This window comes from Dermacentor andersoni, chromosome 1 (genome assembly GCF_023375885.2).
Source record: "Dermacentor andersoni chromosome 1, qqDerAnde1_hic_scaffold, whole genome shotgun sequence".
NCBI classification, from domain to species: domain Eukaryota; kingdom Metazoa; phylum Arthropoda; class Arachnida; order Ixodida; family Ixodidae; genus Dermacentor; species Dermacentor andersoni.
This window is the reverse complement of record NC_092814.1, coordinates 121,517,891-121,578,838: the sequence shown is the minus strand read 5'-3', so window position 1 is coordinate 121,578,838 and position 60,948 is coordinate 121,517,891. Positions and strand designations below refer to the sequence as shown.

The following is a 60,948-nucleotide window of genomic DNA, read 5'->3' as shown; positions in this document are numbered from 1 at the left end:
GCCGCCTGACACCGGCAAAAATGCCGAGAGCCAGTAGGGCTATCCTAATCCAGGTACAACCAAATTAGTAAGACCCACTAAGCTTCAACTAAAGACAATCCCTCACAAGAACAGGAATTGGCCTCCCTGGTGCAGTATTCGGCCACTCCCTCCCAAATGACTTATTCGATCACGCAACATGAAAGCAGTGTGAAGTAAGCTTGGCATAGGACAAACTAATATGTATGCACTGAAAGATAACCAGGGCAATATCGTCAGCAATTTCGAAGATGTAGTAAAAGCAGCAGATGAATTATATATTGACCTGTACAATACCCAGAGCAGCCAGGACACCTCCTTTGAAAGTAGTACTGGACAAGTTACAGAGGCTCCTTCTGAGACTAGCGATGAAGTTAGAAGGGCCTTCCGAGACATGAAACGGGGGAAAGCGGCAGGAGAAGATGGAATAACAGTCGATTTAATGAATGGATGGAAACAACTTTATTTTGAATCCGGCAAATTTGACGACCCGGGCTCAGGTCTCCCATGAGGGGACTTCGAGGCCTTGCCTCGTCGCCGCCTCTCGGGCTTGCTGGACAGCCCACTCTTGTGTCTTGAGGTTGGAGCTGCGCAGAGCGGCGGCCCACTTCGACGCAAGAGCCTCCTGAGCTACTGCCATTGTAGCTGATGTAACACGACGCTCCCACAACATGTATGACAGCGTCACTCTAGTTTCCTGACATAATTTGCAAAGAGCAGTCGGGTATTGCGCGGGGAAAATGTGCTGCAGTCGCACCGGACTGGGGAATGTTTGTGTTTGCAATTGTCGCCAGATGACTGCCTGGCGACGTTTCAGCATGGGATGAGGTGGGGGCAGCAACCGCCTGCCTAGCTGGTAGTGCTTGGTGATGTCATTGTACCTGACCAGGCGTTCTAGCGTGTTTTGAACCAGGAGTTCCGAACTCAAAGAGGCGGTCTCCGATTCTGCGCGGCGGGTCAGTTCTCGCGCAGAGCGGTGTGCTACCTCGTTCAAGTTAGGGGGGCCCTCATCGTGGGGGGTGGCGACGTGGGCTGGAAACCACATGATCGCGGTGTTATCGAAGTGCTGTCGACCAGCTTTTCTTAGAATCTGGAGAGCTTCGGAAGAAATGCGCCCCCGCGCGTAGTTGCGAACTGCGGATTGTGAGTCGCTAAAAAACTACCTCGCAGAGGGGGTCGGTAAGCGCAAGCGCAATCGCTACCTCTTCCGCTGTTTCGGGGTATTCCGTTGCGACACTATATACACGTGTGCGGAAGCCGGGAGCTAACGTCTACGACTACCGCCGTGAACCGGTGTTCCCGTGGGTACTCTGCGGCGTCTACAAAGCGCGTAGTCCTCTTTCCACCCAAGGAGCGCAGCAGTGCCTTGGCACGGGCCTGGCGTCGGCCCCGATTAAATTCGGGGTGCATGTTTCGAGGGATAGGAGCGACAATCAGCGTGTCGCTGAGGTCGGGTGGAATGACCTGTTTCTGACCGTGTTGGACGTGGTAGTTGAAGCCGAGTTTCTGCAGGATGCACCGGCCCATGGCTGTCAGAGACATGCGTTCGAGTTGAGAGGTTCTTTGCGCATCCACGATTTCCTCAAGCGTGTTGTATACCCCCAGCTGTAGCAGACGAGCAGTGCTTGTGGACTCCGGTAGGCCAAGGGCGATCTTGTAAGTCTTGCGTATAGGGGTGTTGATTTTCTCCATTTCGGTGACATTCCAGTTGTGGAAGGCAGCCACATAAGTGATGTGACTGACTGCGAAAGAGTGTATGAGTCGCACGACACTGTCCTCCTTCATGCCCGTGTGCTTGTTTGTAATGCGTTTGATCAGGCGGGTAGCCGCTGTAACCTTGCCTTCGATTTTGCGAATGGCTTCTTTGTTTGACCCGTTGGCGGTTATATGCATGCCTAGGATGCGTATCTTCGGGACTCGGGGAATGCAGGAGCCGTCTTGCGTATAGAGGATTATGTCGTCACAATGGCGCGATTCGGCTGTAGGCTTGGGCCGGCGGCGCGGGCGGTAGACGAGCAGCTCCGATTTGAGTGGAGATAGTTGGAGACCTGTGTCTTGGAGGTAGGTTTCGACTGCAGAGACCGCTGCTTGTAAGGTGCATTCTATCTGACCGTCACTGCCCTTGTTGACCCACAGGGTGATGTCATCTGCATACAAGGCGTGATGGAGGCCATCGATCTCGTCGAGGTAGGCCGGGAGACCCAACATCACGAGGTTGAAAAGGAGCGGGGATATGACCGACCCTTGAGGAGTGCCGGTGCTTCCTAGTGTATGCTCGTCGGATGTCATGCTGCCGATCGCGAGGGAGGGTGACTGTGCGGCGCAACAGGAAGTCTCTGACGTAGTTGTAGCTTCGCTCACCCAAGTTGAGCTTGTTTATGCGGCTCAGGATTGCTGCATGTGCTACGTTGTCAAATGTCTTTTCCAGATCTAGGCCGAGGATGGCCCGGTTGCCACTAGTTGGGTCATTGATAATCTGGTGGTAGAGCTGGAGCATGACGTCTTGAGTGGAGAGGTGTGACCGGAAGCCCACCATAGTGGGTGGGTAGGCTCCAGTGTCCTCGAGGTGGTGATTGATGCGGGAGAGGAACGTGCGCTCCATCACCTTGCCAACGCAGGATGTGAGGGAAATGGGCCGCAAGTGATCGAGGCTGGACGGCTTTCCTGGCTTCGGTATCAGGACTGCCTTAGAGCGTTTCCACGCCTCTGGGATGAGACCTGCTCGCCAGCATTTGTTGATGTATGCCGTAAGAGCGGTTATCGAGGCATCATCGAGGTTTCGTAGAGTCTTGTTCGTAACCTTATCGGGACCAGGCGCTGATTTGCCATTAAGGTCGTGGATAGCTGCGCGGATCTCTGACTCGTGAAATTCTTCATCGAGTGTCACATTTGTCTCTCCAGTGTAATCTCCGTGTTGAACATCAGGTCGTTGAGGGAAGTACTTGGCTAGCAGGCGTGTCACGAGCTCGTGATCACTCGTGGTAGCCTGTTCCTTGTGCAAAAGGCGTTGAAGGTTTGCTCGCTGAGCAGACTTGCTCTGCGTTTCACCCAAGAGATGACGAAGGAGACGCCACGTGCTGCCATTGTGGAGCTGCCCATCGACTGCGTTGCAGATGTCATACCACTGTTGGCGGCTTAAGGTCCGGCAATGTTCTTCCAGCTGGCGATTGATATGTGCGATCTTCTTACGAAGCTTTCGGTTGTGCCTTTGCTTCTTCCATCTTGCGTGTAGTGACGTCTTGGCTTCCCAGAGGTGGGCTAGTCGGCTGTCGATCTTGTCAACCTGGACTTCGGGTGCGAGCGTCTGCGTCGCCTTGTTCATGTCGTCGTTGAGCGTCTCCATCCATGCCTCGATGTCATCGATGTTCTCCTCACCTCTCTGTTCAACTCGCTGCTTTCGGAATTTATCCCAGTCCGTCCATTTGAATAGCTTAGGAAAAGGGGGTGTACCCGCCTGAGGAATTCGTGTTTCTATGATCATGTGGTCACTACCGAGATCTTCAAAGGTATTGCACCACGTTGCTTGAGGGATGTTACGGACCGCCGTCAGGTCTGGTGTCGTGTCCCGTGCCGTAGAGGTGCCCGTGCGGGTCGGCGCCGTGGGATCCGTAATAAGAGTTAGTTCGGCATCATTCAGGTCCTGCCACAGGCGTCGACCTTTGGCGGTAGTGTAGCCATAGCCCCAGGCCTCGTTCGGGGCGTTAAAATCTCCCCCCACCAGAAACGGGTTCGCGCCCGCCAAGGCAAGCGCCCCTCGGAACAGAGAGAGGAAACGAGCCCGTGAGTGAGCCGGATTACTATATACGTTGAGGAGAAATACACTATGGTTGCGTGTTCTATTGGGAAGGAGCTCTACAAGCATGTTTTCCGCATGTGTGCCGCTTACGCTGTGTTCTTGCACTACTATCCCTTTCCGAATTAAAATTGCAAGTCCGCGATCAACGGGAATCGGCGAGGCATGTGCAGTGTAACCTGGAAGCTTTGGTACGGTACCTATTGTTTCTTGTATCATTATGACGTCGGGTTTGGGTTGTGCGTGTCGGACGTATTGTTGCAGCAGTGGTTGCTTCTTAGTGAAGCCCCGACAGTTCCACTGCCACACCACGAGCTCGTTAGTGGGGCTGGCCATGGTGGTGCTGTACTTGTGCTTTACCTGGCTAGGGTGAATGACTGTAGGGCCCATGGTGGGCATCATTTCCATGCCTGGGCGAATGCCTATGTGAGTCTCGATTTTATCTATATGGGTTTCAACCCTGTCTGTTCGAGCAGTGAGGTTATTGACCGCAACGCCGATGTTGCGGATCCCGGTTTGAATTTCAGAAAGCAGCTTCCTCACTTCTTGTTCTTTCCGCCAGTCATTTATCGTGACATGTGCTTTGCGCCAATCACTTACTGCTGATTCGAGGTTCTCGAGCTGTTGAGACTCGGAACTGGCCGCCGCGCGTTTCTTTGTGGGCGGCGCCGCACTGTCGTTACCTTTTGTGACGGGAGTCGGGACTAAAGCAGGTTTAGGTATAGATGTCTGCGCCATCGACTGTTAAATCTCTCAAATTTCTTGGGTTAATTGTAGCACGACCGCGCGTAACTGTGCGTTTTCGCGCTGCACTTCTTCTAATGCCACATCCCTAGGGTCCGTCTTATTATTGGGTTCTGAGGCAGTAGCTCCCTGAGCCTTGCTTCTCAGCGAGCCCTTAACCGCATCTGCCCAGCTCACCTTGTCAGGTAGGTCCGAATCTTGCAGGCCGGCTTCCTTCGGACGCCGAGAGCTCGACCGGCCACGGCTCGGTCCGGGGGTTTTGCTGCGCGCCCGGCTCCGAGACCTGCTCTGCCGGCGGGATTGAGGCCCCGCAGCCGAGCGAGACTGGGCCCGGCCTCGAGAGCGGGAGCGAGGGGCAGGTGGGGAATGTTCGTCGTAGTTCTGTCGCTGTAGCTCGAGGGCGGCCTCCACCGTTGCCCTCTGTCGGTCCCCGCGTCGTTTCTTAACAAGATAGGGGGTCTTGAATCGAGCCTTGCAGGTCTTGTCCGCAGTGGGATGCGCTCCCCCACAAAGGTGACACCTTGGCGTGCATGTGTGATTGGGGTCTGGGTTCGAGGCTCCGCAGCCTCTACACACACGGTCTTGGGGGTTCGGGCAGACGTCCATGCGATGGCCGACGCGTCCGCACTGGTGGCACACGTCAATCTGCTTTCTGTACAAGGTACACCTGAGCATAGCACCCCCGTAGTACACCCACGTTGGTACTCGGCTACCATCGAAGGCGATGATGACCGACGTGGTCTTGCTGAGTCTTTTGGCCGCTAAGGCATTCGGGTTCCTCTTGTTGACGATATTGAGGTGAATGTCCTTCGCGTCTTCTTCGAGAGGAATGCCTCGGACGTCTCCCTTGACTGTATAGTCGGGCGCAGTTTCGTATGCCCGTATCTCGAACTGGTGTCCGTCGACCTCAAAGCTGTCGAGTCGGCGGTACCGTTCTGCATTAGGAGAGTGAGGGGTACTCACAACGATGATGTTTTGCTGCATATTTGGGCAGACAATGTCTTCCGTGGCGTCTTGTGGATATACGTTTGCTGCCCTATATAGAGCCGAAGCGAGTCGATTTAATCAAAGATGGAAGATAAATCCTTCTGAGACTAGCGATGAAGTTAGAAGGGCCTTCCGAGACATGAAACGGGGGAAAGCGGCAGGAGAAGATAGAATAACAGTCGATTTAATCAAAGATGGAAGATACATAATGCCTGAAAAACTGGCGGCCCTTTATACGAACTGTCTCGACTTCAAGGGTGTGGAAGAATGCCAACATTATACTAATCCGCAAACAGGGAGACGTTAAAGAATTGAAAAATTATAGGCCCATTAGCTTACTTCCAGTATTATATACAACATTCACCAAGATGATCTCAAATAGAAAACGGGCAACACTGGACTTCAGTCAACCAAGGAACCAGGCTGGTTTCAGGAAGGGATACTCTACAATGGATCACATCCATGTCATCAACCAGCTAGGTAATATAGAAATCCGCAGAGTACAATCAGCCCCTCTACATGGCTTTCATAGATTACGAAAAGGCATTTGATTCAGTAGAGATACCAGCAGTCAGAGGCATTATGTAATCAAGGAGTACAGGACGCTTACGTAAATATCTTGGAAAATATTGACAGAGTTTCCACAGCTACCTTAATTCTCCACCAGAAAAGTAGGAAGATACCTACAACGAAAGGGGTCAGACAAGGAGACACGCAATACTATTCACTGCGTGCTTGGAAGAAGTATTCAAGCTATTAAACTGGGAAGGCTTAGGAGTAAAGGTCAACGGCGAATATCTCGGCAACCTTCGATTTGCAGACGACATTGCCCTGTTCAGCAACACTGGGGACGAGTTACAACAAATGATTGAGGACCTTAACAGAGAGAGTATAAGAGTGGGTTTGAAGATTAATATGCAGAAGACAAAGATAATGATCAATAGCTCGGCAAGGGAACAAGAGTTCAATATCGCAAATCAGCCTCTAGAGTCTGTGAAGGAGTACGTTTACTCAGGTCAACTAATCACAGGGAACCCTGACCATGAGAAGGAAATTCACAGAAGAATAAAAATGGGTTGGATCGCATACGGCAGACATCGTCAGCTCCTGACTGCATGGAAGCTTACCATTATCATTGAAAAGGAAGGTGTACATCAATGCATTCTACCGGTGCTGACATATGGGGCAGAAACTTGGAGACTAACAAAGAAGCTCGAAAACAAGTTGAGGTCCGCGCAAAGAGTGATGGAACGAAGATGGCTAGGCATAACGTTAAGAGACAGGAAGAGAGCGGTTTGGATCAGAGAGCAAACGGAAATAGCCGATATTCTAATTGACATTAAGAGAAAAAAATGGAACTGGGCCGGTCATGTAATGCGTAGGTTAGATAACCGGTGGACCATTAGGGTTATACAGAATAGGTGCCAAGGGAAGCGCGGTCGAGGACGGCAGAAGACTAGGTGGGGTGATGAAATTAAGAAATTCGCGGGCGCTAGCTGGAATCAGTTAGCGCAGGACAGGGGTAATTGAAGATGGCATGGAGAGGCCTTCATCCTGCAGTGGACATAAACTAGGCTGCTGCTGATGATGATGATGATGAGACACCATATATACTGTACTGGTATCTACACTCTTCTTTCAGATTCAAACTTACGCACTTTCTTCCCTTTATTTACGAACTTTTATTTTTTTTTATCCTGTACAGTAATATTCTGATTGGCACAGTCCGCCAGCTTACCTTGTGCCCGCCATACCCCAAGCGCAAAGCTGTCATAGGTGAGCTGTAGTACAGTGCGCATCAGCCTTGTTATAATGAACTAGAAGGCCTTCTAGTTGACTGTACCCTTATGCAGAGCGCGCGAACGGCGGCCGCCGGGGTTCTCCGGAGACAGCCAGCGACGTCTAACTGTAGTTGCTGGGCTCCTGATAAGAAGTGCCTGGGCACGCAGCGGCCGACGCATCCAATCTCGGGGCCCAGCCACTACCGTTAGACGTCGCTGGCTGGCTCCGGAGAGCCCTGGCGGCCGCCGTTTGCGCGCTCTACACAGGGGTGACGCGCGCTGTACACAAGACGCAGTTCATATATGCTAGCTATTTGCTGACAAAGTTCGCGTGCATTGGACAAGACTGCATACCCCACCTCCGCTTTGTCCACTTACCCATTTCTTCCTCAGCATTCCGTGATCGTCGGGATACTCCTAGCCGCCTCGTGATCATGACGCAGGGGAACTATCATTCATTCCCCTGCGTAACCCTGAGCCCGCGATTGCTTGAATGGGGTCCTGGAAAGGATGTTTTACTGAAGAAGACATCGAGAAGCGTTCTTCCTTGTTCTGCATGTTTCGTCATCTGCGGTTTCAACTAATTAGCAGGACGCAGAGTTTGGTTACCAAGTGGATCAGAATCTGCCGTCAGCGTTTTGAGAAGATAAACAACGAGGTGTAATAACGGTACTGGTACTCTGTCATGTGTTAAAACAATCAACTGCTTTTAAAAATACACGTAGCCGCAACACTGTACGCATCGACTGGCGCCGTCGGTACTCTGCGCCTTTCTTCCTTTCTTCTCTTTTCATTCAGTTTTTGCTCTCACTGAACCGCCGTGAACAAAAAATAAAGCCAGGGAAGAGAGTTTCCCCATTGCTCCCACGAGAATTTCGGCAACTTTTGATGTCCGCCGAGCGCGGTGAATATCTGCCCCTGCACAATGGCCTGCGGTAGCATGTGGCGCGCGTACCCCCCTACCCCCCCCCCCCCCCAAAAAAAAAAAATGCACAAGGGCACTCTGCCTATCGCGTGCTCCACGGAAAGTGTTGCCATTACTATAGGCAGGATTTCTGGACAAGCACGCGCGGAAAACGCCGTTCAACAGCCGGAGCACGTTCTCTTGGATGAAGCGTTCCGTAAAGGACCAGCCTATTTTGCGCCTTCAATACATCCATGAAATGATATATTTAGGAGATCTTGGGCTCTATAACGTAAAACTATGCCAATATGTTTTTATTCCAATCTCCTGACGTCAAATTTACGTAACCGCCGAGGCAAGCATCCGGCAGTGACCCGCAGCGTCGCCTGAACAGCCTAATCAAACGCTCTACTCGTTTATATATAGGAGGTCACTTTAGTTTGCTTTCAAAACGAATAACATTGCCTACATTTAGCGGTTTTTCTTATGTAATTGGCTGACAAGAGGCGAGGAGCACGCTCAAGTGAAGAGGATTTCGATGAGGCCGAGCCAGCGCACTGAAAATAGATAACCGGTTGAAGAGGGTAATGCCGGCGTCTGCCATTAGTCCGCTTTCTCTACTTAGCTTGCGGTGGCTGGTCGAAAATCGCGGCGGCGTGCAACGGAAGGTTAAAAATGCCGCTAAAACGGATTTTCAGCAAGGAAGAGTTGACAGGACGAGGTCGTAAGCGTGCCGAAAGTGGTCGAAAACGTTACACGGCGACGCAAAAAGCTTTATTATACGGTAATAAACCCATGCTCTCCGGCAGGTGAGAGTTGCCAGTTCCTGAACTATCGGCGGCAGCCATCTTCTATTCATATTGGAACGTGGCAGCCTGCGGCTATTCAGAAGAAAATTCAGTTTTGTTCGGCAAAGCGACGTGTTCGGCAACGCGTACACGTCACTTTGAAGCGATGAGTTTTCGCGGTTTTGTGACGTCGCGTGACAGACAGGTAAAGTGGGTGCAGCTTGAAACCTTTTGACTAATAGCAGAGTGTTAATGGCGAAAAGGCGTCAAAAATATTGATTTTTCTTTTGTTCAGTCGAATCATGCATAGTCAGTGTGTACACGTCATGTCAGATTGGGAGCTATAGCAGTTTTCGTGCACGTCGCATGACAGACAGGCGAAGTGGGGTGGTCCAAAATTTTTTTTTTTAACCAATCGCGGAGGTCTGATTGCAGAATTAGAATAGAAAAGTTTGGAATAGCTTTACGTTATAGCGCTCCTTTATGCAATAATTTCACGCACGCAGCGAGACCACCCGGGAACGCCCTGTGCTGACAGAACGCCAGGATCCTCCTCTGTCGCGCAACGGAAGAGTGTCGGCCATGAGCGCGACATTTTAAATCCGTGACCGCGCGACCATGCGCGGGGTCGCCACACGGCAGCGGCGTCAGGTTCACGTAGAATATCTCTTCTATATTATTTCCTGGCATCTTTGATAATCTTATCCTGCAGCCCTCGTTCACCTAATGTTCTCTAATCATTTTCAGGTGCCCACGTAAAGCCGCATCACTTTCTATTATACCCCCGCCATTCTATCTTCTTTATTTTTTCCACCCTTTTCTTCTCGGGGATCCGCTGGCGCCTGCAGTTCCCCCCTCCCGGCGACATGGTCGTGATACTCTGTGTTCTCGATCCGCGCCAGCCATTCAAGACGAGGGAACTTTCACCATCATACAACTCGAAAGTGAAATCGCGCCACCTTTATGGGCAGCAGGAAAGTCCTTTGTTTGTCGTTTATATGGCTAAATGATGGTACTTCACGAATATATAGATAGTTAATTGATTTGTTCAAAGAATTCAATAAGAATTATTGTGCAAGGAAACCGAACTGTGCGCGAAACGAAAGCATGATCGGGCATTAGTCGGTCATTCCATGTGCAGACTTAGTGTGTCCAACAATAGATTCGTTTCTTTATCGATTTTGTGACGGACATGGACTTTCTGTTATGCGTATGCTATAATTTCCTTTCTTTTTGACACAAGGGTGAAATCATTCAGGAAAATGTAAAGAGGTGCAACCGAAAGGTAATCTGCACGACTGTCAAAGGACTACATTTCGCGACTCCCACGACGTTTCAGAGCGTTAATGCGGCAGTCGGGGTTGAGTTTGCGTCGGCAGCACGAGGTGGGACCAGGTGGTGCGGGCTCAGAGCATGTAGTAATACAGCGCCCGCCATTCTCGACCCTTCTCTCCTGCGCTAAATGACAAGCACGTATACGTACCACGGTGGTGCCATCCATGTTGGGCTTTTTTCTCGCCGATATGCTTGTGAACGCGATCTACTCATCCATATACTAGGAGGCGGGTCAATGAGTGGCTGTCGTTTTGCACGAAGTGAAAAGATCCCGAAGCAACAGAATCGACGAAGTAATTCGAAGCGGAATGCAGGAAGCCGGAAGTAGCGTCACCGGTCATAGCGGCATCCTCAGGAAAGTTCTGTCTCGTCAACTTCGCGTGGGACATTGACCTTCCAGCCCCTATTTCAGGCGTATGTCTGATCCCCCTGAGTGGCGGCGCTGCACTGAATCCCTTCGACACATTTCTCTCCTTTCATCCACCTCTCCCGCATTGCGGTTGAGGTGTCCGCCTTGGCGTTACAGTTACTGCGCTTTATCTCGCTCACTCTTTTCCTTCGAAGCCACAGCGATCACTGACAAAACATCAATTAATTCGCACTTGACGACAGTATTTTCCTTCGGCAGGTCTTAATGATATAGTACCACTAAACGGAAACTCTTTGGCTCCTTACTGCTCACGCAAATAACTGCAGTCAGCCGCTGACGGCGGTTGGGACCTCTACGAATGCTGCAGGTGAACAGCTCAAGACAGACTGCCGACTGGTTTCGGAGATAAACTTCTGAGAAGCGAGAACAGAACGTCGTAGGAGTACCAGGACCAGGTTACTTTCCAAGACAATATATATCCAAGCAGAACGAATCGTTATGCATATGTTGCGCTTTACCCTTTGCGAGAGTTCCAGGGTATGGTTGCAGATGGCGCGCATGGTCAGCGGGTTGCAGAAAAAGGAACCGCCGGAGGATATAGTACGGCGCCGTTGCCTACGCGCAGAGCGTGAAGAGGGACCCTCCGTGTCTTGCGAGGGCCAATATCGATTTCTTTGCGGGCGAATGGCAAGGTGAGCGCGATTCACAGACAATGCGCCAGGCAGTGGGAGCTGTGTTTGCATGAGCAGCTCTCCAACCGCGGCTGGCCCATTTGAGAAAGAACAAACAATGCGTCGCATAAGCTCACCTTTTTTTCTATTCACAGGCACATACAAGATCCAGGCGCGTCGCCACGGCAATAAGAAACCACTTAAGAACGCTGTGATTCCGGTTCCCACGGCAATGCAAGCATCAAGTACACCGCAGCTTCTCTCAAGAGACGGCAACAGGCCAAAGCAAAAATAACGAGGCGAACACACTTTTTTTTATGTAACACTCTTTATTAAACATGTACGCTTGTGCGCAAACGTAAAATAGCTTAAAAAAGGACAAAAACATGACAATTCATTCCTTACTTTTTCATACAAGTCGATGCAGGTCAAGCAACTAATCAACTGCTCTTTCTTGGGTACATGGACCACATAGCATTTTCCAGACACCAGCAGGGCTCTTGCCACCCCCCCCCCCCCCCTCTATTCAAGCTATGAGATCGTGTTTTTAACTGCATGCTTGTTTAAGAGAAAATGTTACTGGTGGTCACGGGTTCGACCCGCGGGCTCGCTTTCGTGCGCATCATTGTCGCGTCCCTCTCTATAGGTTACAGTCCCGTACACCTCTCAGGTGGTAAACGAGAGCACTCGCGTTCCGACGGCTGCAAATGTCGCGGGGTCAGCCACGCAGGGACCCACCTGTCGCAGAAAGAGCTCAAATGGAAGACCTTTGTGTTACATGACGTCCACGGAAGACAAACGCATCTCAGGTCGTATCCATGTACGCGCCACGCCACACAGACAAAGCGTATACTTGCTGCGTTGAGTGTCAGACGCGCGGCTTATCAAGTATACAGCCTATCACAAAAAAGCCAAGGCCAGTCGGCCGTGTTATCGGCAATGGGCATGCTGGCCTTTTGGTGCGATCGCGTGTGCGTAACTGTAGCAGCCGGGAAGGGGGGGGGGGGGGGGGGGAGGTTGAAGTATTCAGCTTCATTAGCCTCTGATCCTGAATTCTACCAGACGGAAGCCTGAACTTATGGGCAACATCATCGGATAAAAGGCTCACATTTAATGAAGTCACAGATTAATGCAGAAAGTGGAGAACAAAGAACGTTATCTTGGATTACGCTTTGTTTTACGATTATATGACATTCAAGTGGAAGCTATACAGCTGGCTTCACGCAATCGGAAGAGCGATCATGCGCTTATGTCACGCGAAGTGTACTTCCTAATGTGTGCGCCATCTGCTAAGTCTGTAGCGCGGTATCGAGAGCCAGAGCATGCTTATAATGTATAGTTCCCACTTCAGTACCACATCAATCCGACGTCGGCGTGCCGCGTCGGACATCGCTTCGACAAAAAAGAATTTCCAACCACGCATACCCAACCACGCAGGCCCATTCATATTTAAATCAGCGCCAAAAAACACGGACAAGGGAGGACACAGGACGAGCGCTGACTGCCAACAACCTCAGTCAGCGCTCGTCCTGTGTCCTCCCTTGTCCGTGTTTTTGGCGCTGTTTTAAATACGAATGATCCGTACCAACTAGCTCACACCCATACCCTTCTGAGTCACGCAGGCCCCCATGTGGCGCAAGGAAATTACTGAACTCATTGAATTTCTCAAGGTAAAATACGTATAAAAATCGTAAAGTACGACTTACACACAACCTACAGAGATGATAGCGTCGGATAGTTATTTGAATATACGAGAAAACATAATTCTGTTACGCGGAAACTCAAACACAAACCCCTTTTAACGCGATAGCGTTTTCCAGCTGCCGTTTGAGGTCTGTCTGAATAGAAGCGGCGCGGCACCCTCGGCTCTTTGCACACCATTTAAAAAAAAAAAAAAAAAAGAAAAAAAAAAACACCCACACACACGAAGCTCGCCTTCGTGCATAGCGTTCGCCGCTAGCGTTCCTCGGTGAACATTACGGTTACATTGCATTACGGTGAACATTACGTTCTGACACGGACAAGAAGAGACGACGACACACGCTGTTGCCGTCTGGTATCGTCGTCGACATGCCTCGCGCGGGGCATGAAAAAAAAAAAAATCATAATAAGCTGCAGTTGTTGGGAGGCGCGAGAAGCACTCAGGGATCTTTGAATGCTACCGCGTTTCACTCTTAAAGGCGAAGCTTAAGCGTCCTTCCATTTTTTTTTTCGTGCCTAGAGAGCTAATTAGCCAAGATCGATCGAATAAAATAAACATAAAAGGAAAATCCCTGTGATAAGAAACACGCGAGAAAAAAAAAAAAATTGTTCGCGGAATGCGTCTACAGTAACGTTGTTTGCTGGGCGAATTGGTTCATATTAGCGGGTGAAAGAAACCACTGGAAGAAAACGCGAAGACAAGGAAGGACTACACAGAAGCGCTGGCTTGTCACATGTAGTTCTTTGTCTTCGTGTTTTTTTCCGCTGGTTTCTTTCACCCGCGCCTACATTATTTCTTCACGTGCGGTCGAGTTTACTCGTCAGTTGAAACGGTCGTTATATTACCAATATTACCGCTTGCGTGAGCACAACTTGTTGATAAGCAACGAAATTGGGTTAATTTTTGTAAAATTTAGGATCTTTAAATCTACACCGGCATAGGCGTTTTTTTTTCGGCACCTTCTCGGCCGTCTCATGAGGTCACCTCATGCCAGCCAGCTGCAGAGTCACTGGATTTGATATTTGAGATTGATTTGAGATTGATTTGAGACTGATTTATTTACCACACACTAAGTACAAAAGAAAATTGCACATGAAATATGGTTGAGAAAGTGGGAAAAAAGCTACATACATGTAGCTTGACTGGCCCCACCTCCCTAGTACCGAGCAGCGGACACTTTAGCAGACATACATAAAACATGCACACAAAAACTAACAGCAGCAATATTTATTAAGTAATACATATAGGATAGAAACTACTGCATTGTGTAACCAAATCAACTAAAACACCAAATGATAACAAGCATTATGCAAAAAGCGCATACAAGTCATTTCTCGAAAGTACACGCAAGTTCACTAACGTCAGATGGAATTTATTTAAAACCTGTGGCACGCTAAACTGCATCATCTGAAAACCATAGTTGGTACGAGATCTTGGTACATGCCAAAGTTCTGTGCGCCTCAAGGAGCGCAAAGAAGCGTTATATTGCAAGTTTGAGTATTTTGCAAGTGTTATCTGATTGTGTGTATTCTTGCGTATTTCGCATTTAAAGGCAGGCAGTAGCTTAAGTTCATATAACTTGTCTAATTTTAAGATTTTGAGTTTAGTAAACAACAGAGATGTGTACGCATCATACGGCTGCTTGGAAATCGCTCGTAGAGCATTTTTCTGCATTATAATAAGCTTATACAGAACTTTATTAGTGCTATTTCCCCATGAGAGGAAAACGTTACTTGATAAAACGTGAAGGAAAGCGTTCGCGTAAATTTATAACGTTCCTGCATTCACAAATGGATATGGCACTGTTCCAAAGCACTTGTCTTTCAATCTGTAGGATAATAAACGTTATGACGGAAAATAACCGCCCCTACTCAGCTGGCCAGGGGGACCACTGCAACCATTATGCGCCTCCGAAAGTTGGGCAAGGTGGTTCATGGTTAGAATGGCGAGAGCAGCGCGAACAAGTAGACAGATGGGGCGGAGATCTGAGTCCGTATTCACGAAAAATGTCTGACGCTATATTTCTTCCTCAGAGAAAATTTCAGCCGATCTCAATGCTGGACATATAGCGAAGGCGGCAGGTCAATGGCAAAGAGCACTTGAACGAATAGTTTTGCTAATTCGACCCCTGGGCCCTTTCTCTGTCTGCGTATTTTTCTCGCTGCTTTCGCCATCCCAACCTATCCGGTGAAGAAACAAGACAGACATGCCGCATACTATCTGGTCTGCTGACGGCGCAAGATTATCTTACTCATTTATCGAAACGTATCTTAACCGGATGCACGATGCGGTTGGTCGCACCTCCAGTATATGTATTATAAGGCGACAATCAAGAATGAATTAATGTGCAAATACACCGGACAGTTAAAAAAGCCGCACGCGGTCACAAAAGTTTCCATGATGAGATATGAACAATTTTGAGATGACACTTCCAAAACGAGACTGTACTGATGAATCGCAAAGTCGTGTTCAGCCAAACATATAATAAAGTGGTAACAATAAAGGCTTTGCGTTGCATATGTGCGATGGACATGACCTAGTTAAGCACACAAAGGCAGCAGTAAAATGACAAATATTTGAACGTGCGGAGCTTCGTATGTCTTCCCACGTGTCTAGAATAGATTCTTTTAAATAATGCGCGTTGCTGACGAAGTCATAAAAACACAAAGAATAAGAGCTCACGAATTTTGTGTTCTAGAGATGTCCCGGGGGTAGATACTTTCTAAAAACGCTGTATATACTGCACCACAAACGTTTCTCCTGATGGTACAGACAACCCATGAACTAACATCCTTCTGTAACACCTTTACATACACAGGAGACATCTTCAACGCCAATAGTCGGCGTCTTAAAGCAAGCAATATGTTATTTAATGTCACCGCTGTTACGCCTCAACAAGGGCATTGCTTAGATGTTTACCACTGGCAACGCCCCCTCCTCCTCTCCCCTTTCATCAGCGCCTATCCAGAAGTCGACGCAGCGTTGACGTCGACTGTTGACGAGTCAACAGACCCCTCTGTCTGAAATTGACAACCTGAACTAATGATGGAAAGGGCCAACGTCGAATGCTACCGTTGGAACGGCTTCGACCTTGAATTCCCAGACTGCTGCGCGCTTGCGCCGTATGCGGGGGAAAAGGTGCAACAGAGGAGGCGGAGTTCGGCAGAACAGTGCGATATCACGGGTGGGATAATGCGACCGATTCGACGATTGTGATTGGCCGCGATACAGTCATCAGATTCCCTCGTGTAGTCATCTAGGGAAGACGACGGTATTAAAAGCGGATACCTTTTGGTGCCGTGAGGTGAGGCTGGCGTGTCCTGATGTGAACACAGACGTTTAATATGCTCCTGCATGGAGTGGGCTTCCGTAGCTGGAACCAGTGCAAATAATGTAAAATAACCCTTTTTCCTTCATTCCTAGTTTCCTACCACCGGATGCACTCGTCAATGAGCTTGGTGGATTCCTGGCCCAAACGCCACCTCGAGCCGCAACCCCGCTAATACCAACTGGTTTTGTCACGTTTAGTCACGGCAGACCTATACGGTATCTTCCGTCGCGGATGCCGCAAGCGTTGTGCACGAGGCGGACATGCGAGCTGTTCTCCACGGCATATTGACGCGTGTACTTATCTTTATCGGGCGACCACGTTTCGCCGCCTAACAAATGTAATCGCACAGCGCGGGATGCGCCTGCATGTATCCGAAGTTTCTGGAAAGTTATCGATGCTTCTATCCGGCTGTCTGTTGTCGCCGAGCCATGTGTTATCTGATTTCATCGCGTGACGCGAATAGTGTAGAACTTTGTGGAAGGCACGCGGGTCCGAACGATTAGTCTGGAACATTCGACGGCTGCTGTATAAAAGCCGACGCGCTTGACCCGCTGATCAGATTTTCGACGATCGCCGACTGTGTTCGCCGCTATCGTTGTGCTTTAAGTGTAGCCTGTTTTGTGGGCACAGGTTCGCCCAATAAAAGCTAGTTTTGTCTTTCACAGTACTGCTACTGTGTTCTTCAACGTCACTACCACGTGACAATATAAGGAATGCCATCCTGAGTTTCCATGGAAGTCTCCTTCAAAAGGCCGACCCCAATGCTGCTTGGCTTCGATGGTCTGACGAGAACCGGCCAACTCTACAAGACATGGCCGATGATTCGAGAGGACCAAGCAGGTGGATTCACTAACGTGTTCTACACAGAGGTGACAACAGATGTGAACACATGACCAACATTCCTGCGTGAGGCGTTCACGTGCCGCACCGTGTCCGCAGGCCACATTGCACAAGAATGAATAGAGAAGTTGAGTACGTTTTGAAACACTCGCACATTAGCCACGACCATGTGTATACTTACTCCTGCGAGTCCATGACTTGCAGGAGCGCTTGTGCTTGTCCCTTCCTGTGTCCGTGTGAAAAAGTTTCCGCGCTAAAACATATATCAATAGATAGTTTTAGATTAGGGGACGCAAGCGGCTTGCGTCCCCTAATCTAAAACTCTCTAATGATGTCGCACCAGCAAGGCAAGTAGTCGATCCTTGCCAATCCATGACTTGTAGCATTGCAGCCTGTTTTGGTTGGCGGTACACCTTCCACTGAAAAGACACCGTCGCGGCATATTTTGACAGGTTTTCGGCGAATTTGTCTCGCATACGCCACCTTGTATATCAGCCGCCAAACTATGGTGTCGGGGCATAGCCCCATACCAAGTGCACATACTGGGCACGGCTGAGAGCTCACCAAACAGAACTCCAACCTAATACTTCCTATTCTGTCGGAAAGCGGGACCACTCTGCCTACCGAACGTCAAGCATAGTTATGGCCGCAGCTAGTGGCGTATAGATTGCGGGTATTTTGTAAGCCGAGACACTCGAGGCATCCACAACAGAGAGAAGCCTACGGACCCACCGCGGTGGCAATGGCGTTCTGCTGCTGATCATGAGGTTGCGGGTATGAACACCGGCCGCGTTCCGATTAGCGCGGAATGCAAAAACGCTAGCATACTTAGATTTGGGTGTACATAAAAGAACCCCAGCTGGTCCAGATTCATCGAGGGCCTTCCATCACGGCGTCCCTCGCAGCCCATGGAGATTCAGTACCCAAGGGAGCAGACTGTAGCTGTCAGATTCACTGGTGTCTACACTTAGCAGATTCGATCGTCGTGCAGCCCGGATAACGGAATCTGTACACAGGGTGTTTAAGCTAAACTTTAACCAGAGTTTAAAAATATGCGAATGCCACGTAGCTGGACAGAACCAAGGTAATGTTGCTTTCTGTCGCTTGGAGATACTCAAATTGCGTTTTCTTTAATCCCACCTAATTAGATAATTAGTCTTAATTAATTAATCAACTTCTCAAATATTATAATTCGATGAAAAGTGTCAATGAGAAAATTGTAGAGCGACACGAGAAGCTCCCGATACAGCGTTTTGTTGCTCAATACGTGCTGCATAAAAGTGTTTTTCCAAGCGTGAAAGAAGCCCACAAATGCACGCAATATTGCCGCGCGACTGGCCACTCGAGGCACATTGCGTGTATTCGCGGGCTTGTTTCGCGCTCGGAAAAACACTTTTATGTAGCACGTATAGATTAACAGAACGCTGTATCGGGAGCTTTTCATGTCGCTCTACAATTTCCTCATTGACACTTTTCACCTAATTAATATATTTGAGAAGCTGGTTAATTACGTTAATTAAGACTAGTTATCTAATTAGGTGGAATGCAGAAAGTAATCCGAGTATCTCCAAGCGACGGCAAACAACCTTACCTTGGTTCTGTCCAGCTATGTGGCATTCGCATATTTTAAAACTCTCGCTATAGAGTAATAGTATAACTGTTGCTATGTTCTTCGCATGCTTAATATACACTATTTCGAGCGCGGGATGTTTAAACAGTTGGTACTTTAATCCCAAATATTTCACGGACAACTAACACCTTTTTGCGCTGGATAAACGGTAAAAACGATACTGTAGCGCTGCAAGAAAGCAGCGAACGTGACAAAAGGCTGCGATGATGTGAAGACTGTGAAAGTTTTCAATAAACAATTTGCTTGCTCAGAAACGTGTCATCGACAGTATCGGATCTGCTGCGCTACTTCAGGCCCCTAAGCTGCAGAGAGATTTGTTTAGGAGGCACTGCTTCGAGCAGTTGCACAATAGGTTACAAGCGTGGGTGTTATTTTTGTCGATAGAGTAGTCGCCACCGACCATCATCGTTGTCACAACTGTAGTCTCAAAGGATGGCGATATATGTATGTTCTATGGTTCAAGGGCCGTGTGTGACCAAATAACGCCAAAGTTAGCAGGCTAAAAGGAACGCCCAACTTTGAATGTGAAAAATATGGGTGGAAGTATTGTTACGCCTTTGGGCGTGTCGGTTGACACGCTACTCGTGGAAGCATGAATCTGTGTTTAGAAGTGCCTTTTGTTACACGTATGCGCGTCGCACAGAAGAACCTGGGCCCGTATTCAGAAAAGCTCTTACGCTGGAGTAGGTCGTAAGAGAAGATACCAGCCATTCTTTATGCTGGTCAATGGCAAAGAGCACTTAAGCATTGCTTTGTGAATTCGGTCCATGTTCTTGGAAGAGTTGGCCAGCCATGCTTTTATGCGATAAGAATTGCGAATGTGTCAGCGAGACTTTGTTTGTAGAGGTTCGGTTAGCGGCAAAATAGTTGCGACATAGGTATAGTCTTGTCGGTATATGATGTTTTCTGCGCAGGCATGTGAAAAGGAATATTTCGCCCGTTTCTCTATCAACAAACAGTTGCCAGCGGGTTCTTATGTTCCTGTTGCTTCTTCTTCTTTTTTGCGATAAAGACTTGCCCTTAAGGCATAATTCCTTATGTGTATGAATTGAAGCAGTGTTTTGTGGAATCTGTTATGTATCCAGCGGTCATAGTCGGTTGTGACACTGTAGCGGAGGCCGGATCACAGTAAGAGACGCGAGCGTTCCGATTGTAAGCCTGGACATGTCTCTACCTCCGTCACTGGGACTGAGCAGTGTGGACAGGTAGCACCCAGTGGTAAATGCAGTCAGTTCCACGTTGAGATCACAGCCGGTGTAAGGGCCACCCCGGCCCGAAGCCTCCTAAGCATAATTTCCTCCGCCCTGGTAAGGTGAAGGGAGCAGACACACGGGAGCGCGCGTGTCCTGCCAGAGAGAATTTTTTACGGGGCTAGGAGTGAGTTAAGGGGTTGAACTGTTTATCTGTCTCTCGCGCTCATAGAACTATACACACTGTACCAAGAGTAGATAGCAATTTCAAACGCCATATCTAAACATATTGCGAAGAAGCCTTGCTTTAGTTACTCATGCAACACAAGTATCGAATACCCACAAATTTCCTTTTTCCATCCCGAAAGTGCGGACACTGCTAACGACATTCACCGGACGTTCAAAGGCAACCGCAAAGTACTTCGCCACACAGCACGAAATTTAGGTGAGCAATGTGGTGGTTGTACGAGGAATTGCAGTTTCCGATTCGAGGACGGATACATCGACTGCTAAGAAATTTCGTTTTCTCGCTCTCTCTCTCTCTGTATCTCTTATCCCGTGCATCGGACGTTTTCCGGTTGAAGGTACATGGCAGTGATGAAGCTATTAGATTTGACGTCTAGGCAATCTTTCCGTGGCGACTCGCTAAACAGGAACGTGCATAAGATGTGCCATATCGTGATGCGTTACCAGTGAAAGGAAAAGGCACGTCGTCGGTTGATCTTGCGCGAAAGGTTACGTCTCCAGCGCAGCAAAAAGGTGAATTTCCAGACAATAACCGATGGGGCGTGCAAGAATTGATAAAACGCGGATTGATGAGTCAGTCGTTTGGTGACGCACGACCGCCGAAGCATAGGACATTATGGGTTTTTAAGTGCCAAAACCACGATCTGATTATGAGGCACGCCGTAGTGGGGGCTCTGGAAATTTGGACCATGTGGGTTTCTTTAACGTGCACTTCAGTCTAAGTGCCCACGGGTGTTTTCGCATTTCGCCCCCATCGAAATGCGGCCGGGATTCGATCCCGCGACCTAGTGCATAGCAGCCCAACACCATAGCCACTACGCAACCACGGCAGGTGGAAGCCCACATTCGCTTCGAAATTTTAAATGTACCAGCTTTGGCCCCTGTTATGGAATATAACATCAACATCCAATGTGGCGCCATCGCGCGCATTGTACAATTGAATAAATCCCGCGCTGCCCGAGTGCGCTGCAAATATGAAATGTGATGCTCAGGAGATTGCTTACGGTTAATATGAACCCCTTTCGAGTTCTACCATCGATACGTATGAGTTGGGAATGCAGAAGCAACGAGAAGAAAGGAAGGAAGGCGCGCCGTTAGCTGCTTGTGTGCGTCTCGACTCGGACGACAAGCTAGGTGCACACAGTTGCATTACGTCGCACATTCACGTAATGCCCATGCGACTCCTCGCTGGAGCGACGGGCATCCTGTCACGCCAGCTTAGCCACTGGATGCGCACCGATATACCCGGACCCCGTCCTCCAAGAGAATACGGCTCCAGCGCACATCGGAGCGATGCGCGATCGACGTCGGCAGCGCCAGCCACTCAACCCCCATGACCGCCACGCAATGCCTGTTTCGACTTGTTACTGCTGGTGGGCCGCGGGTCCATTTTTGTCTCGTGCAATCTCCCCGCCGTAAGTTATCGCAGTCGGCGATAACCCTGCCTGCATTGGGCGCCCGAAAGCGGGGGGGCAAGATCGTCCCTGGTGTTCGCGCTGTCAGCGCCAAGCAAAGGGCGCCTCCGCTTTCCTTGTCTCGGCGGTCCCCTCGCTGCGCGGCCACACACTCGCCAATCGATTGTGGCCGAAGAAGGAGTCATCACCGTCTCAGGCGGGGATTCCTGCCAGGACCGGTCGTTATGGCAACGTGACGTCACAAGCGCGTCTCGCAGCACTCTTGTGTCCTCCGGGGCCAGCATGGCGCCTGCTGTGAATCAAGGGCCTCTGCTCCCCCACCCAACCCGCGCCTTTGGGCGACACCGAATCCCAACCGCCGCCGCCCCATGTGCCTTGTTGAACGCAAACTGGTTTCCTGCCTGGGCTGCGGCCACTGCTACTAGACCCGGAGCCACTTCCCGCCACACCGCGCGAGACGGCACTCTTAAAGGAAATGAATAAATACCACACCCGGGGGAAATCGCGTTCGCTGAAAGGTCGTAGCGTCTCGTACGTATCTCCAAGTTCCAACGCGGCTATTTGTTGGCCCAATGAGCAACACCTAGCTTTCCGTACTTCGAATACACCAACGAAGCAGCTAAGCGTCACGTAATGGCAGAATAGTTCGAAACACACCGTGTCCAGCAAATTCAGGAATGCTATCGGCTGCAACCTTCACGCATAGCAATAACCTAAATGACTCTGTCATAGGCGCGTACTGACGTAAAATCTGCCGGCTACTAGCGAAAAAGAATAACAAGAAACGACGGTAACCGGATGACCCTCCATCAAACTTCATCGCGGTGACGTATTTTCCCGCTGCACGTCTGTGTTTGGGGCATCATTTCGTTATGCGTTATTTTCACTGCAACTCTAGCATTACGCCGCAGAGACTTTTGCAATGCTGAAGCTAGCATACGCGGCAAGGCGAAGATAAGGTGACTATATCCCGCAAGGCATTGTCACTGTATCATGCAATGACATGATAAAATATTTGAAACTAAATAACACAGATTATTCTTTCCAGGCACGTACTATACATAATACAGTGGCCAGCTTCTTACCTAGTCCCAAAGTCCAGAGATCGATTGCTACGCTGGTAATGAAAACAAAAAGCCAGTTTTAGCCTTTCAGAACACCCGCTCTTGCGCAAGCGAATATCCTGACCTGGCAATGTACACACTTTCCAACCATGGAAAGTCTTCCGCCAGTGAATGTCTTATACGTATGACCAAAAAAAAAAAATAACGCTAAGTTAATCGGCTAAATTTCGGTAATCACCACTAATGAGTAACCACACGGTCATGAAAGAATAACGAGGCATCTGCCGAGGGCCAACCACGTGCACCTTTAAAGTTAACTAACTCTGTGTGTGCAATCGCTGGCCACTGGCCGAGGAGTGCGAAGTGCCCTCGCAAACACGGGTGCGGGGAGGGGGACACTGATTTCATCATTCTGCCCTCGCGGCCTTTTCAAGACTCGTCGAGGTCGCCGCGGGCACTCGGCGGCTACGGCGCTTGGGTGCTGTAAAAAACCTCACGTCCTGCACCCTGTGGTGTAGCCAGGATTTTATATCCGAAGAAGGGTACCTTATGCATTCTTGCATACAGCACAAGCAGAAGGAAAGGGTGTGCCTGTTCCCCTCCCCCCCCCTTTTTTTTTTTTGCCTACACTCTAAAACAGTTGCACCCTTTGGGGTGTATATTTGTCCCACAACGATAATCGTCATCTGTCTTGCCCGCGTTTCCTTTCTTTAACGCTGCGAGCCCGGTACTTCCCAGTCACGAACGGCATGCGCGTTATCAGTGTGACGCAGCATTCTCGACAGGAAAGTAGCGAACGCCTAGTTTTCAAGAAAGGAAACGCAAGCAAGGCAGATGACGATTATCGTTGTGGGACAAATATACACCCCAAAGGGTGCAAACTGTTTTTAGAGTGTACGCCACTGCAGTGGTGGACAAAAATAGCGTGTTTAAAAAGAAAGAAAAACCCTGATTAGAGTCTGACAGCTTCATATTTGCGGCTATCACTACTGAAATCGCGTGAATTCAGTACCACAACATCGCCAACACGCGAGCGACTCGCAAAGCTCGGAGCCATGCCATGCAGTGGCCAAGAGAAGAGCAAAGAGCCTCCGCGATTTCAAGATGGCGCCCATGGCGGCGGCTCCCTCCCCGAAGCCAGGTGGGAGGCAGCAGCGCGCGTGCGGCAGATCATCTGGCTCAAGGACGCCGTCTGCTTCCTCTTTCGAGCGCCGAGCAGACGGCACGGAAGCTGCCCGCCGGCGCAGCAGCTCCAGTTGCCCCTCGTCTGGCCCTGCCACATCGCGCGATGGCGGCGCCAGCCCACCGCTATCGACCGGCTGGAATGCTGCGAGTGTACTGCGAGCGGGTCATGACACGGCGCAGAGCTAGCTTGCTCACGCTGACAAGGCGGTACCGGTCGCCAACGCTATGCTCATGAACAATAGTAGCAATAGGCTTTCCGCAGCACCCAACACACCCAGGCATTTTGGTTTCCATAACCGAACAAAGCTGCAATCCACACGTACAACGCCCAGCGGAGACGAGGAGGGGGGAGGGGGGAGATAGGCGAGAGGGGGGGTACAACCTCTACAGACATAGTTTACTACTATATGCCTACAGTTACAGATAACAAGCACTAGTGTGTATTCTAGCCCACTCACTCCCAATAGTCGCATGACTTGCGACGTGCAGCTGCAACTTATTGTACTTCTTGGTCGCGGGAGCCTACCCAAGGCAAGCTGTCGCCTTATGAATACGGTGTTTTGTGCTGCAATGTCTTGATATGTGGCCTTTGATGGAGTTTTGACGGCAGACCACCGATATTGATGTTATGGGTAACACATAACGTCATTTGGCGCACATGACTGCAAGCCGCATTTTCTATGATGGGGCCTATCGAACACTACTTCAGTCTGTGCACAGCAACAACAAGCTTGCACAGCTTGTTGGCATTTTCAAATGCAAGCGAAAAGTTTCTACCAATAAAGAATGCGCGCGATAGAGTGACAAGAAAATACGAACAACGCTACGCGTGCCAGGCCGTGAGAATCGGCAATATGCTCTCCACGTACAGCACAATCGGAGCCTTTCGCCCGAGGTGCACCGAACAGAGGCGAATGAGGCACTAAACGCCGCCACGTTAAGGCCGCATGCTGTTTCCATACGCCCAAGCATGTACATTCTGATTCTAAGGCAGCCGTACTAGCTGCACACACCAGAGTCTCCAGGGGCTGCAGCATCCGATTATACGTTCTCTATCTGCGACGATAAAAATAAGTGGACAAGTGCGCGTCACTGCAGCGAAATGGACACAGCTGTGCGGCATTTGCGGACGCCCACGGGAGCACGGCGGGCTCTCTGCACGGCTGCGAATGCGCCCATTGTGACCCCTGGCTTATGTTGCTCTTTACCTACAACAGTGCGACAGTGATGGCTCTTCCGCATCGTTGTCAAAGCAGAAAACAAACAGCACTCAGTGGTCCATGCACAAAAAGGGCGGCTGCCTCAGACGCCGCATGCCGCTGCCATCACCATGACGAGCCATTCGCTGCCTCAGACATTTCATAAAAGCGGAGGAAACACCGCGCGCCTGATAAGATAGGCGCCCCTGCCATCAGTACCCATTTCATCCATCAGACCTGGCCGCTATCGAACGTGCCGGTGGCCAAGCAGGAGAGCGACGGCGAATACCGGGAGAGGCGCAGGTGACCCCTTCCGCATCCACTGTGTAACTTTTCTTTCACCCGCTCCATAACCGTTCCCGAAACTCAAAGCCCCTCTGTAGTTTTCCGCCCGCCCGGAGATGCGCTGACCGAGGAGCTTTTAAACCGCGCCCACCACGGTCATCATCTGCGACCAGCATAAGAACATGTAGCAGAAAGCGCAAACGTTCAACAAATACCGTGTTGATGTGCAGGTAACGTCAAAGATATTAATTGAAAAAAGGGGTCGACAGGGTTTTGTCAAGCAGTCGTGAAACTACGAAGTAAATGCTGCAGCAGCGCACAGACTCTTCAGAAGGTAGATACATCGGCGAACAAACAACGACGACCAAGTTTCTTGGCGTCCCCCCCCCCCCCCCCCTACAGGGGCAGGAGAAGCGAGAGCCGGAGAGCTGAAAATAAACGGCTGCTAAGCACTGGGTATGCCGCTATGCATGCGTTTGACGGAGGAGAACTTCCTAGGGTTTCTAGGAGGGACACAACGGGCAAGTATTGACCGATGAGCGAAGGATGCCACTTTAACGCTTCATGAGCGCGACGCTAAACGTTCGCACTGCGGAATTATCCCTTCCAGATCCTGGCATTCTGTAGGGGCGGGAAAAAAATAGAGAACGCTCTGGCGACTAGTGTGCTGCTCCAGATGGTCTCTGTTAATCCGGAGCCCGTTATCACTGACAGATCTAGAATTAGTCAGCCGTTGCTACAAAGTGGTAAAAGCCTAAATGCTACAGTATAACCTGCAAAGTTTCTGTCGCAAAGGTGCAAAGTAGTAGTCAATTGTGATGATTGAGAAAGTAGCGCCACAGCAAAGACACACACTGCAGAAAACAAAAGTTTACGCATATCGCCTTCTTGTAATCCACCAGCCTTCATGTGCTACGCAGGAACTTCTCAATATACGTGCGGGACCATGGCAACGTAATGGCAGTAGTTAAAGCAAGTGACGTTAAATATTCTGTTCTGTGGTTCCCTTCGCATTATGTGTAATCAAAATGTACCAGCTGCAACTACCGTAATTAGTTAATTGAACTGTAGTCGCATATTGAACTTTGTTCGTTCAACTGTATGATGCATGAACTGTAACCAGTTTAATTGCAAATTACAGAGTCAACATTTCTTAAGCTCCCAAATATGACGTGTGCGCTGACAAGATGTAGGTCACGATATCAACAATGACGTAGTACGTATCACTGCCACAACAGAAAACACAATCCTTTCGGCGGAAAGGCTGCGACAGTGCATCATATTTTGTCTCTGCACGCAATCACAACGAAAAAAAAAAGGAAGTAAAATTAAATAGCTTACAAATTCCGTCGTGGAAGATTTTAAACAAATATTATTGATAATACAGACACCTTGACATTAAATGATCGCAGTATTACGCCATTGAGATCGCAAACTATGCACAGAATAAAGGAATCAATAGTATCACCCCTTATCATCTACAATAAGCTTGCCACAAGTGACCATTTACAATGATTTCGTGTATGCAAGTAACCAAGCAGCAAAAGTAACTCTGGCTGGCCAGATTACAGGCAGCACACAGGCGTATAGCAGCGCAAATTTGCATGTTTACAAACATGCAAACATTATTAACATCTGCATAACCGCCTCCGCCTTCTTTAGAAGTCCTTCATGCAGCAACCGTACAGTCGGTGGCACGGACTACGTCAATGATACCGACTGTCTTGACGGTCCTCTGAGCCATCAGCAGTGCGCGACTACGCCACCCAGGGTCAGCGCTGATATATACAGGCCAGCTGATATTGACCACTGATGAAAACACAGGAGAACGCGCGTCAGAACAAGCGACATTAGAGCGAGGACAGTGAGACGAGAGGAGAGCCCCACATGGCCCACGTCTGGCAGAGCCACACGCGGAGCAGCAGTAGGGCTGACCAGGAGAAGCATCACGTGATCCTGCCAGAGCTGCAGACGGACTAGCAGATCGGCAGCGCACGGAGCGGAGTGCGGCCGGGCCTTCACCGTATCCTTCAACGGACCGCGGCTAGCGAAACCTACGCCTGTGTTACAGTTTCGCCTGCTCCGCATCAAGAATATACGCCTTGCGACTGGCTAAAAGAACAACACAAGATCGCTTTGGCCGTCCGAGAGGTGCCGAGGGCTCTTGCAGTGTTGGCAAAGGCCAACATGGCGCCCCAGCCTTGTCTGCCCCGCTACAAAGAGACTCGCTGCTGCTCTCATCGACGTCGCAGCCGTGCAGGTAAGCAGTCTTCGTAATTACTAGCGCACAGCTCAGAACGACAAATCAAAGCTATTGCATAGCGAATGTCTGTCCGCATCGGCGCGTAGCCGTGGTACCCACCGGTTCCGCGTACCAGAGGACGTCTGATCGCGTCCGATCTTCGCGTTGGAAGAGGAACCATGTTGGGAGGGCCGCCGAGTGACACCGACATGCAGTTTGGCCGCATCTGACGCTGTACACCTGTTGATGTTACTTGTGTATCCGTAGTCGAAGCATTACTCGTTGTTATCGGAAGCGAGAACTTGTGTGCGCGGACACTTTGGAGCTGGAAATCCGCCTTCGTGCATCTGCAAGAGCAGCCTAACGCCGTGGTGGGCAACACTGTGCACGCATTTTGTTTTGCTTTGTTTTGCGTTTTTTCCTGTCGCTCCCGGCGATGGCGATCCGCCGGGTAGCTTTTCGCTGTAGCAGGCGCTTGCATAGACAGCGCTGGACACGAGAAGCGTGTTTGCTTCTCCTCAATAATAAGCCTTCGATGCGGGAAACGTGTGCGGAAGTGGGACGGAGCAGTTCAACTTTCATTCCGCCAGGGACAGCTCAGTACGGAGTGACCCCACCGCGTGCGCGTTGTCGTCTGTCCGTGTCTGTATGGTCCAAGAGGCGTGCGTCCATGACCACATCGCGGAGATCAATAGGCTCATCCGCTGCCTAGCAGACCGCACGTTACGCCCATTTCCCGCTGAATTGTGCTGCTTACTGAGTGGGTTCATACTGTGGTACGAAAATTTTGCATTTCTTACCTTGTGGCTTGCAATAGGGTAGCGCGAGCTGTGGATAGTGTTCTTTCCTTGCAGTTGTCATGTGACTTTTTTTCAAGTAGTTAAGGTTGTGCTTCACAATTTCTAATGTTCTCTTTCTTTTCCTTTCTTCTTTTTTTTTTTGTCTTTCAGTGCATCTTGAAGGCTAGCTGGACCATGGAGCTTATCTTTAGGTGATCACACGTAAGTCTCTGTGTTATGTGTAATTAGCACGTATCTGACATGCCTAATGTTATTCCAGGAACTATACAAGGACTTGATCTTGGTGGCTGTTGTGTTGTGAAGTGCAAGCGTGGCTACGCCGAGAGTGAAGTTGACCGCATTGTCCTATATTGCTGTGGTTGGAGATAGGACTGCCAACAAAATGAAGCCTGGATTTCTCGCCATGCCTAATTACAGGTGTGAGAGCTGTGCATTTGTTGGCAAGAACAGGAAGCACCTGGCCAATCATGTAGCCTTAAACCATAGCACCCGTGTTTATCGGTGCAGCCTCTGTGCATTTGTTACTCGCTACCAGGCCAACTTTTACAGGCACAGGCGAAGCATTCACAAGCTCAATAGCGCCAATGTCTGCGAGATGTGTGGCCAGTTGTGTGATAACCAAGATGAGCTTGTAGCACATACTTCAAATGAACACCCACAGTTTCTGGATGTGCTTCTCAGAAAGCTAGAAGCTAAGAGAATACGGTATGCCAAGTATGCTGCCAGAGTGAACTTGGGGGATGGAGAAAATGCCCATGCAGCAGTAGAACAAGTACCTGACAACTTTTCCCCAGAAGTGGTTACTGGTGATGTGGATGAAGCCCGCTCAGAAAATGGTGTGTCCGAAGAACAGGGTGAAGGTGTCGGACAGTCAAGGAAAAGGCTACGTGAGAGTTCTCCGCCTGCATCCAGCAAAAAGGGACGTACTGGAAGGCGAACCTACACATGTGCTGAATGTGATTTGGTTACAAAATGGCCACGAGAGTTTCTCAGCCATAGGAGAGATGTCCATGGCGATCGAATAAGCATCCATGACTGCCCTTTTTGTGAGTATGCATCTAAACAGCCGCAGAAACTTCAGAGACATTGCAATATTGTCCATAAGGAAGAGATGACCAGTGAAAGGCGTTTTGTCAAGACAGTGTCACCAGCAGCAGCGCAAGCTCCCTCAACTGAAGCCAGGGTGCACATTCAAGAGAAGCTGTTCAAGTGCAGCAGCTGCAACTTCCATGCCAGGAGCAAAGTTCATGTGGAAGAACATGAAAAGACGGTGCATCTAAAACGGCGGTTCTACCGTTGCCAGCAGTGTGGCTATGTGTGTCATGAGAAAGGTCGTTATACTCGCCATTTGCGTTTTCACAGTTTGCCGAAGATCAAATGCCAGTTCTGCAACTTTCAAACTTGTTACAAATGGAACATGGACAGACACCTCAAGTACCACACTTCAGATGGGGAGTTTCGTTGCAACAAATGTGGCTTTATGACTATGTCTCGTAAAAGCCTCACTGCCCATTGCTTGCATCATCATAATGAACTTTTGAAAGATACTTCAGCTAGTGAAGGAGAAAATACTGAACATGAAAATATAGATGATGATGATGACAGACTCATGATTGATGAAGATGCTGGAGAAGAGTCTGCTTTGCCACCGCCACTCAGAATGACTCTGAAGCGATCTGGTGAGACTGCTGTTGTGGAGACAAGTGATGGGGCAATGCGGAAGTGTCGATACTGTCCTCAGCAAGTCTTGTGGCCGTCTGAGCTTAAAAGACACGAGGCAACTCATTTTAAAATGAATAAGAAACATGGTTGTCCTCTTTGTCACATTCGCTTTGACCAACTTGACCACCTTGAGCAGCATGTAATGCTTGACCACCAGGAAGAGCCATCTGAAAAGAACAGCACTGACACCAATTCTGGCACAACAAGTGCACCCATCATCATAGAATTGGGAAAGACTGATGATTCATCAGCTCGAGCTAGCTATTCAGGTTCTACTCAAGCCCTTGACATTTCTATAAAGAGCAAGCAGCCTATGCACACCTGCCAACGTTGTGGCTATACCACGCGATGGATTTCAGAACTGAGAAAGCATGAGTTGGTCCACGGAAACTTAAAACCCTTCAAGTGCACCTACTGTTCTTATACAAGTCGTTGGAAAGGTGACATGACGCGCCATGTTTTCCGTATGCACAAGGAGAATACTGGAGCAGCTGACGGTAGCCCTAGTGGAGATGTAGAACAAGCGAAGTCCAGCCATGTATTGCGATTTTTGCTGTCTCAGCCTAAAAATGCTGACCATGATTATGACTCAAAGGGTGCAGAAGCATCTGGCAGCAAGGACAGTGGAGCTATGACTGGGAAGTTTGTTGGAAAACCTCTCGAAGGTCAGTGTTCATACCAGGCTGCTTCAGGAGTGCCCAGGATTGTCCAGAAGTATAAGTGTCCCCAGTGTTCATTTCTGACTCGCACAGCCTCACGATTTCATGTGCATATGATACAGCACCTCAACAAGAGGCCATTCATGTGCTCAGCTTGCAACTATCGCTCTAATTGGCAATGGGATGTCAACAAGCACATCAAATCAAAGTCTGCAAATGACTTCAAGCACAAGAAGGCTGAACTGGTGGTCATGGATGAAACTGGATTTAAGAATTACGCAAAGTACAAGGTTCATCTTGTGGATGTAGAAGAATCATCAAAGGGTGATAAAGTTCTTCAGACGCCATCTCCCAAGCCTCGTTCAGAGGAAGTGCAACTGATCCGCCCTGATGAAACGGAAAACATTGTAGTAACACCTGACATACTGTATGGTGACCAAGATTACCAGGATGACTTGGTTAGCCCTCTACCTGAAACTAGTGGACACCAACAGCTTTTGTGTTGTGGCCACTGCAGCTTTAGTCACACTGATCGCAAAGTGGTTATTGCCCATTTAGGCACCCATACATCAGTAAAACCTTATCGTTGTCGCCTTTGTAGCTTCGTTTCAAAGTGGTACCACATTGTTCTGATGCATGTGAGGCATCGGCATAACACAGGCCCAAAAGACATCGAAAGCAAGGTTTCTTTTGTAGAGGAAGGCATCACATTTCGTTTAAAAGAAGAAGACGAGCCTGCTGCACCACCTGCACCGCAGAGTTCAGAACAAAAGAATATAAAGTGCACCATGTGCCCTTACCGATGCTCTAAGTTGTGCCACATGGAGTTCCACATGAAGCAGCATGTGCCGAGAGAAGGGGCCGTTTTCAAATGCAAGCACTGCCCATACTATGCCAATGTGAAGAAGACTTTGTCACGTCACATGAAACTACATACTGCAGAGCAGAAGCCAACCACAGAAGCTTTTCCTCGTTCACCTGTGAAGGCGGATATGAAGAAACATGCGTGCGAGCATTGCCCATACACGTCCGATAACAAAACTCAGTACCTGTACCACAAGCAGTTTCATCGGCCCAATAAGAATGCTCCCCACAAATGCACTCATTGCAATTACTGGTCAACCCACAGCCACCTTATGGCCCAGCACCAAAAGATACACAAATCTGCAGATGGAACGATATTGGATGGAGCATCATACAGTGGTGGCATCCAAGCAATGACAACAATGGTGAATGGCACTGCACGCCGAATGTTCAAGTGTCGCTTCTGTCCTCTGACTAACAAACGTAGGGCTAATGTGAAGATTCATGAACGTATGCACACTGCGTCGAAAGGAGCGAAATTTCAGTGTGTTCTTTGCAGCTACCGATGCAACAACACTGGAGTTCTTGCCAGCCATATGAAGCTACACAAAGCGGACAACCCATCCTTGGACTTGAACAGAATGAAGACATTCTGTGAAAACCTTAATGCACTGCCTCCCAGGCCAGCTGTTGCCAAAAAGTCTGCTCCAGAGGCAGCAGCTACAGCAGTGCAAAGGTCAGAGCTCACGGCATTTAAGGACAGGTTGAAGATGCCACCACGCAAAAAGATATTTAGCTACTTTTGTGACAAGTGTCCTGCCATGTTCAAGAGCCACACTGACTTGGACACACACAAGACTTACCATAACTCTGCTCATCTCTATCCATGCCACTTATGTGATTACAGAGCAAGACACAAGCCTCATCTGCACAAGCACCTTCTTGTCCACACACCAGAATACGCTGAACGCCAGAATGGCTTTACATTGGCTGAGATTCGTAACCAAGATCGCAGTCAGCATATCCAGCCTGAGGCCTCAGCTGCTCCGGCTCCAGTTGCTGCTGACCAAATGTTACTTCTGGAGAAGGCTGAGACACGTGCCTTTGTGGATGCTGGCTCTCAAGGCTTAGGAGTCCAACTGCACCGATGCACTCGCTGCCCTGCAGCCTTTCAGAAGGCTACTACACTTGAGTACCACATTAGTCTGCATGGTAGCCCAGGTGTGTATGCCTGCCACTTCTGCAACTATGCTGCCAACAGTGCAGCTAATGTGAGCGCACACACGCACCTTCACTACAGAGGTGCACTGAAGCAGAAACAGCCTCCCAAAATGTTCCGATGTGACAAGTGCCCTGCATCATTTTCAAAGTACAATCGCTTTGAAAGTCACCTTACCCTCCACGGACGCAATGAACGATTTCGTTGTTCACACTGTGACTATTCAGTCAAGTTTGCAGCAAACCTTGTTAAGCATCGCAAGCTTCATGAAGTTCTTGTGCCCGAGTCCGAGAATACAAGAGCAAAGTCTCCCACACCACCTGTGGTTACAAGCACACCTCAGCCATCAGAAAAAGGGGTGGAGCCCAGTCCTGCTGCTGCATCTCCATCAGACAGTGCAGCAGCTGCTCCTGCACCAGTAGCTGTTGAGGAGAAACGTGTTTACATCTGCAGCCGATGCCCGTATGCATTCCACCGACATGAGACTGTTGTGAATCACCTTCAGCGCCATGGCACTTCAGAGGGATTGTGCTGTACCTTCTGTGATTACCGTTCCGTGCATATGTCGACTCTACGAGACCATGCAAGGTGTCATTTTCAGCCAATGCGCCACTACAAGCCGCAGGCATACATGAAATGTGATTCGTTGGAGATTTGGAGTACGGCCAGTGATGGCACCAGGACATTGCTGTTTCGAGATGATGGAGATGATAATTATTGCCCGAAACTTGATGACTGTGATGATGCTGGTGAAGATGATGCAACACCATCGAGCCCCACTTCGTCAACACCAACATCCTCTACCTCAAGTTCGTCTTCAACAGTGTCCAGCTCTCCTGAACTACGCTTGAATAATAAAGACCTTGAGCCTCCGCTCATGGTACCTGTCAAGCAAGAGCTAGATGATGTAGTTTTGGCAAGCAAGGAAACGCTTGAGGACTTAGTGAGCAGTGTTGTTGTGCTCAATGATTCAAAAGAAGAAATGCCTCCAGGTTGTAAGACGCAAGTAGTCAACATTGTTGTCTTGGATGGCACAAAACAACTGAATGAAATGGAAGAAGCTGAAGTTGCACATACAGAACACAAGAGTGAAAGCGAAACTGAATGCAAAGAAGATGGAGAAAGTGCGCAAGATCTCTTTAACCGTATTTGCAATCCTGATGCCATGGAGTATGAAGACGTGGAAGATGAGAAGGATGTGTACTGTGAAGCAATGGATGAGGATCCAGATGTTGCTGATGAGGTGGAATGTGAAACTATTGAGGAGGATTGTGCTGACCGTGGAGCGCTTGTTGCAGAGACAGACCCATTGCTGAAGGCTTCTGTTAAGCATTGCGAGCACAATGAATTTTTGGATATAAGTGAAGCAGATGAAAGTGAAGTGGCTGCAGAATGTAAGGACACATTACTGCATAGTATAGAGCAGAACAGTCACCTTGCAACAGATGTCCTAGATGATTCAGAAACCTCAGCTGCTGTTACTGATGAATGCCTGAAACAGGTGTTAAAAATGGGCATAGCCTCTGATAGGAATATTTCCTATGACATAAAGAAACTTGAAACTAGCAGAACTGGTTGTTCCTCTAATATTGGTAGTTTGCAAGACGGTACGGCAGTAGAAGCTGTTAGTGGTCATCCATGCATTAGTCCAGAGGAATCTGCCCTGTCCAATTCACCCATTAATCTAGAGCTGGACGAGTGCGGTTTTGAAGGTGCTAGGTACGATTTGCAGTCAGAGGGGCACAGCCCATGTGAAACGCAAAGTGAATGTGATGATTTCCCAGGACCCAGTGCTGTGCAAGACTCTAAGCAAAGTTATATGCCATTGAGCCACTGTCAAGAGGTCAGCTTAAATGCTCATAAAGATAATTTCTGTGTGGCTGGAGAAGACAGCAGTGCAGAAGATAGGGAACCAGTTCAGTTATTGTCTAATCTGCCAAGCTTGGATGCCACAAATAAAGAACATAGCTGTCAGGAAGTAAGGGAAGGATCGGAAGGCGATGAGATAGAGCTTAGTGTAGGGCATGGTTGCCAGGAAGGACCAGAAGCTGATGAGATTGATAAACTTCGGTTGGATGCTGATGCAGCCGCTTGCCTAGTGCCAGATGACGTAGTGGAAATTGAAATTGGTTCATCACTGCCTACCATTAAAACATATTCTGGTGATGACACTGTGCTTGTACCACAGGATGTATTTGAAATGCAGTCACCTACTGTGCTTCAGCGTAGCATCATAGTTCCGGAGCCTGACCGAGGTGACGGGCTAACTGATGTAGCAGTGCAGGGTGCTACTGTTGACTTGAAACTTTCTCCTGAGCACAGTGACAAAGGTGCTTCAGATATTGACAGTGTTTCAGGCATGCTTGATGTGGCAGTGTGATGTTGCTGTAAAAGTGGTACTACTGAAAACATTTCATGTCGCAGTAATATGCTGTGCGTTTTAAGTGAAAGTCCAGTTATTGTTTCCTCTACTAAGTTACTTTATTTCTTGTTATTGTTTCTATCACTCCCCCCCCCTCCAATGTACAGACCATTTATTGTTTTCGTTGCTGTCTTATGTGCACCAGTCCCCTTTACATTTCTTAGTGTAGTTAATGGGATCACTTCTGGCTGCATAGTGTTGTGGAATCAATGTCAGCTGTGCCGGCATTTGGTCATCGCAGTCACAGATTTTTATTGCCCATTTAATGGAAACACCTAAGGCCTTTATATATATATATATATATACATACATATAAATATATATAAAGAAAACCTACTGCTGCATTTTTTAGCAGTCGTGCTGTCTGTCTTCTTGGCGTATTAATAGTGTGCAATGCTAGTTGCATTCTTGTATTTATCAACCATTATTGTACCCTTTTATACACATTTATATGCTTTGTTGCTTTTACATAATTGTGCACTGCATAGTAATTACTTGGATAACTGTTGTGTTTTGCATGGTTTACTTTGGCTAACCAGTATGTGTTACACGTATCACTTTTAAAGAAGTTGCAGTGTATGGTTATTTATCTCTGTAATTAAGCTCCTCAGATTGTGCTATGCGGTAAAAATGAAGCAGTAGTAGCGAGAGAGTTCACTGTATGACTGTGGTTTCAGTCCCTTGAGCTTGCAAGCTTTTTTTTTCCCTAGTCAAGTTCATATCTGATATGTAGTAACTGGACTATCGCATAAAACTTGTGGTTGTGGGTATGTCAAAGTGCACGTACTGGTGCGCAGTGTACAATAGTATGTGTGGTTTTTACCCAAAGTGTCCAATATTTTCTTGTCCTCTCCCACTTTTTTTTTTGTATTTATCATTACTGTTGTGCTGAACTGTTGGCTGTGGTAGCCGCTCGTCTTTGAGTTGTTACAGGTTCACACATCATTCATGCACTGTGTGTATAGCCATGTCAAGACAGCAAGTTGAAATGTATACATGTGTGTGTTGGCATGTCTTGGGGTGGGGGAAACACATGGACCACTTATTTTTTGCAGCTACAGGTTCCTTACATCGTGTGATCTGCATCAAGCTTGTGTGAAAAAAAAAAATACTGAAAAGAGCAGCATAATTGCTTGCAAAATTATTGTCACAAGCTCAGGTTGATTGTAATATTGAATTGCTGCCGAACCTGTGGATTAAGTGAATATTGAAGGTGTTATGGCCACTTTCGAGGGGCTCAATATTTCATGAAAGCTAGTTCAACCAAATCTTGCGTAAAGACCAAAAAACCTTTAGAGAGAGGACTTTAATTGTGCTTGGCCATCGACAATAAAGACATCCAACTTCTTTCTTTATATTTTTCTGTGCACAAGACTGTTGCTTGGTTTTTCAGTGGCCTGTAGAGGTAACTTGCTGGTGCAACCACTTGACGGCCTCTGGCATTGCCATTGCTCCGACTTGCAGTGGCAAATAGACAGTATGAAAGTGACGTATGTCTGCCATTAGATCCTGCGCTTTTGATAGTGAAAGGCACTGCATAATGACATTTAAGAGAAGGTTGAAATGTTTTTTTTTTCAACTGTGTTCTTTGTGCTGCATCATTAAAGGCTCAAACATATTCAAACTGGACATGCCAGCATGAGTGTGGTGCCTTTCAAGGAATATATTCACAAAGAAAATTTGTTAGAAAGACACATGAATATATAATGAGTGCAAAAAGAGGGGTTTGGAAAGCTGCAAGAGAGCGCAAGCACTCTACTATGCGAGTTTGCAGGTTTTCTGCTGCATGCAGCAGAATATAAGGCTTGCATGTTCACAGCAGCATTGTCTGCAGATCGAGCATGCTTTCTTGCTGTGTTCAAGGAGTGTTTCAGTGCCTTTTTAAGCATGCAGCTTCCATACAATCTTAACCGCAGGATGCACAAGGTTTTGTTCACTATATATCAAACAGTTCCATGCACTTTGAAGCCTTGAATAATGAACTTTTGTTCATTATTCACATGGGTTCATTATACACATGGGTTCATTGTGAAGGAAAGGACAGACAAAAAGCTCATTGGTGCTTGAGTCTAACAGGGTTCTTGTTGATTGTAGTACGACAGCTCAAAGTAAGTAGGTTTAATAACCTGCTGTTTTGTACACATTTATTGCAGTTCTAGATTCTAAAGAGGGCTAGGGCTAATAATGTGAGTAGACTGAACTATATTGATATTAATTTTGTCATTAGTTAAGAAAAATAGAAACTGGCATTTTGCATTCAGTGTGAAACTTATAATCTAAACTATTGTAAAGTTTACATGGAATTCCCAAGCCAATATGTCCTGCTTATTTGCCATACTGTTACATGTGCCACTGCAAAAGTTTCCCTTGAGAGGAGATCAATCTAAGCATGGTGTTAGAACCAGAAAGAGTTTCATCTTTTTCTCAAGAATTTTTGTACACTGTCAATACTAATGGAAGAAACAAAAGTTGGAGCATTGTGGTGCCATTGTGGGGTTGAAAATCTGCAATGTCCATTTTTGTGTAAGCAGTAAGTTTATTTATATTGGGAGTTTATTATAACCATGTTTAACTGTAACATGCACTCACTGCATTTGCATGTGTGCAACAACTAGACCGAAGTAACTTGGAAAAGGTACAACCTTTGGAAAAAGAAATGAAGCTACTTCGGGCATGAGTTATTGCATCCTAGCTAGATCATGTGGTGCCCATGGATTTCCTGGTGGCAAGAATGACAATTCATCCTTGTCTTCATCCTTGTTCATGAAAGTTCATGGAAGGCAAGGACGAGAGTTCGGCTAGCTTGCCAGACATTTCAAGCATTGGGGATGCAATGCAGACCTCCCGGAGTTACCTGCCTTCATGTGCACAGTGGCTTCGTTTCTCATGATAGATTCTGCATATTAACATATGAACTATGGGTTCAGATGTACTGTTGCCACTTAGAGTGACGATTAAATATATCACTGTAAAAGTGTAGCTTTGATCAATGCCTTGCATCTGGCACCATATAATAGCTTGTACATGCTTGCATTTCTAAGTGTAAGCTAGAACTTGGACAGTAATATGATTCTACCATTAGTAAAGTTCAGAGAAAAAAATTTCAGTAAAGTAGTTTTCACATGATTTAGGCTGGTGGCAAGGTGCCACAGCTCTGCATGTGCCCCATAGTATTAACACTTGTAGGTAATGACATCTAATATTTGTTGCCCTTCTGCAAAGTGGAAGCAACAAGGCATTCTTTTAAGAGGGAACACCTGAATACTAGAGTAGGAGCAACTCATGTTGGTTCAAGTATAGTATTGCATCATGAAGTTTGTACAGTAGTAGTAGTAGTTTTGTAATAAAAAAGCGGAAAAGGAGGTAGGAAATGAAGGGCCATGGGCATCAGAACTGTATCGCTCCTCAGTGGACCCTGAACTGTCCCGCGGCCATGAGAAAGATGTAGGTGAAGAGAAAAGGTAGGAGAGAGGAAAGTTGCGCTATAACAGATGTAGAGAAAAGTGAAAAGGGAGAAAATATACTATAAAAAATATGTGGATCCCAGGCGCTGTGGGGATTGACGTAAGCAAAACTTTCTGTGCTGTTTGCGTCGATCAAGGACAAATAGCAGTGATGTTGACAGTAAATGTTTAATTTCTTAACCATTTAGTCTAATGCGAAATTGGCAAGTTGATGTTAAATGTTACCTTGCGTGCATCACAGCTGTTTGTCTGCATAGTACACAGAACATGCAGCAAGATGCGTTTGCTTGAGTTGTCGTGCACCATTGTTCATAACCTCGAGAAGGTTAGTATTGCCATTGCCTCGCACGGCACATCGCATCGTGGCTGGCAGAAGTGTTAAACTTTAATTGAATTAAGGGGACATACGTGCCAACACCGCAATCGGACTATGAGGCACGGCGTAGTGGCAGATTATGAATGAATTTCGACATGCTGGTGTTTAACGTGCACCTAAATTTAAATGCATGAGCATATTTGTATTTCCCTCCCATCAAAATGTGGCTGCTGTGGTCGGGATCGAACCCATGACTTCGAGAAATGTCATAGCCGCAAAGCTACTACGGTGGGCACAGAAGTGCTGATTTGACGTGCGACCACTTCCGTAGTGTTTATAAACCCTATGGTGCTTTAATGTGGCTTTGCATCTGCACGCCTTGCGTCAGTTGTCCACTTAACACATGGTGTTTCTTTTTTTCCCCAGAAATAGCAGAAAGTCCAGTACCTTCAGTTTGCTCATAACCAATGCCGTGTCTATAGTAGTAGCGTTTCCTCCCTTTGCCACAGCACCTTCTTCCTCACCCTCATTTGCCCCCCCCTCCCACCGTTATGGAAATTGCGAGCTAAGAGTGGAAAGGCTGTTATTCACTCGCTTCGTGACTGCGTTGGTTGTATCCGTTCTGTGCCTCCACTCCCTTCCTGCTCTATACCTTTCTATCTACCTTCCCTCTGGACTTGCACATTAGTAGAAAGGTAAGCGCTGCATTTTCTGCAATGCTTTTGTGGGGGGTCACGGATAATTACAGCTGTCAAAAGGCTAATGTGGCAATAGCCCAGAGAGCTCCAGAGAGTATTGTGTACATGTGACCTGATGGAAAGGTCCAAACGAGCTTGCATCACCTTTCTTCTCTGCCATGGTCCTTCCATGTATATACACGCTCTGAACCACCTCTGGACGCGGCATGCAAGACAGCCACAGCAGCAGCACCAGCAGTGGAAAAGTCGAAGGAGCAGGCAAAGAAAGCTTTGCTTTAGAAAATGCATTGGAATACAAGAAATACATGAATTGTACAAGACAGTTCAGACAGCCTTTACACCCCACTATTTCTGACAGCCAGTAGGTTTCTTGATTTTTATTTCCTGTCGGGGAGACTTGTCAGCTCAGGACTGCTGTTCGTCCACTGCATTATCCATGCAGCTTTATTTTTACATCTTTGCAAGAAAAGATAGGCTAGACACAGCACTGTGGTTGATGCATTCATGGAGCCTTTAAACAACTTTTGATTATGTGAAAGTGAATGTTTCAAGCAAAGTAAGTGGTCATATATCTATATTCCAGATGTTCCTTGCATAGTGCAGGGTGCTCATGAGATTCTATAGCTTGTTAACCCTTTCTGGTCCCATGATTCCTGTAGGAATCTTAATGCTTCACTCGGACTACCTGACAGTGAGAAGAAATGAAGCCATAACTAATCTGCGAATTCGCAGTGCCAGCTATTGAGCTAACTAATCTGCAAAACTTGGACTGCATAAATTGTCTCTCTCGAATGTAAAAAAAGTCCACACCTTGCTGCACTGCAATTAGGCCTCTGTGCTGCTCCTCTGGAGCCTACCGCCTCCTGTTCGCTACATGACTTTTGGGGCATGCAGACAGCCTTCAAATAATTCGTGAACATATTTCGCACACTTATGACTGAAAATTTAGGCATTTGAGATGTTGCAAGCTGCTCACAATACGAGTTCATAATAGAAGGTTTCAATATGTGTGTGTGTGTGTGTGCGTGTGTGAACGAACAAGAAAGAAAATCGAGGGGCCCGATTTTTATTAGTCATTCATATCATAAGAAGCCAACAAACAATGACACCAAGGACAGCATAGGGGAAATTATCCATAGTTCTCAATTTAATTAACGAAATGATAAATAAATAGAAATGTAAGTGGATGAAAAAGCTGGCTGCAGGCGGGATATGAATGCATGTCTTCACATTACGCGTGAAAATATATATTCAGGCAAGTGGAACATACATAGTGAAACATACCTAGTGACACAAGTTTGCATCAAAGATGTTCATTGAAGAGCGGCACATACTCGGTGGCACATACCCAGCGACCCAAGCAGGCCCGACGGTTGTATTCGAACCCAGTTCCCTTGGCACAGCAGCCTGATGCTCTACACATTAGACCATGGACTACCCAAGTTACCCAGTGACCCAAGTTGGTATGAAATAGCACAGATATATGGACAGACAGACATGGAAGCATATTGCAAATTGGGTGAAGTTCCCAAATAATGCCGATTGCATTTAAAAAAATAGCGCTTACTATTGGTCATGATGGGCGACAAACTGAAACAAGATAGATGTGCTCCAACGTGTGAAGGATGTACACAGTTTTCAACATTCGGTGATAAATATGGTGCTCAGTGGTAAGAGAGACAGAGAAAAGAAAAGGCATAGAGGTTAACGAGATGGGTGTTCAGCTGGCTATCCTGCATGGCTAAAGGGTATTGAAAGGAAGAAGGCAAATGAAAAACGGAGAGCATTCACGTGCACAGTAGCAGACATAGGGTGTTGCCTAAGGTCTTCTCAGGTCCATTGTGCGTCTTGTCAGGTCTGTTGATGCTTCGCACAACACTATACTGATATAGCTCAGGTTCTGTGTATCGCAATACACAGAACCTGAGCTATATCAGTATAGTGTTGTGCGAAGCATCAACACTATACTTGGAACCAACATCACTCTTGGAACCTGCTTTGCCTTGATAACAGGGAGCTATACTCCTCAGTAGTTCCGTGCAGCACTGTGTAAGCTGCGGGCATCTCGAACAATCAGGAGGGTAAACACAACTAAAGGTATCCGTCCAGGCTTTGTTGTCATTACATGCTGTTGTCCCTTGCTTGGTTGCGTGCACAAGCATCTGCATTTGCAGGTTTTGCCGCCTTGATTTAGCTGCATGTTCGGACTAAGCTTTATCTTGGAGCAGATTTTTTCTGGCCACTGTGGCACTCATACTGACAAGGCATTCTGAATTTGTACACCAGTAGCCAAAAAAGCCCTCGACTGTATAGCCAGTTGCTAAACATAGTGTAACTTCAGATCTTGACTTTTAAGCCTGAACAACACCAATGTTACATGCCCCGATTCCTGCAAAAAAATGGAATGACCCATTGCAGTAGTTAATTTTGATTTTATTCACATGTTATTGTACTGTGATATTGCCCTACAACCTATAATGAAGGTTGGTTTGTTTTGTCATATCAGTGAGATGTTTTTTTTTATTTCTTTCACCTACGTCAAGCTCAGAAAATGCACATGATTAAAACCACTGTTCCAGACCTTGGAAGCATGGGATAAATACAAGTATGTCTCCAACGTATAGGTGTATATATATATATAACTGCAACATTTTTGTACACTATGGAGAAAATATGTGGCTAATACTATGCACAATGCAAATCATGAAACAAATTAAATATTTTTTTGCAGGCAAGGATAGATTTAAAGGGGCCCTGAAACACTTTTTGAACATAGTAAGAAAGCATTGCCAATCTGTTGTACAGACTGCTGTGAACATGTGAGCCAGATATTACTGCACTGCATGTAGCAGGGAAATTAAAATCCTGTGTCAAAAACAGCTAAAAATTTCTTGCTCTAGCTTTCGCATTGCCAACATGCAGTGACATTGAAAGCAGCTGGCCCACCAACGCTATTGGCTGATTTCGCGATTGTGAGAGCATTCTCAGTAATACATAATTACTAATTTTGAGTTAAGTGAAAAATATATATATATGTCTACAATCTCAAAAAGACAGGAAAATAATTTCATCCTTGAAGTGCGCGTGGCCTCCAAGATGTCAGTGGCATGCTGTGTGGCGTAGTCTACTGCGACCGTCGCAGGGTGCCATGATGAGACCTTTCTCTGCTGCGACACTCAACTTTTGGTGTGTGCTTCACACTCTTGGCTTCTCTGCTGTGTACCTTCCAGTGCACTAGAAGAGACGAAAAGAGAGAAAAAACCGGATATCGGAGCAATAACTCCACTTAAAGTCGAAGGATATGAAAACATTTTGCGGCATGAGATTCCTGGGACAACATACTTTAATAGTGAGGCCATTCTTTAATTAATTAGATAAGTTTTTCAGGGTCCCTTTAAAGGGGGACGGGAGGGCAACTGACTCTCCCACTCACGTACCCTGAACTTGGACAGAAAAAGTTGGTGATCTGCAAATGACAGACAGACAGACAGACAGACAGACAGACAGACAGACAGACAGACAGACAACGAACTTTATTTTCTGCAAATGACAACAAGGCATTTTTCTCCCTCAAATATTTGTGGTGCCTTTTTGAACATGAACTGTTCTCTTCAGGCACTTATAGTTTGGATTTTGCCCAATCTTTAGCATCATTTGCCTGTGTGTTATAATAATTCTCTGCTGTATTACCAGTTGTTGTTTTTAACATGTTGTTGTTGTATGCTTCACACAAACGTACTGCAATGAACATAGATAAAAGAAATTCTAATTTATAAAAGGATATTCTTGGCTTCAAGGATTTCTAATTGCAGTAGAAAAGTTTTGACTTTTCAGAAGGTGCACATATACATTACTTCAAAAACGGGTTCCTGAAGTACTTTAAAAACAGTCAGCATTTCACGCTACTATATCTAAATTTTAAATATATATTAAAAAAGGGGGGTGTATTCTTGTATCTTGAGCATCAAAAATCACATAGTGCATTGATGGTAACAACAACAAAAAAAAAGTTCTCCCTAGGCTGACACACAAATCTGCCCCTGTCTACAGATCTCTGTATTGAATATAATTTCCTATGTGAGAACTTGATTGATATTGAAGTATCTACCCTTAGATTGGACAATGCTGACATGATTATCATTCCAGCTCCTTGTGATCAAGCTGCCATTTCCCCAAAAGAAATCCCATAATTAATAATGGTTTGATTATTACAATTTTTTTGTGTGATGCAGAGACTAAAATGACTTTCATGGTGAACCATGAGGCTATTACACTTGGCACATGATATCTGCAGAAGGCTGCAAGAAAAGTAATGCAGTTTTACATGAATATATAATGCCATGTAACCATATTTGTTACATCCTCGCAGCAGCGATAATATGCTTTGTGAAGCCTATTAGTATCTGATTTGAACAAATAAAGAAAACCTGCTATTGCAGCTAGGTTAATTTTTTTTATTACATACTGCAGACTCGAGCGAAGACATAAAAATGCAAAAACACAATAAAAAAAGTAATGACAGAACATGTTGGAATTCCAACAAAGGTGACATGCTTTAATGCGTGGTCTAGATAGTTTAAAACATTAATGGTGAGTGGAAAAAAAAGAGTATTTGAATGTGTCAGTTTTGGTAAAATACTGAGTTAGGGCGCACCGGCAGTGGTGTTGTATGGCTGGTTAAGAGGGGCGTTGCATATGGTGAATATTATGTGGACAAGTGGACACACATATTACATGAAAAAATACAATTATTATCAAACCAATGAACTGTAATCAAGGAAATGTTTATATTGCACAGTTAAAGCCTACCGATGTCATTCCATTCTCCGATGTCATTCCATTTCTTACAATTATGCTGCAACTGCATGTCTAAATATTCATCGTTAAAGATGCCCTCCAACACTTTTTGAACATGGTGCATGACAATGCATGCTCTCTCGAATATTTTAGTTGGATATTGTACATAGACACAAAGCAAGTTGCTAACAGCAAAATACCCCCGGCCCTTTCTTTCAGTTTATTGAAGTCCTTGCTACTTCACACATTTATTCTGGCGGTGTACAAAGCATGATGACCAGATCTCTTCCGATGTTGCATCTGATTGACACTTCCAGTGAGAGCAAATCTTTCTTAACAATCCTATTACCATTCAAAACATGCATTTCCAGAGATCTAAAACAGGCAGCAATCTGGCAGGGAATTGCGCTGCATGTGCAGACCCCCTTTAACCTCACCCATAGTTTAGCTAGTTACCAAGATCGGCAATCATGCGAGGCCCGAGAATTGGTGGAGACTAACCAGAGGGAGTTGTCATGCATAGGCGCGCCATCACTCATTCTTATTGAGGAAGAGCTTTTGTATCACAACCCTTTGGATCCTAGGCATTTTTGCCTATTGTGCGTCGTAGGTTTTTCCAAAGTGCAGTGAATTCACTTTCTATCTAACTAAAATATTAGTAGGCTTTAAATTCAAATGATGTATATTGGCAATATATAGCTGAACATTTCATAAAGTTTTTTAATCTGAGAATTCATACAGAAATTAATATTTATGCTAATTATTTTAATGGCCATAATTAGTGTTTCACAGGCATCATGGTCTTTTTTACTATTATTGTCACTTGAAGAAACCTCATAATCAACATCAGGATCCTCCGAATTAGTTCACAAGAAGTTCTTGAATCTGCATCGTTCAAAACAAATGCAGGCTTTTTGCTAGGGTTCACTATCCCAAAAATAGGATATGCGGGCAACGTCAACAGATACTGATAAGCGACAGATATCTGTCATACAAAACCAACACCTGTCATACAATTTGAGTTTAACCTACTTTTGTATAGATGGTGCAACCAGTCTATGGATGTTTCATGTTCTTGAGTTAACTCAGGAAAGGCAGGGAGTGTGCGGAAAATGTGGTACGGCTTTACTCAGGCATGGCCCGAGTAAGGCATACTCATACTCAACGTGTACTAGCCCAGGCATGCATCGGTGCCCGGCAGTGGCGTAGCCAGAAATTTCGTTTGGGGGCGTGGGGTGGGCTCACATTCCAGCTCAGCCTGCTCCTTATAGAATTTGTCGAGGGATAAAATACATCAATGATAACTGCATTGCCATTGCCAAAGATGCTGCAAACAAATTCTTGAGCGCTAAGCACTGTAAAGACATGTAAAATATGTATTTTTTCATAAAAGAATATATTCGTATGTCCCAAAAAACTGTTCCAGAAATAACTGATATCAATGCTTCCAACTTTCTTGTCTATTTAAAAGAATATATCACACGAACTTTAGAACTATATTAGTTCGAAGCCAGCAAAGGAGTGCATGCTGCTCATATAAATAACGTGAAGGCCATGAAATGAAGAAGTTGACAAACACTTTAATGAAATTTTGTAATTCAAGAACCTTTTTTACATTTTTGTACACATGCAACAGCCAGCGAAAAATCTCAATGATGCTGTCCTTCATTCAAATGTAATGAGCAGGAGCAGCTGTCACCGCTCGTGTATTGTGAGTAATTGCAGCGAAATTATAGTCGCAGCAGAGAGCACATATGAAAAGCAGGTGTTCAGCAATATTTACTTTAGAAATGCGAAAATACAATGGAATATAAAAATGCCAAGATACAGCTTCATAAAGGGCAAAAAAGTGTCACTGGAAACAAAGTTCATTGCATGTATACACAAAAGCTCACAACAAGATATTTATATATACGTATAAGTCTCCAATAAATCTACGTATATAAACAAAAGTCACTGTACATTGTGCATCAAAGAAGGTAAATAAGAATGTTGTGCAGTCACAGGTCACAGAAACCTAAGGCCTTCCTCCATTCTCCCTGATGCATCGCACGCGACGAAAGGCGGCGCCCTTCCTTCCCGCTTTTCTCCCTTGCACACACAAGACTGATCCACCATCGTCGACTCACCTACCTCCCCTCCCCCCTATGCTTTCACTCGCACGTACAGCTTGTGGCGTGCGGTCACAATGTTATCGCCCCTGAGATTTGATCAATAAGCGCGAAAAGATGCACCGAGCAAGATAACTGAAAATTTAATGACGTTTCAGCTCCCGATACGGGAGCCTTGTTCATAGTGAAACTGACAACAGAGATGCAACATGTTTAAGTAGGTTTCAGTACATAATGCAAGCAGCGAGTGTACACCGTCGGAAGTGTCCCGCCATGCCTTTCAGCATGTGCGCTGTGGTCTGTATGTGCAAGGATTATAGATGCAGGCATGAAGCAAGCTTGTTTTGCTTGGCCAGGACACGTGCACTTGCCAAGTCAATATTGTGGCCTGTACATTCCATATGTTTAACAAGGGCACTCACGGTTACGCAGTTTCTTGACGTCATACTCATGCTGTTTCACACGTTTCTTCAAGTTACCTGTCTCGCCGTTATAGTTGTAATCACAGTTCTCGCACGTTATGGCGTAGACTATACCGAGGAAATTCCCCTGTGGCAATTAGTCTTTTACGTTTACTAAAACGTTTCTTAGTTTGTGGGTTGGTACATGCGCAATTTTGACGTCATACCTGCGTATAATACGAGCGATGGTCTCACTTGTGCCAGGGACATATGGAATGGCAGCTGACTTCTTCAAAGATGACGCAGAATGCTGTCTTTCTAGTAGTGACCCTTCTTTCCTTACTGAGGACAAGAAGGACGGAGTGTAGCCACAGGTTCTTATATCTTCACAGATGCTCCCAATATCACACATGCAGTCCTCCTGTCTTGTGCAAATGGTTTTTGCTTGCTGGAGCAGCGTAGCAGGAACAGACCTTTTGTGTAAAAGCGGATGTACTGAGTTGAAATGCAGGTACCGGCTTGTTTGTGTGGGCTTCCTGTAGACGTTGAAAGAAAGGCCATAGTCATTGCGCTTGACAATAATATCAAGAAATTGAAGACAACTGTATGCTTCTTGCTTGACAGTAAACTGAATCGCCTGCTGCTGTTAAGACAAACAGTGAAGGCAGCGAGAGCATCCTTGTGAATTATGGATAAGCAATCATCTACATATCCCAAGAAAACCTTTGGAGAAGGGATAAAAGATGAAAATGCCCGACGTTCGACATCCTCCGTGACCAGATTCACAGCAGAAACTGATATAAATGCACCCACAGCCGTAGCATGCCTTTGTAGGTAAAAATTCTGTTGGAAGACGAAGTATATATTCGACAAATGGAACCTAAGGAGACAGGACAGGTCTGAAATGTCAATCAGAGACTTATTGGGCAGCGACCCGCCAGCTTCGAGGGCATCGGAGCAAACCTTTACAGTTCTATTGGAGCGCTTGTCAATAGTGAATTAAATCAAACGAGACCATGACGTCATCATGAGCAGGAACAACGTGCCATATGTGTACGATAAATTTACCAGAATTGCGTACTTGAGTGCCGCTTTTTTTAACGAGTGACGAAATGATCCGGTGTAAGAAACCGGAAACCTTGTACAGAGGTGAGCGAGTGTAGTCAACAATGGGCGTATAAGAACACCTTGCTTGTGTATCTTTGGTAGGCCATAAAGTGCAGGAGCTTATCCGTTGTGACAAAATAGTCTGTAATAGTGATTTATACTGGAGCGGGACCAAATGGAAGTCGTCAGCTAGAAGCTTTTGGAAGTCCCTTTGCAGTTTTCCTGAGATCACACGTCAGGTGACCATAGGTATTGGCATCACTAACCAGTGCCAGCATCTTTTTGATGTAGTCCCCACTATCAAGCAAAACAGTTGCGTTTCCTTTGTCAGCCGGAAGAATGATGATGCCTGGATTGCGTCGAAGCCAATTGATAGCCTCATGTTCCTCCAGTGACAGTGCGGAGTTTGAATAAGGGTTTTGAAGCCTAGAAGGCACCTTAATAACACGCGTGCGAGCTTCGTCATGTCTAGTGGCATCGACTTGGCTTAGAGCCTTTTTAACAGCACAAATCAGCTACTTCGCATCTTGTGTGGGCCATGTGCTAAAGTTTAGACTAAGGCTCAGGACAGAGTTCCGCTTTGTCAGGCTTATAGGAAGAAAGATCGTGTATAGCCTCTCTTGGTAAACTTCGGGACGTACCGTTTCAGGATGGTCGCAGGCTTTCAAGCTTGGCATGGTGCATGACGTCGTTATTTCGTGTCACGCTTGCTTGAAAGTTAGTGTGTAGCTGAACTGAAGCAAATTCGGCAGGGCACAGGAACTCTAGTTGGCGACGGGCATAGAAGGTACCATTTTCCAGCATACGAACCTTAACCTTGCATTCCGATATTCTTGCTTGTAGTAGCAGTCGTTCAGCCCTTGAAATCACACCGTCCTTTCGCGTTTATTCAGAATGTATTTCTCTGGCCAGACGTGCTGCCATCAAACTTTCGATTTCAGCTCTTGGAGTTTACACGGAACATGACGGCGATGGCAGGAATGCGCCTGAAGTGTCCATATAATAGCTATCACAATAATATAATAAGAGTATCAGAGTCCTGTGGCCCATCACTTTCCGCAAAAGAAGAAGTAACAAAATCGAGCTTTCACCATGCAACAATTCGCTGTGCCGCAACAATGTTTCTTTCTTTCTTTTGTGGGGCGGGGGCACCGAACTGAGAAATAAACGCAAAGGAAAGCATGTTGGCCACAATCGAATGCCTACTTTGGGTGCCTAAAGTGGTTACCGAAGGAATATCGAAGAGAATGTGAGACACTTGGTCTGCAGAGAACCATATGCATACTTCTCGGTGTCCTACACCTGCGAGACAAAAGACTTTACGGAGAGGATGCAATAACATCAAAGTTAAGGTGATGCTCTCAAGCCGAGGTGTTGCAATCCGAGTCCCCACAGTGATGGCAGCGAGTGACCATTGTTTCTTTTTCTCTTCTGCTAGCCAGAAAGTGTCCCAAACTCTGGCAGGCCAAAATCAACTCAGCCCGAGAAAAACGAACGCGCACCAAAGTGTGTTGCACGCTGGTCGGGGCAACAAGAGAAAAACGCATGCATTCTGGCTGGCTCTGGCAGCCTGCGAATAGCGAGAACAAGAAAATTGAAGAGGCTGAATGTGTCCTCGCGAATAAAAGTCAAAGTAGAAAAAATAAATAAGAAAGTAGTTACCTTTGCTGGCTTTACTGTCTTGACATCGATGCTTTGGCTCAGGTGAAAAAACTGTTGATATTCTTTTCTGCTACATGACGGTGCAAATGAACCACCACAATGTTTCGTCTCATATGACCTCACTGCGTGCTTTGCCAACTTCTATGATAGCGTGTTGATTTGGCTTGTCTCATTGTATGGTTGGATGTACGACTTTATAAAAGTCAATGCACCTTTGGTAACAAATGTTTATAAGAATTTTATGCCCATAAAGTTTAGCAATTGAAATCCATACACTCCGTAGATTCCGGGGCCTCCACGGCATGCCGCGACAAGCCTGCTCGCCATCAAAACGCCCTTGAAACTTTGTGCTCGGATGGGACTTCTTGCGTTATGTGACTCCAGGTGCATGGTATTTGCTGCGATATCCAGCCCGAGTTCGCAATATTTGTGCGAAAATGTCTTTTCGAGCATAAAAAAGACATTCTAGACAAAATCCAGAATGATTTCCGGCGCCGGGGTTGTTTTGGTCGGTGGTGCTTGACAGCACGAAAAAATTTCAAGGGGGGGGGGGGGGGGGGGTTGAAGCCCCAGCCAGGCTATAGCCAGGGGCTGGCTACGCCCCTGGTGCCCGGGCAAGTATATCCAGGCGCAGCACTCAAAGGGTTAAACGTTGGCAGCAGATGCATGCGCTCATGGGTGGTTGTGTTCCGTTTTTGTTTTCCTGGTTGTCTTGCTGTTTTTATTGCTTGTTGACTGGTGTATACAGTATATTGAAGTCAACACAATCAATTTTGATTCTGTAGTCAGCACTGCATTCTGTGTCCCACGTTTGCACTGTTTCTTCGCCACAATGCTATCGTTGTTCGGTGCAACTTAGCTATACGAATATGATAAATGTCTATAACAAAATGTGCATTAAAGGGCACTTGTTTTGCATTTTTTGCCTTGAGTGACAATCATTTGCTTGAGTTGTGAACAATGCTGTCATTGCGGAAGCACAGTCATTTCATTTGTGCTGTGCTCCAGTGGCTTTACTGCATACTTCTCAGTTGCATGCAAACATTGTGGAATCGCCTCTGCAAAGATTGTTCCAACACAGGTTGCACAGGCCCCTTTCTTTTTTTGTTCCTCCTCAGAAGAAGGGGCTGTGCTTGTTCCTCTGGACATTCTTTTCATTCATGATCGAGTGGAACAAAAATATGGAATGTGGTTCATCAATCCTCCTGTTTAGATTAAATTTCAATTTATTTTCTTTAAATGTTTTAAGTTACAAGAGAAGAAAGACACTAAAAGTGTGGGGTGGCTGTCAGAGGTCCCTGCTCCTACATACAGATGCAGCAGCATAACACATACAAACAGCTCACTTTGGTATTTACATAAAATATAAGTATGGTATATGGACATTTTCTATATACAAAACAAATCACCTTGATCGCCACTGTGCATACTATACAAGACTAGTACAAAAATGACAACAAAGACAGCTACCGCAGTATTATTAGAAGCAAAAAATAATTAACAACTACACAACGAGACAACATTCATTCAGCTTATCAAGGATCTGTCAATCAGAATAATGTTATATTATCAGATAGTATCCATGTCAACTTAAGTTTAATTATGATAACATAACTTGTTATTAATTACTAACTTCTTATTTGTCTCCTAAACACAGTGCGACTGGAAACAAAATCACCCTTTCCCTTAAATTTATTTACTATTTCGATCCATTGAGAGGCAGTGGAATAGTGTCATAATGTGTTCTTACCAGAGGTATGTGAGCTTTTGGTTCTCATATGAAATAGTAGGTTGACCGTTCACACAGTGATACGAGATGCCATATTCTCTTTCTTCATCATTTGTAATAATTTGAAATAACATAATTGATTTGCTTGTATCATGAAATATTTGGAAAACAGTGGCACTGTTCGCAAATTTATCATACATCCAGAATAGTTGATGTAGAGGCTAAGAGCACAAGCGACAACATCCTTGTGCTTCATTCAAAATTAGCTAAAATAAGCTGAAATCTGTGGTGAGGCCTAGCTGAAAAACTAAATGGAGATATTTCATCTACTGTTATGATAATGATGCCTGTGGTATACGGCCTTCAGAATAGGGTGACATAGTGTTAGTCGCGTTATCATCTTACGGGCTGTGCTGATATCAAATCTCAGTATGATGACAGGCAGAACATTGTGGGAATTTCTCCATGCAGGCATGGTGGAACAAGTTCCAGCAGAGTACTAGGAACAAGGAGGGGTAGGCCATGAATGCATGGTGGCAAACGTAGGACACCCCATTTGTCAATGTATTTTTCTGCAAATGTGTCTATATGTGGTTTGTTAACAGACCTTTTTGCTGTTTACAAACAAAGGCTGTGGTCCACTTTGCAGCTTTACCATTACGTAGATTGTTATACAGTTGTGTATTGCCTGATGTTGGTGATGGCACTGCAAAGTCCCGAGTATTTGACCCTTTGGCAGAAGCTTGCTTTGACTCAGAGGCAGAATGAAGTGGTTGACAGGTCAATTAGATAAAGCATCTCCGGGTAACTTATGACTCTAATCAGTGTGGCACTGCTGTTAACTCTGTACAGGTAAAATTCCAGCTTGTCAATTGATTGTTGTGAACTTATCTGGACAATGGATCTGGCTCATCAAAGCATCTTTAGCTGATGATGTTCTGAAAGCATCTGTCGCTACTCTTAGTCTTTACAAATGTTTAAGCTGCTCCTAGATGATCTGAGAAGGCTACACACATGACTTTGAACAACAACTCGTGGTTTTGCTACTTTTGTATCTATTGATGTTAAAGTGGTCCTCTTCTTTGATAGAAATGTTGTTTCCCTGATTTATGGCAAATGGTGCACAAGAACGAAGATTAAGAAAATTGTTTAGACAACAAGAGTAAACATGTATCAGAGTTCATACAACCCCTTGAAATCCTTGAAAACCCTTCAATTTGGAAAACTAGATTCAAGGGCACTTCAAACTCCTTGAAAATAAACATGCTCCTTGAATTCTTTGAAAACTAGGCTTGAGAGTGATTTTTGAACATTCAACGTAACAAACTCCACATAGGGGCTATGCCATCGACACTGTCTGTTGGGAAACAACTCTAGACAGTTTCTTGTCAGTGTTGCTAAATGATTACAATGCGTCCACAGCCACCAACGACAGGCTTGTTTAAATCACTGTTGCCATCGTGGAGCTAGACAAAGCCAGATCAAGCGACCATGCCATGCCACCATTTTGTTGTTTTGTTAGCTGGTTCACACGCAGCCATCATGGCTCCATTTTTAAGCTCTAGGCTCTAGAGCCTGGCAGAAAGTAAGTTTCAGCAATATGGCTTTAACTCAACGAGTATCTTAAGGCTGAAGTTGGACACTACCAACCATCGTGTCAAAAAGTGATTGAAATCATTACAATGGGAAAGTCAACTTAAAAAAAATGACCCTAAAAGCTTGAAATGTGTGTCCAAGTCGGCAGCTGCTTAGCTGTAAGAAACTGCACTTAAGAATAAAGTGATTTGACTATTTTTCAGTGCATGTGTGAATGAGGTTTGTTTCCCCTCCTTGAATTCTGGCCTTCAAATCCTTGAATTGTCTTTTAATTTTGACTCAGATATCATGTATGAACCCTGTGGTATGCAGTTCTGATCTATCACATGAAAAGCACCAGAGTTCCAAAGAAATAGAAGCTTGTGGTGCTGGTATATGGCCCTTGCATTCTAGTAGACACGAGCTTCAAGAGCACTGCCATTATTTTGCATAAGTATTGAACTTGGCTTTGAAATGACAAAGATATGTTTACTAAGGAAGGTGTGCTTAGGATTGTATCAGCAAAAGGCAGTGCATAGTAATTATATATGCCATGCTTTTATACTATTGTTACTAGCTGGCTCAAGAAATGCTATGCTATATATAGTGTGTAAATTTTCATGGATACAGTTGAACCCACCTACAATGGCCCCACTTAAAGTCACCTCTGACCTACTATGAATTATTTCGCATCTTATAACAGATCTTGCAAGAAGCAACATGGAAAGTCTTTCACTAGGAGGATTGATTTCCTACATACGACCTGTTTGCTGCTTTAGTTAGAATAAATAAAAAGAGCTACACAGTAAAGTGGCATGATGGCCAACTGAAACATATAGTGGGACAGGCATGAGAAACCTTAAATGCATGCCTGAATTTTTGCAGGAAGGATACATTCACACGAGAATGCTAGGCAAAATATACATGACTGTTTCAAGTTTCAATATGACCTACCTAGTGCAACAGTAAACATTTTAGCATCAAGCACCCTCAGAGGGACTGTATAACCATTTTCACAGTGATAGGTTGACTGGCACAAGTTCTTAGGCAGCTTTGGGCCTTTTCCTATGTTTTTCCTCACATATTCTGAAGCATATAGAAGATTTTTGTAGCTGCAGGCACTGGATACACCTGACTTCTTCATTCATGACAGGCTTACCATGCTACAGGTAACCTAAAAAATTATGAAAGCCAGAAGCTAAATGTAGAATACATAAAGAAAAGTTTCACAACAAGAGTTCACAGCTTGAGTAGCATTGTGCTAGGCAACATGCAGAAAACATGTAGATAGGCTGATGAAACTGACATGTCAGGACATGTCAGGACTGTGGGTTGGGACTAATAAAGCGGATTTTAATTGCAAGTGTCAAGCAGTCAGACATTGGCAGCCTTACCCTCATGTAGTGTAGTCAGGATTGACATTGAAAAATTGGTGAAGGCAAGGGTGACAAAGAGCATAGATGTATAAGGTGAGGGTAATGAGAATGAGGTGAGGGCAGAGAAGGATGCTGTGGACCATGACACTATGGTTATCCACTGTTATGCATTGTAGAATGGGCACTAACATGTCCAAACAAAATGGCTAAGCAGTCTGTTAAAAAAAAAAATTGTTGCTCTTGCATGTTGGACTAACTGCCAAGCAGAAATTCAGTACGTGTTTATTGCTTCTATTCCTTTCCCACAGTGCACATTTTCTGGACTGATGTGTGCATTCAGAGAAACTGGTACTTTATACTTAGGTTATATGTTGGATTTGTGAGTAGATATGAAGAGCTGGTGCTGTAAGCATTGGTGAACAATGGATGGTCAGCAAAAATACCATGCCTTATTAAGGAAGTTTTCTATGCTTAAATGCTTCATGTAGCACTTTCTCAGAGTATGCTTATTGTATGGATAGAATATTCATCTTGTCATCATCATCATCATCAGCCTGTTTTATGTCCACTGCAGGACGAAGGCCTCCCTGTGATCTCCAATTACCCTTGTCCTGCGCCAACTGATTGTAACTAGCGCCCGCGAATTTCCTAATTTCATCGCTCCACCTAGTCTTCTGCCGTCCTCAACTGCGTTTCCCTTCTCTTGGTACCCATTCTGTAACCCTAATATGGTCCAACGGTTATGCAACCGGCGCATTACATGACCTGCCCAGCTCCATTTTTTTTCTCTTGATGTCAATTAGAATATAGATTATACCCATTTGCTCTCTGATTCAAACCACTCTCTTTCTGTCTCTCAACGTTATGCTTAGCAATCTTTGTTCCATCGCTCTTTGCACAGTCCTTAACTTGTTCTCAAGCTTCTTTGTCAGTCTCCAAGTCTCTGCCCCATATATCAGCACTGGTAAAATGCACTGATTGTACATGTGCACCTTCCTTTTCAATGATAATGGTAAGCTTCCACTCAGGAGCTCACAATGTCTGCCGTATGCGATCCAACCCATTTTTGTTCTTCTATGAATTTCCTTCTTATGATCAGGGTTCCCTGCGATTAATTGACCTAGGTATACATACTCCTTCACAGACTCCGGAGGCTGACTGGCGATCCTGAACTCTTGTTCCTTTGTCCAGCTATTCATCATTATGATTGCCTTCTGCATATTAATCTTCAACCCCACTCTTACACTCTCTCTGTTAAGGTCTTCAATCATTTGTTGTAACTCGTCTGCATTGTTGCTGAATAGAACAATGTCACCGGAGAAGTGAAGGTTGCTTAGATATTCGCCGTTGATCCTTGCTCCTAAGCCTTCCCAGTTTAATAGCTCGAATACTTCTTCCAAGCACGCAGTGAATAGCATTGGAGAGATTGTGTCTCCCTATCTGACCCCTTTCTTTATAGGTATCTTCCTGCTTTTCTTGTGCAGAATTAAGGTAGCTGTAGAACCTCTGTAGATATTTTCCAAGGTATTTGTGTAAGCGCTCTGTACTCTTTGATTACGTAATGCCGCTATGACTGTTGGTATCTCTACTGAATCAAATGCCTTTTCGTAATCTATGAAAGCCATGTAGTGAGGCTTGTTGTACCCTCCGGATTTTTCGATAACCTGATTAATGACATGGATGTGATCCATTGTAGAGTATCCCTTCCTGAAACCAGCCCGTTCCCTTGGTTGACTAAAGTCCAGTGTTGCCCTTATTCTATTGGAGATTGTTTTGGTGAATATTTTATATAATACTGGGAGTAAGCTAATGGGCCTATAATTTTTCAATTCTTTAACGTCTCCCTTTTTGTGGATTAGTATAATGTTTGCGTTCTTCCAGTTTTCTGGGACCCTTGCAGTCGATAGACACTTCGTATAAAGAGCCACCAGTTTTCCAAGCATTATGTCTGCTCCATCATTGATTAAATCAACTGTTATTCCATCTTCTCCTGCTGCTCTTCCTCGTTTCATGTCTTGCAAGGCCCTTCTGACCTCATCGCTAGTTATAGGAGTAGTTCCTGTGTCCTGTTCATTAATGTTTCTAATTGAGGTATCCTGACTCCTCTGGGTACTGTACAGGTCAGTATAGAATCAGAATTCTTCCGCTGCTTTTACTATACCTTTGAGATTGCTGATGATATTATCCTGCTTGTCTTTCAGTGCATACATCTTGGTTTATCCTATGCCAAGTTTTTTTTTCACTATTTCGAGCTGCGTCCATTTTTTATGGCTTCTTCAGTCTTTCTCACGTTGCAATTTCGAACATCACTTATTTTCTCCTTGTTGATCAGTTTTGACAGTTCCGCGAATTCTATCTTATCTCTTGATTTGGATTCTGTCATTCTTTGTTGTTTCTTTCTAGGTGAACTCTCCATGGCTTTGCAAAAAATTTCTCTTGAAAATAAGCAAGTCCTAATTATTGGTGATATTAACATAATTTACTTGATGCTGATAACGGAAATGTAACAGCTTATACAGACAGTTTTGCTGGTTTTGAACTGGAATCATTATTTCTCCTATAAGGTGTTCTACTCATGACTGTTTAGCTGGTTTTGGAGTGGAATCATTATTTCTCCTATAAGGTGTTCTACTCATAGTAACAACACGCTTCTTGACCATGCTCTAACATTGCGCCAACTCCAAACTCTGGTGTCATAGATACTCAGATCACCGACCATTTTCCAACATTTGTCTCCTTTCAGGCCGAAATACCTCAGTCCGAGCCTTGCTACTTTTCCTCCAATTTTGACCGAGATAGTTTTGTTAACACTATAACAAATACTGATTGGTCTGTAATTAACTCCTTGCATGATCTCAATCAAGCTCTTGAAAAGTTTTGTTCCATCTTTCTAGAAGCCGTTCGTGCTAACACAACAACCATCAGATGCAGAAAACATTTTAAGTTTCCCAGTAACAAAAAGTTTACTGACTAGTATGACAAAAAAAAAAAAAGCCTATACAAAAAGACTAAAAAGAAACATTTTAATATATGCTTAGCGGCACATTATAAAAATGGTTGTAACATACTGAATAACTTGCTAAAGGAGTCTAAACAGACCATTACAAAAATGAATTTGCAAAACACAAGAACAATGCCAAAAAACAATGGCAACTTCTTAATGCATTCACGAATTTACCTAAGTCCAGTAACACTGCTGATAAAATAAGTATCAACAATAAAACTCTTACTGATTCTTCTAGCATAGAAAATAGTTTCAGTGACATTATAATAAAAAGTTAGAGTGCTAAAAACACAAAGGACGTAGAAGAAGAAACACACCACACATACTCAGAAGAAACACGTTTAATTTTTTGAAAATAAGTTTTTTTAATCTGGTTTATTTAACTATTCTTTTCTTCTCTTGTGTTTCATGTAGGAAGATAATATTTTGCAAAAATGTTGAAAAGAGAATGTTCCATGTTTGACACTTTTTTTCAAGTTTCTGTGTGAAATAGAAAATGTGCCAAGACGCATCAAAGTTACAAAATTTTTTTGATTTGGGCCATGTTTGGAATTTTTAAAAATATTTTTTGTTTGTGGACAGCATAATAAAACTCATGGGACTAATTTAATGTGAAGCATATTAAAATGAGCAGAAACATTTTTCGGCACAATGTTTTTAGTTTGCATTTAATTTGGCCGTGAAATCTGAAAATATTGTGGTAAGCAATAGGAGGATGCTCGCCCCGCCACCTTCAAATATTTATTTGGCTTGCTGGGAATGCCTTTCGGGAATAAAATTTTCGGTTCCTTGCAGTTTGAATATTCTTACATGACATACAAAAATACCAGACAAAAGAAAAATATCAAGCAGAAATGCATGTTTGATCTCTCGTGGAATCAGCCAGAAGAGCTGATGCATATACAGACTTTCTGAACATAATAAGAACTGTTAAAACACAAACACATGATGGTGGACTATAAGTAGAAATGTAAAATCTTTAAAAACTGATCAGAACTCAGGCCCGCATTGTTCTGGAAGTCAACTTCATCCGACGCTTTGATAGATTCACGAAAGGCGTTAAAACAGGTCATGCTGGGGTGAGAAATAAAACAGATCTTGCACATCAATTGAAAAACTAAATATTCCGGTTGCCAACCTGCCTTCGGCCAAATCTTGCCCCAGATCTGTCGAACTGCGCACCAAGAAGGGGACCTGCACGTCCAGGTTGCTGAGGATGCATTGTAGATAACTGCTAACCTCGTCTTGCCAAGTACTCTTCTCGGGTACTATCACTCTAAACAGAGCACTCAGGCTTATGTGTCTTACCCATGAAGAAGACTACAAGGCTATTCTTACCCGACTTATTAACTGCCTTTCGGAGGTGCTCCAAATTTCTGTCTTAAGCAAACGGAGGGTCAAGGACTTTTGCTCCTGAGGTAGTTGCACCTATGTGAAAATCAGCAATTATAATGCAGTTAGGATTTATAGACATGTGGATGACTACCTTGTGCTTTTAAATGTAAATGAGGCCAGCCTTTATGTTGCTGTGGCAAAATTAACTAACACCTTCTTGACAGAGTCTGGTGGATTAGATTTCATCTGGGAATTGTCCCCCCCCCCCCCCCCCCCCCCCCAACAGGATAACTCAATTCAATTTCTGGACTTGCACATAGTTTCACGAAGGCCCACATGTGCTGGATGTATAACCCAAGAACTAAGAAAAGCCTACTATTTTTTGACAGCACACATTCTAAACTGGTCAAGAGGGGAATAGCTAATGCGTGCTTCAATTTGGTATTAATGAAGTCGTCCAAGCACAATCTTGTTACAGGTGTTAGTAATCAGATTAGCAGATTCGAAGACACTCGATTTCCTCCCTCCGTTATTAAGGGTGTGTGCGAAAGCTTCCTGCAGAAGATAAAACACGGAAAGAAAGTGCGAAAGTCAAAAGAAAAAATTAAACCGCACGTAATACTGTACGTACACAAGCTGTCACACAATATAAAGAAGGTTGCAGCCAGTTAAAATGTGCGCATTGTATTTTCTGCCTGTGCAAACTGGCCAAGATTTGTCCTTTGATGGTGAATAAGCAGCCGGCTACATGCTCCAAGAAGCATGTCACACGCTACACCAATTGTGTTAGCGATGTAGTTTACAATATTCCTCTTAAGTGCAGCGAGGTGCATATTGGACAAACAGGACGATGCTTCAACGATAAAGCGAGAGAGCACCGGTTGGCAGACAACAGCAACATGGGCAGGCACTTCGCAGACCACTGCAAGTGCTGTGATCGTGTGCCACACCTGGACAAAACAATCTTTCTAAGAAAAGCAAAAAACCGCACTGAAAGGGAGGGAATCGAGGCTTTCTTAATAAAAAAAGCAGGAAATAAGTGCATTAGCATGTCGTCACTAGCATTGAGTGGCAAAGAAATGTAATTCATAAATAATAGCCTGTAATCGCCGTCAAGATTAGAACATGCAGCTTCCTCATTTGGTTGGATGCTCGGATTGTACCTGTAATACATGCGTGCTCCGATGTACGGGCTATGATAATTCAGTTCAGATCACTGGCTTAAGAGGAAGCTTTAGCTCGGGCCAAACTCCGACGCGGCCTATTCAAATACATGTAAAACGCAAAAACGTTTTTCTGAAGTAACCCCTGGACCGATTTTACTGAAATTTGTTGCATTTGAGAGAGAAAGTTAAATTCTAGTGACTGTTGGAAGCGGAATTTTGATTTAGGGCCTGAATTTTCTTAAAAAAGATTTTCAAATATTTGACCGTTTGAAAAAAATAGAAGCACGAAGTTTACAAATTCACAGCTCTCCATAAAGAACTGACATCGCGGTTCTGTAAATGGCATCCATTAGATCATTCAAAGCGGACAAATTCGATATGTCATTTTACATCTTACGTGAATTTGTTACGTTGGTTACAAGGGTTCTGCAAAAGTTATATTTCCCTATTACCAAATTTTTTTGTATTCATGTGTAACATATCAATTTTGTCCGCTTTAGATGTACTATTATATACAATTAACACAATTGTATTGTCATTTTTTGTTAAGTTACAGATTTGTAAACTTTATAGTTTCATTGTTTGAAAATTTTGGATTTTTGCCGATTTTTAATAAAAAATTGACGACCTAACTCAAAAATTCGAAGCCAACAGTCACTAGATTTTAAGTTTTCCTTTTAAATGCAACAAACCTCGTCAAATTTGGTGCACTGGTTGCTGAGAAAAACTAATTCTCCTTTTACATGTATTTAGATAGGAGCACCTGAGCTAAAGCTTCCTCTTAAGAGCAGTGTTAGCTCTTATCCCTCTTGCTAGTTTATCTCTACTGTGATTACATGGGACTTAGGTTTTATGTATAAA

The 60,948-nt window shown here is 45.5% G+C and overlaps 1 protein-coding gene and 1 long non-coding RNA gene across 4 annotated transcripts; both read left to right on the top strand.

Moving 5' to 3' along the window:
- Positions 1-11,323: 11,323 nt before the first annotated feature.
- On the top strand, positions 11,324-12,799 carry LOC140216554 (uncharacterized). Its single transcript, XR_011893194.1, has 2 exons — positions 11,324-11,412; positions 11,547-12,799. It is a non-coding gene; the product is annotated as an uncharacterized lncRNA (long non-coding RNA).
- Positions 12,800-27,093: 14,294 nt separating this feature from the next.
- On the top strand, positions 27,094-36,703 carry LOC126544017 (uncharacterized). Of its 3 annotated transcripts, none has more exons than XM_050191193.3 (3): positions 27,094-27,738; positions 28,671-28,721; positions 28,780-36,703. In XM_050191193.3, exon 3 carries the CDS (start codon positions 28,903-28,905, stop codon positions 35,302-35,304), a length of 6,402 nt encoding a protein of 2,133 aa, XP_050047150.2. In that variant the 5' UTR covers positions 27,094-27,738; positions 28,671-28,721; positions 28,780-28,902; the 3' UTR covers positions 35,305-36,703. The 3 variants fall into 3 exon arrangements, with proteins under 3 accessions (XP_050047150.2, XP_050047151.2, XP_054917949.2); XM_050191194.3 differs by lacking the exon at positions 27,094-27,738 and adding an exon at positions 28,158-28,496; XM_055061974.2 differs by lacking the exon at positions 27,094-27,738 and having other exon boundaries at positions 28,508-28,721.
- Positions 36,704-60,948: the final 24,245 nt, after the last annotated feature.

Excerpts from the sequence above, each read along its gene's own strand:
- LOC126544017 (XM_050191193.3), top strand. The coding sequence starts at position 28,903 with ATGAAGCCTGGATTTCTCGCCATGCCTAATTACAGGTGTGAGAGCTGT.